Source organism: Vitis vinifera, chromosome 10 (assembly GCF_030704535.1).
Source record: "Vitis vinifera cultivar Pinot Noir 40024 chromosome 10, ASM3070453v1".
In the NCBI taxonomy this organism is placed as follows: domain Eukaryota; kingdom Viridiplantae; phylum Streptophyta; class Magnoliopsida; order Vitales; family Vitaceae; genus Vitis; species Vitis vinifera.
Genome location: NC_081814.1, coordinates 4,923,876 through 4,995,701, shown reverse-complemented (window position 1 = coordinate 4,995,701; position 71,826 = coordinate 4,923,876). Strand labels below are relative to the sequence as shown.

The following is a 71,826-nucleotide window of genomic DNA, read 5'->3' as shown; positions in this document are numbered from 1 at the left end:
ATCTTTAAGGATAAAAGATGGGTTGGTGAACCTGCTCACGGTCTTGCAATGAAATAAAGGACGACATATCTTATGATAAAATGATCAAGTATTTGGATAGGATAGGAATGGATAAGTAGAGGTCATTTATTAGTTACTGGTTCCTTCCTCTCCCTTATCAGAAAAAGTTAGGGGTATCATATGCCATTGCCATCCTTGTTTTAACTTTTGAGGTTGGGTCCATCCTCCATCCTCCATCCTTCATCCTCTTTCCTTTTCATGGCTCATGCCTCCCATGCTCTCCACATCCTATCCCCCACACCCCAATTTAGAATAAGCTGCAGTTATTTGTCATTTTCATTTTTTATTTTTCTGATCAATCAATCATGGTGCTCTTGGGAATTGTATATGAGTTTAAACCCTATTGAGAGATGGTCTAAGTTTGGTCTAAGCCTCTTGGCAAAATTTCCTTGTGATTGACTTGATCAAGTACTAGACGTCAAGGATGTGAGTAGGTGACTGACTTGATCAACTAGACGTCAAGTATATGAGTAGGTAACAAATATTGGGCGAGAGAATTTATAATGTCATAGGCTCCGATTATGTCAAAATGGCTATAATCATATGAATTTAATATATGGAGAAGTTATTTCTGTTGGAAGAACCATTCAGATGACCTCAAGATCAAAGAATTAAATTCTAAGAAGCTGTTGACAGTTTCTAACAAATGGCAAAGGAAGATTATGGGTTTGTTAAGAGATGTTGAGATATTAGGAATGCTTTCCTTATATCATTTAGTGTTTAGATATTAGGGTTAAGATATTATGAATATTAAGATATTAGGAAAGTTGAGATATTAGGATATTAGTTGTTATTTCCTTATATTATTCTTTCCTTGTATCATCCTTTCTCATTCTTAGAATGGTGATTACCCTCTATATATACTCTGTACATGAACGAAAGAAAGTATGAATGAAAAACTACCATTCATCAATTTGAACAAGAGATGGGCCGTAGAGATCAAAAGATTCAAAACCAATGCATAGGCTTTTTAAGAGAGTTTCCGTTTTTGCACATTGTGGTTGTAACAAGGACATTTGGATAAAAGAAAGAAATGTCAAAATCCTTGAAGTTTAGTATTTGGAATCGAGGAAATTGAGGGATGTTTTTTTTAAATGATTTGACATTCTTTTAAATAATTGTTTTTCACTCTATTTGAATTTGATTCTGCATTCATTATCAAATTTATTTATTTATTTATTTAGATAAATTTTTAAGTACCAATTTTTTCCATATTTTTCAAGATATATATATATATATATATTAGGCACGACTAATGCATATTAATGTGTAGGTTTTGAGTTTAAATATTTCATATGTTAATGTTTTTTTACTTTAAATTTCTTATATTTCATTATATTAAAATTTAGTAATATGAAAAAATAATTCTTTTATTTTGAAATTAGATTAATTTAAAAACAATTTAGAGATATAAAATGAATTATTTCACTCTAATTAGAGAGAAATAAAAGCCTAAGTGCACAAGAAAGGTTTAAATTATTTAAGAAAGTCTGAAGCTCCTATGGGTAGAAAAACTATTTTTATGAAGACTTTTTTTAGAGAATCATCCTCAAATTTGGGCATAGTGCTAATAAATTCTCTCACTTCGAAATAAAGTTAAACTTAATATAATATTATATGAATAATATTGTTTCTTTTGAGATAATATGATTTTTGAAAATATAGATTGAATTGATGCCTTCTAATAGAATTAGGATGACATGGTGCATCACTATTATTATGTACATAATTTTTTTTATAATCATATAAATATTTATCTAATCATTATTTTAATTTAAAATTAATTTTAATTATTAATTTTTATTAAAATAATATATAACATGAATAATACATCACTAATTTAGTTGAAAATATGATATTAATTATAATATTTATAATAGATATATCAAATATTTTATCTTATAATATTTGATTATGTTAAATAGATAAATTAAAATTAATTATGATGATGTTAGATGTGTAAAATATTAATATTTTAATATTTGAAAATGAATTTTAATTATTAGTTTGTGTTTGATTTGTAAACTATTTTTTACTTTTCATTTTATGTTTTTTTTAAAAATAAATCAGATTAAGAAAAACAGTCATCCTCGTTCCTTTCTTTTGGTGCTTTAGTGTAAGTATGTTTTATCCTCCTATTTGCTATCATTGTTCTAATCAATATTTTCAAAATCGGATTGTCATCGAATTAAAAAAAGTTACTAATTCACTGTTCATCGAATTGAATGGATGGTTGAATTACAGTCTATGACGTTATAAATATATTATTTATATATTATTAAAATTTAAAATAATTATAAAAAATAAAAATGATAAATTATATTAAAATTTCAATGGTATCTCTTTTATTTGTTGAACTTTTTCACAAATTTTTTTATTGGATCTTATTAAAAATCAAAATTTTAATTTAAAATTAGAAACTAAAAATTAATTTTTAAATCATAAGCATATAAAATAAAAAATTTATTTAAAATTTGATCAATTTCAGAAATTTATTTAAAATCATTTTTTTTGTTTTCATTAATTTTAATTAAAATTACAAATTTTAAATATCAAAAAGTTAAAAAATAAAAAATATCATAATGAAAATAAAGTAAAAAATATAATACAACCATCGGAATCTGCTGGAATCAGAGGTATCCCTCTCGGCTAGCAAGGTCAGCACCGACAATGGTTGTAGGTGGAGGTGCAGCAACAAAGTTGGAGAAGGGCGCGGGTTAGGGCTTCAATGCGTGAGGGGAAAGGGGAGCTATACAAGGCAAAACGGGTGAGTACCGTTACAGCCGTCGAAATCTATTGTCATTAGAGGCATCCACGTCGGCTGGCGGCGTTGGCGCAGGCGATGGCTACAACTGCAACTGCAACTACAACTAGAGGTGTGGCAAAACTGGAGAAAGGCGTGAGTGCTTCAGTACGCGGGAGGAAGGGGAACCGACATTGTTTTGAGGAAGCTTATGAATCGTTCGGTTCGTGAAAAACCTTGATCGCCGATTCCAACGGTTCATGGCCAGTTTACAGCTCCTCCAATTCAATTGGTCAAATTAGACCGGCCGACGATTGGACCTGTCCATAAGTTAACTTGATCATATATTTATTTTTAAAACGTAGTTTATTTAAAAGTTCTTTAATCAAATAATTTTTATATATTTTTAAAATTAATTAAAATAATATATAAATATATAAATTAAGATAAATAATTCTCAACATAATTATCTTCATGATTTTTTCATTGATTAAATTTTGTTTAGAAGTTATCTAAAACAAATAATTTTTATATATATTTTAAAATTAATTAAAATAAAATACTAATATATAAACTAAACATAAATAACTCATAAAAAATTTTAAAAGATGTTTCTTTTCATTACTAATATTAATATGATTTTTGTTACATCTTTGCCCCAAATGTATTTCTTCTGTTTTTAATTTACTTTCAATCACTTATTCATAATATACATGGATGTAAGTCAAATGTGTAAATATTTTTCTTTTTTTTAAAAAAAAAGAGTAAATGCATAGATGAAGAGAAGGGATATGCTTATTGGGAAACTATTTTTGTAATATCTTACATAGAATAGAGAAAAAAATTATTAGGGCTATATAAATATGAACTTTTTTTAATTATGTAGACTTGTTTTAAAACCATGAGGGTCTCTTAAGGATTAGAGTGAACAATATCTACATGGTTAGATGCGAACCATTATAAATAGTATTAAAGCTGATCTCTAACATCAGTGTGGGGATTAAGGGACCAAAGGGGCCAAAACAATATATACATGATTGATACTCCTCTTAACATTGTAGATGCATTTTAAAGTTGTGAGACCCCTTTGCACTTAAAGTCTTGGAATGGGCATAGGAACATATATTGATGTACCAGATCGGCTAATGCTCCCAGGTTGATGTGATGTATTCCACTAGTTGACTGGATACTTTATTATTGGTATATTGATCGGTCCAGCACGGATTGAAATAAGAGTCGGTTTGACAGGAAGCTTTTGAAAACGTAGTACGACAATGTCTATATGATCGAGTGTGATTCACTATAATTTTCATAAATAGTTTTTTATTCTAAAATTCATATCGTATCATTTGAGAGAATATAATCTTGTCTGGTAACTGTTTCTAAAATCAATTTTATATTTTATGCAATAATAAAAAAACATATTTAATATAAAAAAACAATTTTCCATTAAATATGATGTTTTTATATAATATTTTTTTTAATTATTTTTACTTATTTTTTAAAAATAGTTTTAAAAGTAATTATATAAATATAAAAAATAATTAAAACTAAAATACTACTTATAAAAGTTATTTTTAGAACATTTTAAAAATATAGAGAATTTGTTAAAAATATTTCTTTTGTAAAATAGAAATTTGGAGAATAAATTTAAAAAATGGTTTTCAAAGACATTTACTAAACGGAGCCTAAGGGCATGTTTGGTTGCTGTTTTTGAAAACTGTTCTGGAAAACAGTTTTTGAGAACAGTTTTTAAGAACAGTTTTTGGTGTTATTAGAAAAAAAATTGTGTTTGGAAACTGAATTTTGAAAAACAGTTTTTGTTCTCAAAAACAAAAAAAAACATGTTTGACTTAATTAATAAAAAAACATGTTTGAAAGATGTTTTTTTTTCTTTTCCAATTAATAAAATATTTTCTTCAAGTAACTTTATATTATAAATTTATAAATATTTTTAAATACACATTTCATTTAAATTTAAAAAATTATTTAATTTTAAAATTTTTATATAAGTTGATAAATTATTAAAAATAAAATAAAATATGATGTATGTATTTCACATGGGTCTTTTGTCCATCCTACTTTTACAATTATAAATTAAATTTATAAGCAATATTTAATCATTAGAAATTAAAACAAACATCACGTAACACTAATGAGAACGAGTTAAGTTAACAAATATATATAAATTCTAACAAAACACTAAAGTGTTGACAAATATTTAAAATTAAAAATAAGATAAGTCATAGATTGACATTAATATAATTTGCCCGCATCACTTCAGCAATTTGATCTCTACAAGCTACCATAGCTGCTGCACTCTCATCTGATAAATCAATTGAATGGTTTCTGCTACTTGCGATCTCTTCTTCACCTTCGATTGAAAGGTCTTCTACCTCGTATTCTCTAAACAATTGATCATTCCGAGTTGATAGACGAATCCAATTATGAAGGGTACAACATGCAACAACAATTGATGGTTGCCTACTTGGCTTATAACAAGGCATCATCCTTAATATTGGAAATCGGATCTTTAAAACGCCAAAACATCTTTCAATAATATTCCGAAGAGATGAATGTCTATAATTAAAAAGTTCTTTATACCTGATAGGTTGATTACGTCTACCCCAATATTCTTGTAAATGATATCGCTCACCTCGATATGGTGGCAAAAATCCAGATATACAAGGATAACCAGAATCAACTACATAATATTTTCCTTCACTTGGCCAAGGAAAATTGACTTCTGGTCTAGTCAATGCATTTAAAAAGACACGTGCATCGTTTTCTATTCCTTCCCAACCAGCATAAACAAATGTAAACATCATGTCAAAATTACATGCACACATAACATTTTGTGTTATAACTGTTTTTCTACCTCTAAAACTGGTTTGTTTATCAGCTGAGACCCATGCACTAATATGAGTGCCATCAATTGCACTAATACAGTCCTACAACAACAAACATTTATTATTATTAAGGAAATAAATTAAATAATCGTCATGAAATTCACATTTATAAATATTTTTTATAAACTTTGAAACAAAAATTGGGGGAAAAAAATGAAAGAAAAGTAAGTTTGATTAATTTTATACTTGATTAATTTTAAAATTAAAATATTTTTTAATATTTTTTTTAAATAAATCAAACATAATAAAATCATTTTTATTATTTAATATTTAATTTTATTAAAAATTATAGTATATTCTATTAAGATGAGATAAATTAAAAAAAAAGAATTAATCTAATATTTATAACTAATCTAAATAAAATAAATAAGACATCAAAATAAATGCAAGTAAGGAGACGGTCACATCTCTTTCCACTTATTCTCCACCACCCCAAGAAAATAGATGAGTAACATCCAAGAGCTAATCAATGCAGAGTCCGAGTTCAAGACTGACCTAGCCCTCAGAATATGCTAATGGGTATTCCCCTTTGACCGTTTGATTTCAATAATTTTGATTTCAATAATGTTAAAAAATTAATTTTTTAATGTTTTATTTATTACAAAAATATACAATTAAAATTTATATATTTTAAATTATATAATCATATGAAAAAATTAAAATAAGTTTGAAGTAATATATAGAAAATAATTTAATAATTTTGATTTTATTTTTTACTTTATTATAATTTTTTAATTATTTTTGCTTTCATGAAATCAGAAGGTGGGAAGAAGGGAAGAAGTAGCTTTGCTTGGGCGCCATAGCATTTCTAAATCAGACAAATATACAAACAAGCTACAAAAAATAGGAAAAATGGATTATGACAAAATAGGATGTTTGGTGAGGTGTGGTGATTACTACCAAAAAGTGTTATTTTGTAGACCTAATTATAATGGTTTTAAGCACCTTTGAGTAGTAATCATATTCATTTAACCCAATTAATTCATTAAGGTCCTTAGTAATTAGTTTTAACCATTTTGTGGCAAGTTTACATGTTTTTATCAGCTTATAAATCAATTCAAGCATGTCAAATGATGGAGAAGCTACTTGGACAAGTTAAAGCAAGGATTTTGAAAGTTTACAGGCTTGAATTTCAAGTGGAAACACGAGCACAAACAAAGGGATAGCCATTTCGCAAGGCAAGACAAAGTACCTTGCCAAAATGCAATTTTCGCAAGGTGAAAATGCACCTTGCCAAATTTGGCAAGGTGAATTTACTCATGATGCGAAAATATGGCACTTCGCATCATGAGTAATTCACCTTGCGAAAATTTCGCAAGGTGTCTTTTACCTTGCCAAATTTCCTCTGTTTCTCCACGCACACACCACCGACTTTGGAGTAGAGGTTAACCGGGCTTTGGAGTCTGGATGAGAGAGAGGAAGAGCATATCTACAGAAAGAAACGGTTCTTGGTGATTCAACACCTCATCTTCTTCTGATTCTCTTTCATTTTTTCCATTTTCCCTCAGGTATTTCACCCGTCAAGCCTGGATTTTCCCGTTTGATTTCCATGTCTTTAAGTAAGGTTTTTATTTTTTTTTAACAGAACAACTCAAGAAAAATCAAAACGGGAAAAAATCAGGAATTTTTTTTTCTATTTTCATTCTCGTTCCCCACTTTTCTCAGCATCCAAACAGGAAAATATAAACGGGAAAAAAAGAAACTAACAGCAGGTGATAAAAAAAAAAAAAAGCTCAAATCTCATTCGAAATCTCTTTACCTAGATCTAACATTTCCCTCAACAAATATTGCCAAAAAAAAGCCTATTTTACTAGATCTATAAAAAATAACTTCAACATATGTGGAAATTACCTTTGTTTCTTGCTAGAGATGTCGCGACTGTGCTAGAGAAGAGGCGACGCGACTGTGCTGGAGAAGAGATGAGAACAGGAAGAAAAAAAAAACACGGAGATAGATGGTTTTTTTGTTCTTTAATTTTGTTATGTAAACAGTAAAAAAACGGGGAAAACAACATTTTGTTGTTCTCTAAACAGTGCCATTTTGAGAACACGGGGAATAATAAAAACAAAAATGACTCTCTCAACCAAATAAGTTTTTGGTGTTTTTTGTTTTCAAAAACAGAAAACAGTTCTTGAAAACACTAAACAAACAGACCCTATATTTCTTGGCTTTTCACACCATGACTTCGTCCAATGCGGGATTGACTTTTTTATGGTCCCAAATGAAAAGGTAACGTAGGTAGGATTCCTCCACTATAGTACTGTAGCGCCACAACATGTAAATGTCAAATGTGAGATGATGAGAAAGAGTTCAATTCTTTCCATCAGAGCCAGTCTGTGCTCTAAGACTTACCACCAAGAATTCTGCTTTCGGCTATGGATATGTTGACAAGGAAAGAAAGCATCAAAACCAAGTTAAGACTAATGGCTGCCTTGTTGTTTTGCCTTGGCCATACTGTATCTTTCCTCCTCTCCTTTTTCTTTTCTCCTCTTTCTTACCTAAAAAGTGGAAACTGCCTTTCTATTGAGATATGATTACTATCTTAAACCCCTCATATTTATAATAGAATGGCCATGGAGAAGACCGCCCAGTGAGCCAGGAAACAGTTGTATCTGAATTTTACAGATAGAAGCCGGCTTTTCTGTGCATTCCACAGCCATTCTCGTGGAATAGGATTTTGTGTTTGCTTATGCAGTTTATGGATGATAGTGCTGGCTAAGCTAGCTAGGAAAAATTATTGGAATGTTTTTGGTACGAACAAGTTGAGTTTGTGATCCATAAATTGTTTTCTAAAGAGAGATCCCAATTACAACAATTCTAGGCCGGCCTAATATCTATAAGGAGTGGACAATTCAGAATTGAAGCCGTACCATCTCCATATTGAGAAAGTCAATGCCAGAAAGAGTCTCGTACTCTCATTGTCTTTACTCTTGGACAAAATTTTGTTTGTAACGAGTACATGTTTGCTTGCACGCATAACTACTTCTCATCTAATAATAAACCTTAGTTTGTAACTTTGTGTAACAATAGCACGCCCTAAGAAAAGTATCATCTCTGCAATTCATATCCATATATGACATGATAGTGATAGATCGACACATACTGAAAACCAACTCAAAATGAAGCTTCTGTTTAAGAGCAAAAATATCACTTCATCCTGTTGATCTCCAAGAAACAAAGCTATCATGTCAAACTATCATTTGCTTCAATCAGTTAGAATTGGCTAAGAATATACATCAAGTGGGGGAACTTAATGCTAATTGCCATAGAGGGGAGAGATGACATTTCAGTCTTTTGGGTAAAGTATCAAACATGGGTGATGACGATGTATATGGGACTTGCATGTGAACGCCGTCGTTCCATTCCAATCAGCACAAAAAATGAGTTTGTTCTAATTAGCTATGAGATACTCTATTTTGGTGATTGTTTTGTTTTTTTACCTACTTGGTGTTGATATATATCTGTTTGAAAACATCCTTTACATACATGAGCAGAAAATAAAGAAAAATATAAGATTTATAAGGTGTTTGGCAATCAATGTGTCTTTACGTCCATGGAGTGCATCAACACTTAAGAATCCACTAATCAAAATGAACTAAAATGAACATAATAATGAAGCTCTAAAAAACTACTCTCAATTGTAGCTGCTCTATCTAAAGACAAAACTCTAAAACATAAAATGATTAAATATATGATAAAACTAAACTTATCATTCATCACATAAAAAAAAATTCTCGATGGGGAGTTCGACCACCATCGGTATTTTAAGTAAAATGCAATAAAATTGATTTAGGTTTTACAATCCAAGACACATGTATGTATGAAATATCACTTTTAAGAACTGTTGTGGAAAACAATTCCCACCAATTATTAATTCTTAAATGTCATGGAGGGGAGCCAATTGGGCCATCCATGAGTTCATACGAGGCCAAGGAATATGTGCTTGGATGTAACATGAACGCCATTAACTCCCAAGTATCTAAAGAAAGAGTGATTATAAAATTCCAGTTTCCATCTTGATTATATATGCTTCAAGAAGTGCAAACAAGTTAAATATGCGTGCTTGAAGAACTCTTGCAAGTAGGGGAAAAATGTAAATAAATAAAAAAAATCAACATGGGGAATATTAATTCTTGTCCTTGACCTTGAAGAGAGAGAATAATTGTTTGCTTTAAACTTAAATAAGATAAAATGCTAAGAGCACACTGTATAGCAGTGGCTAATTGACAGATCAAATCTATAGCCAGTGATGAAATGAAAAATGCCACATAGAGATAAAATAAATGAAGTTCATCTCCTTATTCAATAATTGATTTTCTTCTTCATTCCTTATTGCTTCCAGACCCATCAACACAGACCCATTGGCCTACAAAGAGGGCATCGCAGTTGAGATTGGGGTTGATGGAGTCGAAGAACTCAGTAGTCAGTTGGAACTTGTCTGCAATGTCAAAGCAAGTGTCTCCACTTTCCACACCTATGACTGCGTCACACACTGGGGTTGATTTTTTGGCTACGGTCCCAATTGCCCATTCAAGGATCAAAAGGAAAAGAAGTCAGTATATTATAAAACAAACTCAATATTCCTCTGTTTTCGACAGAACTAAGACGAATAATTGTGTAAACTGTGAAGTGTGACCATAATGATGGGAAAAGTTCATTCAATCCTTTTTATCAGTGTCTTGAGCAATAATTAACTTACCACCAAGGATTCTGCTTTCGGCCATGGAGATGAAGATAGCGAGAAAAAGCATCAACATCAAGTTAAGAGAAATGACCCTCTTGTTGTTTCCCTTAGCCATCTTTTTATGTTTTTTTCTTCCCTCTATTTCTTTTTTCCTCAAGAGTGGAAACTGCCCCTTTCCTGAGATATGGCTGTCTCAAACCCCTCATATTTGTAGTGAAAAGCCCATGGAAGACACCAATGAATGAGTCAGGAAACAGTTGTATCTGAGTTTTAAATAGAGGCTGGCTTTACAATGTGTTACACTCTGATTCTTATCCATTAGGATTTTGTGTGTTTGCTTTATGCAATTTAGCGAAGATACGGCGGCAGCACTAGGACAGATAAGTGGAATACTTCTGTATGGACAAGTTGAGTGTGTGATCCATAAATGGTTTCGAAGAAATTTGATTCTTAGGAATTGATGAAATAAATTAATTTTAAACCGGCATAAATTAACAAGGAGCCGGCAACTCAGAGTGGAAACCATAGCACCTCCATTTCCAAGAAGCCTATTACCACATCATGGCAGGAAAAGTCACAGTATTTTCTAAGTGTGTAAATATTTCATTTTCGGTGAGCACTTGTTGGTCCCTTGATTAGTTTGGAGACATGGTGGCTTCCACAGAAAATGCATATTTCCAAACATACTCAAAATAAAGGTTAAAGTTGAAACTATAAAAAATATGCCGCACCTATATCCGACTAAATTAAAGTTTCATATTACACTTCCACTGATCCATCTAAAATACTCCAAGAGCTCATGTCGAATCTCTATCCCACGTCTATTTAATTCCAGCTGAACTGCTCTTTCTGCCCATCCACATTTTCTGAAAATTTCCATATTTCAACTAGTTTTGAAGGTTGAGTTTTCTCTTTCTCATAGTCATAGGACATGCAATGCAGCAGCAGTAAATGGAAAAGATGAAAGCTGAGGATCTGACCATTGTAACTCAGGTAGTTTGCTAATTAACAAGACAAGAAAGATGATATTATGAGCCGGAGGATGTTGGTTGTATAAGCCTGGAAACCATGCCTCTATCTTTAGGCAAACTATCAAGAATGCACATTTCACATGGATAATAAAGAGGAACCAGTTATACCTCAGCCAATTTCACTGATAGAGTGTTTGAAAACCACATCAATCTGCAATGTTCCAAGTAGCTAAAGATCAAGGGTTTAGCTTTAATTTGAATCTGCTTCATTGATTTTTTTTTTTTTTGTCTTCTGTGTCTGGTTTCATGGTGTAATTATCTCTGCTATGGGGCGGGGGTGGTATTGCTGAAGGCTCTCAGTAGCTGAAGACCAATTATATATAATCTTCTAGTTTCCAAACTTTGTTATTCTTCAATCTTGTTAAAGAAGTTACGTGACTGTCTTAGATAAAAAAAGATTTTCAGCTTGAATTTGCAAAATGTTTTTCGACCATTTTGTTTTGACAAATTTAAGAACATTGAGAACCCCTATAACTGTAGGATTGTCTTGTACTCTTTGTCTTGATGCCTGACCATGTTATTGTGATTTGTCATGGTTCCATCCTTTTCTTAATATGCCACTGTGATTAATCTATTTCTCCTTTATGCTTGTCTAAACTTATAACTAAAAAATAAAGAGTATCAACATGGGGGATATTGAAGAGAGAATCATACTTTATTTCAAACTTACTAAATTAAAATGCTAAGATCTAGCACAATAACAGTGGCTAATTGGCAGATCAAACCAATAGCCAGTGGTGAAATGAAATGCTACATTTAGATATATAACTAAATGAAGCTCGTCTCCTTATTCAATAACTGATTCTCTGCTTCATTCTTTATTGCTTCAAGACGTGGACAGAAGCAGTTGATAACTTAGTTGGCAGTCCCATCAACACAAACCCATTGACCTACAAAGAGTGCATCGCAGTTGAGATTGGGGTTGATGGAGTCGAAGAACTCAGTAGTCAGTTGGAACTTGTCTGCAATGTCAAAGCAAGTGTCTCCGCTTTCCACACCTACGACTGCGTCACATTGTGGGGTTGCTTCTTTTGCTGTGGTCCCAGTTTCACATTCAAAGATCAATAGGAAAAGATGTCAGTGTTTTATAAGACAAGCTCGATACTCTTCTGTTTTCTTTGTACAATTAAATTAAGACGATTAATACAAAAAGTTGTGTAGACTGTTAGTGTAACCATAATGATGGAAAAGAGTTCGATTCTTTCCATCAGAGTCTAAGCAGTAATGGAAGACTTACCACCAAGGATTCTGCTTTCAGCTATGGACACAAAGATGAGAAGAGAGAGCATCAAAGCCAAGTTAAGAGAAGTGGCTATCTTGTTTGCCTTAGCCATGTTGTCTCCTTTTCTCTCTCTCTCTTTTTGCCTCAAAAATGGAAACTCTCTCTTTTCTGAGGTGTGGCTATCGCAAACCCCTCATATTTATAGTAAAAGGCCTGTGGAAAAGACCAAGAAATGAGGTTGCAGGGAACAGTTGTATCTGAGTTATAGATAGAGGCCGGCTTTTTCATGTTATCCTATCATGATTCTCATTCATTGGGATTTTCTATGTTTGCTTATGCAATTTATATATAAAAGATGAGGCGGACTAAGCTAGGGCAAATTATTGAAATGTTTTTGTTTGGACAAGTTGAGTTCATGAGTGAACGCTTTTGAAATTAAATCAGATTGCTGAGAATGTCTGTGTAATATAATTAAACAAGAAATAAGCTTAGAGTGAAAGCTCCATTCTGTTCCTTTGTTCAGGCGATCAGTTCTTAAATGCTACCATGATTAATTTATTGCCCTGTTATTGATAGTAAAAAGCTCTTGGAAGTGGAGGAGACCACCCAGTGAAACAGGAAACAGTTGTATCAGAGTTGCAGATAGAGGCTGGCTCACCAATGTGTTCCTCTGTGATTCTCATCCGTTGGGATTTTGCATTTGTTTTTTTCAATCTGTGGAAGATAATGCACTGCACTGCACCAGATTATTGGAATGTTTTTGTAGGGATAAGTTAAGTGATTAACAAATTAGTGGTTCTGGGAAACAGGACAGATTATTGGAATGTTTTTTAGGGACAAATTAAGTGATTAACAAAATGGTTCTGGGAAGAAATTTATTCTTAGGAATTTGATGAAAGACATAATTCTAAACTTACATAATATAAACAAGAAGCCGGCAACTCAGAATGGATACTGCACCATCTCCATCTCCAAAAAGCCCAGTCTTTAATTTTTGGTGACCACTTGTTTGCTGACACAACGCATTTCAAACTCAATAAAAGCCTTTATTAGCTTGGAGGCTTAGAATTGTTGGTTTCCACAGCCAATGCAAGTGTCCAAGCAACTCAAAATGTAGGTATCCTAGGTACTGAAGTTTCATATTGCAACTAGTTTTTAAGATGGCTTCATCTTTTTCTTTTACATAGGGCATGCAATGCAGCAGCAGCAGCAGCAGCAGCAAGTGGGAAAGAGGAAAGCTGAGGACCTTTCATGGTAACTCAGTGAGGCTGTTAACAGGGAAAGAAAGTCACATTAAATGCCCTTAATTCCAAGTAGGTAAAGAAATGAGTCCAGTTTAGCTTTAATGTTAAATTGGTAAGAGAAAGTGATTATGTAATTCCAGACTCCAGTTCCATCCTTATCATGATTCAAGAAGTGCTGATATGCTGTACGTGAATATGTTTGCTTGCATTTTGAAAAAAATGCTTAGGGCGAACACAAAAGAGAGGATAATTCGCAGAGCTAAATAATAAGAACTTTGTTTAGGTGCATTCATCCGATACCAGCTTCACTCTTTGTCACTAATGCTACTTTGTGCCACTCTGATTTCTGATGGTTCTTCCCTTTTATGCTACTGTGATTAATCTATATTGCTCCTTTTCTTCTTTAAATTTATATATATATGAAAAATAAAAATGATCAAAATGGGGTATTCAGATTCTCGTCCTTGACCTTGAAGAAAGTATAACACTTTATTTTTAATTTAATAAATTATAATGCTAAGAACAAGATTGTAGTGGCTAGTTGACATATCAAATCAATAGCCAGTGGTGAAATGAAATGGTACATTTAGATAACTAAATGAAGTTCGTTTTCTTATTCAATGATTGATCCTCTGCTTCATTCTTTATTTCTTCCAGATGTAGACAGAAGTAGTTCATAAACTAGTTGGCAGTCCCATCAACACAAACCCACTGGCCTACAAAGAGGGCATCACAGTTGAGATTGGGGTTGATAGAGTCGAAGAACTCAGTAGTCAGTTGGAACTTCTCCGTGATGTCAGAGCAAGTGTCTCCGCTTTCGACACCTACGACTGTGTCACATTGTGGGGTTGCTTTTTTGGCTGCGGTCCCAATTGCACATTCAAAGATCAATAGGAAAAGATGTCAGTGTTTTATAAAACATGCTGAATACTGATCTTCTGTTTTCTTTATACACCTGACTTAAGATGAATAATAGAAACTACTGGTGGTGCTCTAGAAAAAGTGGTGTAGAATGTTAGTGTAACAATAATGATGGAAAAGAGTTCGATTCTCTCCATGAGATTCTAAGCAGTGATGTAAGACTTACCACCGAGGAAACTGCCTTCGACCATAGAAACCAGGATGAGAAGAGAGAGCATCAAAATCAAGTTAAGAGACTTGCTGTTTGCCTTAGCCATGTTGTATCTTCTTTCTTTCTTTTCCCTATCTTTCTGTCTCAAAAATGGAAGCTCTCTCTTTTCTGAGATGTGGCTGTCCTAAACCCCTTATATTTAGAATAAAAAGGCCCGTGGAAAATACCGAGAAATGAGCCTGCAGGAAACAGTTGTATCTGAGTTATAGATAGAGGCCGGCTTTTTCATTTATCCATCCTATCATGATTCTCATTCATTGGGATTTCTTATGTTTGCTTTTGCAATTTGTATATAAATATAAGGCGGACTACGCTAGGGAAAATCATTGGAATGTTTTTGTTTGGACAAGTTGAGTAAACGAGTGCGAATGGTTTTGAAATGAAATCTGATTGCTAAGGATGTCATTACTGAAATATAAACAAGAATCAGGTCTAGAGTGAAAGCCACAGCATCTCCACACTAATTAACAAAGTCTATCACCTCACAACCCTGGAATGAAGGTCAAATTAAAGTAAATAACTGCATAAAATAGTTTGATTTAAGTAGAAACAAAACTATCCTGCTTGGATGTTCATCCAGGGTGGCGGTGTTTATCAGTTATCACATATTGGTGGGAAGGATATAGTGCATGTCTGTTTTACTACTAAATCTTCTTGTTTCCCGTCTTCCACCAGTGCATCCTTATAACACATGAGATGATTTCACTCCTGGTTTCGTATTCTTCGACTTCTAAATGAACCGAATAGCTCTGCTCTTTCTTCACTCCAACTAAATCTAAAGCCAGGTTTTCATGCCCATGTCTCATGTTATAAAGTTTTCTAAGTTAATGAGCATCCAAGCTTCGGTTCTCTTCTTACCCGTAAGGAATACATCCCAAGTATATAAGTGGGAATTAACTTAGAAATGTGTGTACATGTATATATAATATTAAAAACTTTTTTTCTTATTTGATAGAAGATATTATAATCGCTCTCTATACAAACATGACGTCTTTATCATATCCCATATTGAATAAGGGAAAAAATTTCTAATACTATTTTTGATACTATGTATGAATAGACTTCTCTTAATCATAAAACTACATTTTAAAATAAAAAAAGCTCATTAAGTTTAGAGCAAACTATATAGGTGAGAGTAGATTGTTATAGGGGCACTATATTTGCTTCATTTATTGGTAAAATATGAAGCATACAAAATAGAGTAATCATCATCTAAACTTGACTAACAACAATTTTAATAACGATGTGGTTGAAAAACTCATTTTGTGTATGAGACTTTTTGGTACTTTCTAATGAACTATTGCAAGTATGCCATTGTCTTCTACTCTTAGCACATTGATAAATAAGATTTGACTTTGGAGCTAACACAAGAGAAGGAACAGAGTCGAGATTATGTAATATTTGAAAAAGAGGGAATAGTAAAATACATAGTCTTAATTCTCCTCAATTTTATTTTATTTTTGGTTGTAATTGTTTGTATTCCTCCTTCAACCCTATTACTCCAACAAAAAAACCCATGGAAGAGACCACCAAATGAGACAGGAAACAGTTGTATATGAGTTGCAGATAGAGGCTGGTTCACCAATATGTTCCACTGTGATTCTCATCCATTGGAATTTTGTATTTGTTTTATGCAATTTGTGGAAGATACTGCACTCCACCAGGACAGATAATTGGAATGTTTTTGTAAGGACAAATTAAGTGATTAACAAATGGTTCTGGGAAGAAATTTTATTCTTAGGAATTTGATGAAACATAATAATTCTAAACCGACATAATATTAACAAGAAGCCGGCAATTCAGAAATGATACTGCCCCATCTCCATTTCCAAAAGCCGAGTCATCTTTCATTTTTGGTGACCACTTGTTTCTTTACACAATTCATTTAAAACTCAATAAAAAGTACTTTTATTAGTTTGGAGGCTTGGAGGTTGTGGTTCCACAGATTTATATTGCAATTATATCCTACGTACTAAAGTTTCATATTAAACTTCACCAGTTCATCCAAATTGCAAGAGTCCTGTTTAGTTTTACCCCATGTCTCTTCAATTCCAGAACAGCTATTTTTGACCATGCATGCCACATTTCGTAAGTTTTCCATATTGCAACTAGTTTTTAAGATTGTTTCACCTTTTTCTTTTACATAGGGCATGCAATGCAGTAGCAGCAAGTGGGAAAGATGAAAGCTGAGGACCTTCATGGTAACTCAGTAAGGCTATTAAGAGGGAAAGAAAGATACTTAGGTGAAATATCAAGAAGATGAACTTTGCGTGGATAATAGAGAGGGCCAAATTGGGCCATCCACTTACTCGGACGGACGAGATCAATGGTGAGGTGTTTGAAAGTCACATTAAACGCCCTTAATCTGAAACCAGCTTCACTCTTCGTCACTAATGCTAGACCGTGTACTATGATTTCCCATGGTTCTTCCCTTTTTATGCTACTGTGATTAGATCTATTGGTCCTTTTCTTGTTTAAATTTATATATATGAAAATAAAAATGATCAACATGGGGAATATGGATTCTTGTCCTAGACCTTGAAGAGAGAACAACACTTTCTTTTGCATTAACAAATTAAAATGGTTAGAACAAGATAGTAGTGGCTAATTGACAGATCAAACCAATAGCTAGTGGTGAAATGAAATGATACATTTAGATAACTAAATAAAGTTCATCTCCTTATTCAATAATTGATTCTCTGCTTCATTCTTTATTTCTTCCAGACGTGGATAGAAGTAGTTCACAACCTAGTTGGCAGTCCCATCAACACAAACCCACTGGCCTACAAAGAGGGTATCACAGTTGAGATTGGGGTTGATAGAGTCGAAGAATTCAGTAGTCAGTTGGAATTTCTCTGCAATGTCAGAGCAAGTGTCTCCACTTTCCACACCTACGACTGTGTCACATTGTGGGGTTGCTTTTTTGGCTGCGGTCCCAATTGCACATTCAAAGATCAATAGGAAAAGATGTCAGTGTTTTATAAAACATGCTGAATACTGATCTTTTCTGTTTTCTTTATACAACTGAATTAAGATGAATAATAGAAACTACTGGTATTGCACTACAAAAAGTAGTGTAGACTGTTAGTGAAACAATAATGATGGGAAAGAGTTCAATTCTTTCCATGAGATTCTAAGCAGTGATGTAAGACTTACCACCGAGGAATCTGCTTTCGGCCATGGAAACCAAGATGAGAAGAGAGAGCATAAAAATCATGTTAAGAGACTTGCTGTTTGCCTTAGCCATGTTGTCTCTCTTTCTTTCTCTTTCTTTTTGCCTCAAAAATGGAAACTCTCTTTTCTGAGGTGTGGCTGTCCTAAACCCCTCATATTTATAGTGAAAAGGCCTGTGGAAAAGAACAATAAATAAGCCTGCAGGAAACGGTTGTATCTGAGTTACAGATAGAGGCCGGCTTTTTCATGTTATCCTATCATGATTATCATTCATTGGGATTTTTTATGTTTGCTTATGCAATTTGTATATAAAAGATATGGCGGACTGCACTAGGGAAAATTATTGGAATGTTTTTGTTTGGACAAGTTGAGTGTCTGATTGCTAAGAATGGCAGTGTAATATAAACAAGAAACAAGCATAGATTTGGCTTTCTGCTACTCTCTCATGAACTCTTGCAAGTATTCTTCAAATTGATGAATGGTAGTTTTTCATTAATTATTTCATTCGTTCATGTACAGAGTATATATAGAGGGTAATCACCATTTTAAGAATAGGAAAGAATGATACAAGGAATGATATAAGGAAAGAACAACTAATATCATAATATCTCAATATTCCTAATATCTCATCATTCCTAATATTTCATGTAACAACCCACATCCAACCATGTAGATATTGTCCGTTTTGGACCCAAAGGGGTCCTCATGGCTTTAAAACGTATCTACTTGGTTAAGAGGAGCCTCTACATATATAACACCAGTAACATTCTCTCATATTCGATGTGGGACATCACAAACATCCCCCCATGCAAACACAACGTCCTCGTTGTGTCCCATGGGATTGCAGGGCCAAACAGACAAACAACCCTTACGAGGCTAAACAAACCCCCACACCGGGGTCGGGGATTGACTCTGATACCATTTGTAACGACCCACACCCAACCATGTAGATATTGTCCGCTTTGGACCCAAAGGGGTCCTCACGGCTTTAAAACACGTCTACTTGGTTAAGAGGAGCCTCTACATATATAACGCTAGGAACATTCTCCCATATCCGATGTGGGACATCACATCTCAACTTTCCTAATATCTAAACATTCTTAATATCTCAACCCTCCCCCTCAAGTTGGTGCATAGATGTCACACATGCCCAACTTGTCTAAAAATTTTTAGAACACTTGACTTGAGACTACAGCTTTGGTGAGGATATCGTCCAATTGATCTTCTGATTGAATCTTAGGCAATTCCACTATCTTATCATCCAACTTCTCCTTAATAAAGAATCTGTCCACCTCGACATGCTTTGTACGATCATGTTGTATTGGATTATGAGCAATATCACATGCGGCTTTATTGTCACAAAACAATCAGATTGGTTGCCTAGATAGGTAACCTAAATCCTGTAAGAGGAGTCTTAGTCATAATGCCTCACAAAGTCCCAGAGCCATACCCCTAAATTCCTCTTCTACACTTGAACGAGCGATGACATTCTGCTTCTTGCTTTTCCATGTCACAAGATTACTACCTACAAAGGTAAAGTAACCAGATGTAGATTGCCTATCATCCACTGCACCGGCCCAATCAGCATCAATATATACTTCTATACTCTGATGATCAACATTTTTAATGAACAAAATTCCCTTCCCAGGAGCATTCTTCAAATACCTCAAAATACGCATGACTGCATTTATATGTTGTTCTCCCAGATTATGCATGTATTGACTTACTATACTCAATGCATAAGCAAGATCTGGTCTTGTATGAGCTAAGTGCATTAATCTCCCCACAAGTCTCTGGTATTTTCCCTTATCGGTTGATACTTGATTAGGCTCAACACACAATTTCAGACCTTCTTCTATTGGTGTATCAACAGGTTGACATCCCGACATTCCAATCTCCTGTAAAATATCTAAGGTATACTTTCTTTGAGACAGAAAAATTCCTTCACTTGATCGATAAACTTCAATCCTAAGAAAGTATTTTAGAGGACCTAGATATTTCATTTTGAATTCTCTAGATAGATAATTTTGCAGAGCTTTTCTTTCTTCAGGATCATTTCCTGTAACTACCATGTCATCCACATATACAATGAGTGTCATAATCTTACCATGTTGCTTTTTCAAGAACAAAGTGTGATCTAAATTACTTTGACGATAGCCAAAAGCTCTCATTGACTTTGTGAACTTTCCAAACCATGCTCTCGGGGATTGCTTCAACCCATACAATGACTTCTTCAATTTGCACACTTTCTGACATTGCTTTTCTAACACCATGCATCTTGGTGGAAGATCCATATATACTTCGTCAGATAACTCGCCATGCAGAAAGACATTTTTCACATCGAACTGTTGTAATGGCCAATCCAGGTTTGCAGCTAAAAAGAGTAATACTCGAACTGTGTTGATCTTAGCCACAGGTGCAAATGTCTCTGTATAGTCAATTCCATAAATTTGAGTGTACCATTTTGCTACCAATCTTACTTTAAATCGTTCAATACTACCATCTACTTTGTACTTCACAGTATAGATCCAACGAGACCCAACTGGCTTCTTTCCTGGTGGACATTCTACGAGTTCCCATGTTTCATTCTTCTGCAATGATTTCATCTCTTCATTCATGGCTACTTTCCACCTTGGATCAACTAAGGCTTCCTGCACACTGTTAGGAATAGCTACAGTAGATAATTGATTTACAAATGACTTATTTGATTCAAATAAACGATGGTTAGACACATAGTTGCTCATGAGATATTTGACTTTGGTAGACAATTCAGGTTCATATGTGGGTTTAGGAATACCTCTATTACGACGGTGTGGTAACCGTTTCATGAATGGATCAGGTTCCAAATTAAGAACACCCTCAATAGACGACGATTTGTTTGGTATTTCAGTGAAGACATTTTTGGACCCAAATTGTTCAAATGGTGGTGATGGTTCAATTGTATTGTCGCTTCCTTCTTCTATCACTTCTTCAGTTTCTAGGTGGTCATTACTACTTGGTTCCAAAGTTGTACCACTCATATCCAACTCACCCGCTTCCTGGTTCACTAGTTCAAATTGTCCAGATTCATCCTCCTCAGAGATATGATAATCATAATCGAGAGTCTGAATTTCCTTTTGGTACTCCTCCTGAAGTTCAGACTCAAATGAAAAATACATCAAATCTTCATGAAACACCACATCCATTGTAATAAACATTCGTCGAGTTGGAAGATGGTAACATCGATATCCCTTTTTGTGCAATGCATATCCAACAAACACACATTGCAATGCACGGGAAGTTAACTTAGTGTGTTGGTGTTTGTGTAGATGCACAAATGCCATGCAACCAAAAACACGATGAGGTATATTTGGGACGGTTGGGGCAACTACGGCATTAGTAAGAGCTTGGAGAGGTGTTTGGAAGTTAATTGAGCTGGAAGGTACCCGATTGATTAAGTATACGGCAGATGTGATTGCTTCTCCCTAATAAGATATCGGTATTTTTGTTGCTATCAAGGAAGCACAAACAACCTCTAACAAGTGCCGATTTTTCCGTTCAGCGACTCCATTTTGCTAGGGTGTATTGGAACAAATAGTCTGATGAATGATGTCATGTCCTTCCAAATACTTTTGAAGATCAGAACTTTGATATTCTCCATCATTATCGCTACGCAGAACCTGAACCTTTGCATTGTACTGAGTTTCAATCATTTTATGAAAATTTTGAAACAACGAGTTCACTTCATCTTTGGTCTTCATCAAGCATAACCATGTCATTATGGTACAATCATCAATAAAAGTAACAAACCAACGCGAACCACCCAAAGTTGAGACTTTGGATGGGCCCCAAACATCAGAATGGATAACCATAAAAAGAAACGGACTTTTATTCAAAATTAACAGAAACGAAGCACAATGGCTTTTAGCCAATTCACAAATATCACAACGGACACCAGAAATATCACCCTTTGCAAACAAACTAGGAAACAATTTTTTTAAATAACCAAAGGAAGCATGTCCCAAACGTCGATGCCATAACCAAATTTCAGACTTTTTCTTCTCCCCCTCAGATCCATCTGCCATCAAGGCTTGTCGCAACTTATTTGAATCCTTTGACTGCAAGTCCAAGTAATAGAGTTTTCCCCGCTTAATACCACAACCAATCATCTGTCTTATTTGGATGTCCTTAAAAACATAAAATTCAGGCAAAAAAATGACAATACAAGATAAGGCTGCAGTGATTTGAGAAACTGAAAAAAGATTGTAATCTAAAAATTGAACAACTAAAACAGAATCCAAATTCAAAGTATCAGTAAGAGTTAAGGATCCTTCCCCAATGACTAAGGTTATGTTACCATTGGCTATGGAAATATTTTTTTGTGAGGAAGGTCTAAGGGGTGAGACCTGTCTAGAATCAAAAGTTATATGATATGTAACACTAGAATCAATTATCCATGCACTATTAATAACAGGTGTAGAAGTATTTAAAAATTTACTACCATAATCTGTAGTGGCTACCAATGCAGAGGCTTTCTCAGCAACATTAGCCTCTGTTTTTATTTCGGCAACAACTACAGTTGAGGTTTTCTTGGAATCCTTCTTCCGTTGATCACGATTATGATCCCACCAGTCTGGATATCCCACAATTTCAAAGTAACGACTCTTGGTATGACTAATCTTATTGCAGTGAGTGCTTTTGAAGGTTGACTTATCAATATTAGGGTTTGTCTTAGGATGGTTGCTCTTGGATTGGCCCTGCCAATTCTAGGTTGATCGTTGTCGGACTACCATAGCTGAGGTGTCAGGGTTGTCAGATTCTGCTTTCATACTAGCATGACGCACTACCTCTCGTCGAATCAGTGCATAGCATTCTTCCAAATCTAGAAGGGGATCTTTGCGTAGAATCTATCCTCGAACTTGTTCAAAGTCACCATCCAATCCAGCAAGAAAGATGTGCACCCGTTTTCGTTCAATGGATTTCCGGTATGCTGCAATGTCTTCAGGGTCTTTCATGACTACCTTATCTCGATGATCCAATTCGCAAAAAAATTCAGTTAACTCTCCATAATATTCAGAAAGAGACCTGTCGTTTTGTTTGGCAGTGAAGGCTTTTTTATTTAAAGTGAAAACTTGTAATTCATCACTTCCATCATAGAAGGCCTTTGATAATGCACTCCAAATTCTTTGAGCGGTGGGTAAGTGTAAGTAACGCTTCATAATTTCTGGACTCGTGGACATTAACAACCATCTCTTCACCTTTTGATTCTCAGCATACCATTTTTCATATCCATCTTCTAACTCTTTTGGTGGATTTGTCTTACCTCAAATGTAGGAAAGTTTTTCCCATTTGGTAATATGCATCTCCACGAGTTGTGACCAAACGTCATAGTTTGATTCAGTCAAAATAATTCCTAGATTAAAAGTACCTTCAAATTGAAAAACAATAGTATTTTTTTCACACTTTTTTTTTTTTGCCTTACCGAAAAAATATCTAGGATTTCAGTTCCATAGCTCTGATACCATCTTCAAATTTATGAATGGTAGTTTTTCATTAATTATTTCATTCGTTCATGTACAGAGTATATATAGAGGGTAATTACCATTCTAAGAATGGGAAAGAATGATACAAGAAAGGAATGCTATAAGGAAAGAACAACTAATATCCTAATATCTCAACATTCCTAATATCTCATCATTTATAATATCTCAACTTTCTTAATATCTAAACATTCTTAATATCTCAACAAGTATGTCATTGTCTTCTACTCTTAACACATTGATGAATAAGATTTAGCTTTTGGGCTAACACAAGAAAGAGGACAGAGCAGAGATCTAAATAATTAAGCTCCTTTTCGGTTCTTTTGTTCTAGGGATTAATTTGTGATCAACCCCACATTTAGCCCGTCATGCTAAAGCATATAATTATGGTTTATCATGGGGAATCCGTTTTTTAATGTTACCGTGACTAATTTATTACATGTTTATGCTTGTTTTAAATTCATACATAAAGAAAAAGAAATAAAAAAGAACTTGCATTTGCAGTTGCTGCTTGTGGTTCTAAAAGGGGTCTGCTTGAAGTAGAACTCTTGTGTGGAATTGTCCTGTACTCTCTTGTCACATGGTTAGATTTCCAAGCATCTTCCAGGTAGGAAAGAGGGAATTGAAGTTATCAGAGAGTTGAGAACACTCCTATCTATACCTTCATTTGGATGGATTAATTCAATATTACTTTTAGGCTACGTTTATTTGGTCGGATATAACATGAAATAGGATATAGTATAACGTATCTTATGATTGGTTAGTGATGAGATAGGAAAAATGGTAGGATATATTATCTATCATTTATTTTTCATCCCTTTCATATGGAATATGTTAATCTCATGGTAAGGTATGAGATATACATATCCCATGCATCAAAAATTTATTTATTTTTATCAATTTTTAATTTTTAATATATTCATTTTATAAAATAAAAAATTATTATAAATTAAATTTAAGATTAAAAAAGAAAAAATAAAAAAATATTTATAAAATAATATTAATATATGATATATATAAATTATTTTTATATATTAAATAACATAAAATAAAAAAAATATTTGTAAAGTTTAAATATTTTAATGATAAATATTGTTAAACATAAATGAAATTTCATTTTTTTAAATAGAAAATATTTGAATGTAATATCATTTTTATTTTTAAACCTGAAAAAATAATATATATTTCATATTATTTTTTATTCATTTCATAAATATAATATAATATAGCATATCTCATTGGATATATTATTTTAAAATATTATATTCATAGAATATGTATATTCAAGGATATCATATCCTATTGAAAATCATATAATTTGATATGCATATCCTATCCAATGGGATATAATATCCTAAGATATACAAATTTTATCCTATTTTATCTTATCAACCAAACATAGCCTTAGAATCATGCAATAATGTGAAATGATCAACTCTCTAATTCCTCTCAATGTAAGTGGGTCTTGACTAAATTCTCTTTAACATCCACACAAACCTATAGGCCAAGAAAGAGTATCACGGTTGAAATTGGGGTTTGGGGTTGATTCACTATATACTACTGAAGTTTCATATTACTAAACTCCTGATTCACTCAAATCTCAAGGGCCCATATCTAAGTTCTATCCCAAGTCTCTTTTATTCCAGATCTGCTCTCTGTGCCCATGCCACATTTTGTGGAAGCTTTCTATGTTGCAACGTCTAGTTTTTAAGTTTGACTTATTTCTTTTTCATAGGGCATGCAATGCAGCACTGGTGAATGGAAAAGACGAAATCTGAGGATCTGACCATTGTAGCTGATCAGGAAGTTTGATAACAAGCCAAGAGAGACCATATTATGAGTCTAAGGGACTTTAAGGGCTGAGGATGTTGGTAGTATAATCCTGGAAACCATGCTTCTATCTTCAGGCAAATTATCAAGAATGTGCATTGACATGGATGGTAAAGAGAAACCAATTATATGTGTATGAAAGTCACATGAAATCGTATGAATCCACTACGTTCCAAGTAGCTAAAGATCATGAGTATAGTAAATAATAAATCCTTTGTTTAGGTGCATTAATCTCCTATAAGCTCCACTCTAAGTCCATAATTTTAGACCACGTAATTGTGATTTCTGACTGATGCATCCTTTTTCTTTTATGCATTAATCCATGTATTGATCCTTTATGCTTGTTTAAATTTATACATTTAAAAACAAAATCAACATGGGGAATATTAATTCTTGTCCTTGACCTTGAAGAGAGAATAATAGTTTATTCTGAACTTGATTAAAATTCAAAGAGAATAATAACGGTAGCTATTGACTGATCAAACCAATAGCCAGTGGTGAAATGAAATGATACATTTAGAGATAATTAAATGAAGTTCATCTCCTTATTCAGATTCTCTGCTTCATTCTTTATTTCTTCTAGACGCGGACAGAAGTAGTTCATAACTTAGTTGACAGTCCCATCAACACAAACCCATTGGCCGACAAAGAGTGCATCACAGTTGAGATTGGGGTTGATCGAGTCGAAGAAATCAGTAGTCAGTTGGAACTTCTGTGCAATGTCAAAGCAAGTGTCTCCGCTTTCCACACCTACGACTGTGTCACATTCTGGGGTAGCTTTTTTGGCTATTATCCCAGTTGCCCGTTCACAGATCAAAAGCAAAAATGTCAGTATTTTATAAAAACAAACTGAATGCTCTACCCCATCCCCCATGCAACCAAATTATGAAATTATTGACTTTGCACTACAAAAAGTTGATTGTGGACCATGTAGTGTAGGCCCAATGATGAGAAAGCATTCAATTCTTTCCATTAATTAGATTCGAAGCAGTGATCTAAGACTTACCACCAAGGATTCTGCTTTCGGCCATGGAGATGAAGATAAGGAGAGAGAGCATCAAAACCAAGTTAAAAGCAGTGACTGCCTTGTTCACCTTGGCCATGTTGAATCTTCCTTTTTTTTTAAACTTTGTTTTGCTTCAAAACTGGAAAGTCTTTCTCTGAGATATATTGAGGTCTTAAACCCATCATATTTATAGGCAAAAGCCGATGAAAGAGGCCAACAAACGAGCCTGCAGGAAACAGTTGTACCTGGGTTCTATGTAGAGGCCGGCTTTTCTATGCATTTTGTTATGATATCTTCTCATTTATCGTGACTTCTTATGTTTGCTTATGCAACTTGTATACAGAAGATAGGCGGACAACGCTAAGGTAATGTTTACGTTTTTTATTTGAAGTTTGAATTCCTGTGAATTTGACTCAAATCCATAGAGCTAAATATTATTAAGGATCTAGCAGATTTGTTTTTCTATTTATTTCTAACTGCATTTAAGTGTTAAGGTTGTTATTAATAATATTTGAATGCTTAATCTCGTCAAATCTATTTATTTTTATATTTTTGAAAACATTTATAAAATTTAGGAAAAAGTATGCTTTCATACTTACCTTAAAAAATAAAAAATAAAAATCATAAAATAATAAGTCTAGTTTGAAAATTTTAAATTCAATACATTCACTTAAAAATAATTAGGGTTTTGTGTAATTTTTTAAAATTATCATATTTGATCAAGTAACCACCACGAACCTTTAATGATGTATAATTATTACCTTTGATCATTTCAATTTAGGTTGTATAAAACTTGAATTATTTTTTGAGTGTCAATGAAGTCTAATCATTTGAGCGTTTTAATATCACAAGGTTAAGTTGAGTTTGCATTGGGTGAAAGTTTTGGAAAGAAGCTGAATGTTAAGGACTACCAAGGCAAGAGTTTAATAATTTTAAATCAGTTTAACATAAAATGAGGTAGGGCAATTTACAGTGAAAGAAGTACGGCCATTTTCCAACTTTTGTGGGTTGGCTCGAAATAATGTAAATTCATCCTTGCTTGAACTTGAATAATAATTTTAATATTTAATTTAGGCTTGAATGGAATCTTTTCAATATGAACCCAAACTCAATTTAGGTTCAACAGAAGCCAAATTTCATGTAACTTGAACCTAATCCAAATGCTATTTAATAATTTTAGATAGTATTTATAATTTTATTCTCTAAAATAATATTCCTTTCATTTGTTTTTTAATTTTTTTTGAAAAAAATCAAATTGTAATTATATTAATCACTATTTTATTTTACTTAAAATAAATAAATTGATTTTTACCTTTGTATTATATCTTGAAATGTTGTCTTATTTACTATATTTTAATGTAAGTATATAGAAAATTTTAAAACAAAAATATTTTAGCCTTGTTCAATTCAATCCAATCCGATTTGAACCCAAACAATAATCTGTCCAAATTTATCCGGTGGAATATTTCTTAATTTAGGTTAAAGTTGAATTAATCAGAAAGTGAACCCAATATGTCCAAATTAGCCCAATATATTTTGCCTCCATGTTAACAAAGCCTACTAGATTATGACCACATGCATCATTACATGAGACACATCTCATATACAGTAATAACATGTTTGCTTAATTGCATGACTGATTGTGCTCCCAACTGTATAGTGGTGTTATTAGTTAATTTCTCAAGATTTGGTAGCCTCCAGATACAAATTTCATTGGTGCAACAACGTAAATATTTCTAATGGTTTCATCCTTCTGTGTATTGTAGTATGATTTATCTACTGCAACTTTATGCTTGCTTTGGATTCATGCATAGAAAGAGTAATTACAAAATTGGGCAATATTAATTTATTCTTGTCCCTTGACTTTGAAAAGAGAATAATAGTTTATTTTGCACCTGATAAATTAAAATTCTAAGAGCACAGTAACACAGGCATTGACGGATCAAACCAATAGCCAGTGTTGAAAAGAAATATTACATGCATTTAGATAAATGAAGTACGTCTCCTTATTCACTAATTTATCTACTGCATTCATGATTTCTTTCGGACGTTGATAGAAGTAGTTGATAACTTAGTTGGCAGTCCCATCAACACAAACCCATTGGCCTACAAAGAGGGCATCGCAGTTGAGATTGGGGTTGATGGAGTCGAAGAACTCAGTACTCAGTTGGAACTTTTCTGCAATGTCCAAGCAAGTGTCTCCGCTTTCGACACCTACGACTGTGTCACATTGTGGGGTTGCTTTTTTGGCTGCAGTCCCAATTGCACATTCAAGGATTAATAGGAAAGATGTCAGAGTTGTATACAACATGTTCAATACTTTCCTGTTTTTTTCAATACAACTGAATTAAGAGGAATAATAGAATGTGTTGCGCTACAAAAAGTTGTGTAGACTGTTAGTGTAGCCATAATGATGGATGGAAAGAGAAGAGTTCAATTCTTTCCTTTAGAGTCTAAGTAGTGATGTAAGACTTACCACCGAGGAAACTGCTTTCGACCATGGAAACCAAGATGAGAAGAGAGAGCATCAAAACCAAGTTAAGAGACCTGTTGTTTGCCTTGGCCATGTTGTATCTCTTTCTTTCTTTCTTCCTCTCTTTCTTTTTATGAGATGTGGCTGTGGTAAACCCCGGCCCTCATATTTATAGTAAAAATGCCCATGGAAAAGACCAAGAAACGAGCCTGCAGTAAACAGTTGTATTTGAGTTATAGATAGAGGCCGGCTTTTCTATGCATTCCTATCGTGATTCTCATTCATTGGGATTAAATTTTTTGTGTTTACTTATGCAAATTGTGGTATGGAATATAAAAAGGCGGACTACACTAGGGTGAAATATTCGAATGTTATTTGTTTGAACAAGTTGAGTCGTGAGGGTGAATGGTTTCGAAATGGAATCTGATTGCTAAGGATTGGTGAATGCAAGAGTTAAATAATTCTTTTCCAGTGTGATATAAACAAGGAACGAGGCAGTTTAGACTGAAAGCCACCCCAATTAACAAGATCTATTACTCTCCATGGCATAGAAGTTAAAAGTTATCCCACTTTAATCTACATGTGATTACATTTTATTTCAGATGGAGGGATTACTTGTTTGCCAAATCACATGGATTTTGGTCCCAACTGAAGATATGGTACATCTATAGTTTTCACACCCTATAAAATTTGTGCAAGAACATCATTCCTAAAAGAGAATTATGTCTTTGCACTTGACCTGAGAAAATAACACCCACAATTAACCAACGTGAGAATGGAGGGTGAATAAATAAATAAACTAATTTGATTTTGAAATCAAAAGCAAACTATCTTGCTTGGATGTTCATTGAGATGACAGGGTTAATCAGTTCCAAGCAGCTACAAGAAATGAGTCTGTTTTACCTGTAATTTGAATCCGTTTCATCCATGTTTGTTTCTTATTCACTCTTGGGCTTCATGGGTACATGTCTCTGCTAGAAAACATCCTTTAAGGCGCATAATATATATATACGTTCAATTCTCTCAAGCATTTGTAGTACTTGAAAACATCCAGTACTTACCAGTTACAACTCAACCATGCACGAATTCAAATATTAAACTGGTAAGCGAAACTGATTATTCTAAAATTCCAGCTTTTACCTTTATAACTATGCTTTAAGATGCATTAAGAAATTGTGAATGTCTTTGTAAGAAAAAGATATTGGTGTCATACCGATGGAAGCGCAAGCTTCCTCTCTACCTTCTATTAGCTTAGGCATTTGAGGGTGTACAATTGGATATCCAGCTTGAACTTAAAAAATTGCTGTCATGCATTTTTGTTTTAACAAGGGTATGAATGATGAACTTGTACTCTCCGAGATTTTGCTCTTGGGCTAACACAAGAGAGAAGATAGAGCATAGAGCTAAATGATGAAATATCCATTGATTATGTGCATCTATTATCAGCTCCAATCTTGGCCATAATGCTAGACTTGTATCCCTGATTCCTGATGGTTCCATCTTCTTTTTATGCTGATGTGATTAATTAATCTATTGCTCCATTATGCTTATTTAAACTTATGCCTATGGAAAACTAGAACTCAAAAATATGATCAACACGGCGAATATTAATTATTTGGGAGTGATTTTGACAAAGCTAAGAATGTTTCCTAATGCTTGGAAGCATTTTCAACATGATCAACATGATTGAACTTAATATATAACAGCGGCTAATTGACCTATCAATCCAATAACCACTGGTGAAATGAAATACTACATTTAGATAACTAAATGAAGTTCATCTCCTTATTCAATAATTGATTCTCTGCTTCATTCTTTATTTCTTCCAGACGTGGATAGAAGTAGTTCACAACCTAGTTGACAGTCCCATCGACACAAACCCATTGGCCTACAAAGAGGGTATCACAGTTGAGATTGGGGTTGATAGAGTCGAAGAACTCAGTATAGTTGGAATTTCTCTGCAATGTCAAAGCAAGTGTCTCCACTTTCCACACCTACGACTGTGTCACATTGTGGGTTTGCTTTTTTGGCTGCGGTCCCAATTGTACATTCAAAGATCAATAGGAAAAGATGTCAGTGTTTTATAAAACATGCTGAATACTGATTTTTTCTGTTTTATTTACACAACTGAATTAAGATGAATAATAGAAACTACTGGTATTGCACTACAAAAAGTAGTGTAGACTGTCAGTGTAACAATAATAATGGGAAAGAGTTCAATTCTTTCCATGAGAGTCTAAGCAGTGATGTAAGACTTACAACCGAGGAATCTGCTTTCAGCCATGGAAACCAAGATGAGAAGAGAGAGCATAAAAATTAAGTTAAGAGACTTGCTGTTTGCCTTAGCCATGTTGTATTTTAACTTTCTTTTGCCTGAAAAGTGGGAACTCTTTCTTTTCTGAGATATGGCTGCCTTAAACCACTCATATTTATAGTAAAAAGCCCACGGAAGAGACAAACAAATGAACCTGCAGGAAATAGTTGCATCTGAGTTATAGACAGAAGTCGGCTTTTCTATTCATCGTAATTCTCACTTAGTGAGACTTCTTATGTTTGCATAAGCAATTTCCATATGGAAGACCAGGCGAACAACACTATGACAAATTATCGGAATGGTTTTGTGTGGCATGTTTGTGCCTTCGGTGAATGATTTTGAAAAGAAATCTGATGGTTAAGGATTGGTGAAGCGAGAGTTGAATTATCCGAAACTAGTCTAGCATAAAAGAGAAGTGAGGCAATTTAGAGTGAAAGCCTCACCCTCTCCACATTAACAAAGTAAATTAATATTGCAAATTTTCAGACCAACTCAAAATGAAGGTTAATTTAATATATATTACAATCATGTATGGCATCTTTCTCCTCACTAAAGTTCCACGTCATGTTACTCTTCCACCAGTTCATCCAAATTGCAAGAGCCAATGTATAAGTCTTATCCCATGTCTCTTTAATTACAGAATTGCTCTTTCTGACCATGCCACATTTTCTCAAGTTTTCTATGCTGCAACTAGTTTTTACGGTGGTTTTACTCTTTTCTTTTACATTGGACATGCACTTCAGCAGCAGCAAGTGGAAACCATGAAAGCTAAGGATCTGACTGTAACTCAGGAAGTTTGCTAGCACACCAAGAAAGATGGTATGGTCATCAAGGGCTTGTGGGTTGTAAAAGTCAGAAAACCAGGCTTCTATTTTATGTACCTCACTTGGACAATTGAGAGGACCCAATTGGGCCATCCATGTACTCAGATGAGGTCAAAGACGATGTGTTTGAAAGTCGCATGGAACACCATTAATTCCAAGTAGCTAAAGAAAGGAGTCTAGTTTGAAAGTATATAATATATATGTTGAGCACTATAAAATATTAGTAGAAGAAAACACTTACCAGTTACACCATCCATGAATTCAAATATTAGATTGTTAAGCAGGCGGATTATCAGGTTTCCACTTTATATGCTTCAAGAAACACTAGAAATTTTGCTTTGTTGAGTTTGCCGAATGCTTATGTGCATTTTTGTTCTTAACAGTATGATGATGCACTCCTCCTTCATGTATGGGGTTGTCTTGTACTCTCTGACAGTGATAAATAAGATTGGGATTTGGGGCTAATACAACAGAGATGATAGAACAAGAGCCAAATAATCCTTTGTTTAGGTGCATTAATCTCTTTTCAGCTCCACTCTTAGCCCATTATGCCAGATCCGGCAGTCATGATTTTTGATGGCTCCATCGATTTTTTGTGCATTGATCAACTACTCCTTTATAATTGTTTAAGTTTATACCTATTAAAATAAAGAAATAAAAAAATTAAACTAACGTGGTGAATATTAATTCTTGTCATTGACTTTGAAGAGAGAATGATATTCTATTTCAAGCTTAATAAATTAAAATGCTAAGAGCACAATAGCAGTGGTTAATAGACAGATCAAACCAATAGCCACTGTTGAAATGAAACGCTACATTTAGATAACTAAATGAAGTTCATCTCCTTATTCAATAATTGATTTTCTGCTTCATTCTTTATATCTTCCAGACCTCGACAGAAGTAGTTCATAAATTAGTTGGCAGTCCCATCAACACAAACCCATTGGCCTACAAAGAGGGCATCACAGTTGAGATTTGGGTTGATGGAGTCGAAGAACTCAGTAGTCAGTTGGAACTTGTCTGCAATGTCAAAGCAAGTGTCTCCGCTTTCCACACCTACGACTGTGTCACATTCTGGGGTTGCTTTGGCTGTGGTCGCAACTGCATATTCAAAGATCAATAAGAAAAGATGACAGTGTTTTATAAAGCATGCTCAAAACTGATCTTCTATTTTCCCCGTACAACTGAATTAAGATGAATAATGGAAACTATTGGCGTTATAGTTCAAAGTCGCGGTATCGGTCATTGACTCGGGAGGTCTTGAGGCACATCTGTCTCGGTATCTCAGATCGGTATCGGGTGATACACAAAAAATTCTAATTTAAGAGCTTAAAATAATTTTAAAAATTTATGAAAATTATTTAAAAAATTAAATACAAATAAGTAGAGTGAAAAATTAATAAAATAAACTTCTATTATATTAAAATTATTCAAATTATAATAAAAGCATACTTTTGGGATGATTTAAAATAATATTAAAAATCTCTAAAAATATTTTAATTTAATCATTTGATAATAAATGTTTCTTGTTGAAGATGAAAATAATAAAAAGTAATTTTTTTTAATAAAAAATTGTTTAAATTAAATATTTTGAATTTTAAAAAAAATATATTTTTAACTATTAAAAAAATAAAACCATGATTCATCTTTAAAAAAATAAATATAATTTTTCTTATAAATTATATTCATTAATTTTAATTTTTATATAAATATTCATTTCCAATTTATTTGATATAAGTCTAATATTCATTATTAATTTTTTATCATTATAATTTTCATCAAATTATTTAAAACTCAAATTCCCACCAAATACTCATTATCTACTTAAAAAAAATACATATTATTTAAAACCTAAATCCTCACCTATTTATAAAAATAAAAATAAAAAAAAATAAAAAACCCAAATCCACATCTTGTTAAATACTCATAACCACCATTGACCGGTCAAACATCCATTTCTCCCCACAACCAGCTCCTCCGCAGGCCCACTTTCTCTCTTCTCCCACTTCCATCGGCCACCTCACCGTTGTTCTCTGTGATAACAGACGTGCTGGAGTCCGGCGACTCTGCCTCCTCATGTCGCTTAGTTCCATCTCCGGCAAGAACTTGGGGGATCAGACCGGCAACTACAAGATGCAGTCCATCTCTGTAATCTGTATTTTTCATTTTTATGGGTTTTGATTCTCTCATCTTCTCCACCATTTCTACTCCAATATTACCTTTTTTTCCATTACCAATAACCCAAATAGTTTAGTCTCAACATGATCTTGGAGTTGTCTCAACGTTTTCATGGGATTCACTCTTTCAATTCAATCGACTTTGTTCGACAAAATATCCAACTCGGGTATCGGTCCGGTACCGGCCATGGTCGAGGCGGATACGACTCGGCCGAGTCGTACCGGTATCACCGAGATTTTGAACCCTGATTGGCGTTGCACTACAAAAAGTTGTGTAGACTGTTAGCGTAACAAAAAGGATGAGAAAGAGTTCAATTCTTTCCATGAGAGTCTAAGCAGTGATGTAAGACTTACCACCAAGGAATCTGCTTTCGGCCATGGAAACCAAGATGAGAAGAGAGAGCATAAAAATCAAGTTAAGAGACTTATTGTTTGCCTCAGCCATGTTGTATTTTTAACTTTCTTTTGCCTCAAAAGTGGGAACTCTTTCTTTTCCGAGATACGGCTGTCTTAAACCACTCATATTTATAGCAAAAAGCCCACGGAAGAGACCAACAGATGAACCGGCAGGAAACAGTTGTATCTGAGTTTAGACAGAAGCCGGTTTTTCTATGCAACGTAATTCTCACTTAGTGAGACTTCTTATGTTTGCATAAGAATTTCCGTATGGAAGATAAGGCAAATAACACTAGGACAAATTATTGGAATGGTTTTGTACTGTGGCAGGTTTATGCCTTGGGCGATTGATTTTGAAAAAAAATCTGAAGGTTAATTAAGGATTGGTGAATCAAGAGTTGAATTATCCGAAACTAGTCTAATATAAAAGAGAAGTGGGGCATTTAGAGTGGAAGCCTCCCCCCTCCACATTAACAAAGTAAATTAATATTGCAAATTTTCAAACCAACTCAAAATGAAGGTTAATCTAATACTACAATAATGTATGACATCTCCACCAATTCATCCAAATTGCAAGAGCCAATGTGTAAGTCTTATCCCATGTCTCCTTAATTGAAGAATTGCACTTTCTGACCATGCCACATTTTCTCTTGTTTTCTATACTGTAACTAGTTTTTAAGGTGGTTTTACTCTTTTCTTTTACATTATACTTGCACTTCAGCAGCAGTAAGTGGAAACCATGAAAGCTAAGGATTGATCTATGGTATAATTCTTATGGGCTTGTAGGCTGTATAAGACTGAAAACCAGGCTTTTATTTTATGCCCTTCACATTCAAAGTCACAGTATCAATCATTGACTCGAAAGGTTACGAGGCATATCGGTATCAGTGTCTCGGTTCAATATCGAGCGATACGTAAAATAAGATAATTAAAATTTTCAAAAAATTATAAAAATATTATATAAATTAAAAAATAAAATAAATATAATTAAATAAGCTGAAAATTTTAATAAAACAATTTTTTTCACATTTAGCTCAAAATTATTTATGATAATATTAAAATTTGAGGATTTTATTCTCACTTTACCATATAAACACTTTAATTTATCGTTAAACCTCACATATACCTTTCATATCATTTTACTTTAGCAAATCGGGTACTCAATTCTCCTAATATGTTATTATTAAATCATATTAAAGTGTTTATATGGAAGATATTTTCCATGTAAATTGGGACTCAATTCTCTATGTAAATCCATATAAAATGCAGTTTTTTACTTTACTAATTTGAGTTCCCAATTTCCCACCCTCGCCACCATTGCTGTCAAGACCCAGAGCTCCCAATCTCCCACCCTCGTACCCCACCATGCTGCCAACACCCACAACAGATGACACCACTTGTAATCGCAAATTTGCAATCGTGCAATACCCAACATGGGAGAGGGAGCAATCTGACTATGAAGAGGTTGTCTTGTCGATATCACCAATGAAAGATTCAGTCCACTTGACGAGTCACCATTGCCGACACCAAAGCTCCACCCTCCGATAATGCTCGATTTTGAGGAAAATCATGTAAGTAAATCCTAAATCATGACCTCATCCTTCAATGGTTTCTCCGCTTATTTTCGGGTCACGATTTTGGTTTTTTTTTTTTCGTCTTTTTTTATCTTCTCATTGATGGTTTAAAATTTCAGAATATGTGTTTGCTTTTGAAAGGGCAATTTTTTTTTTAAATTTTATGAAAATTTTGAAAATTGTCAATAACCTTACCGAGTCAACCGAGTTAACTCAAAAACTCATATGAGTCAGCCGAGTCTAATCGATTCCCAGTTGAGTTCGTGCATTATACTGTGTCTAGTATCAGTCTTGTCACGGCAGGTGTCGAAGCGGATACAACTCGGCCGAGTCATGCCAAACTCAACCGATACTTTGAACCCTGCCTCACATGGAGAATCAAGAGGACCCAATTGGGCCATCCATGTACTCAGACGAGGTCAAAGATGATGTGTTTGAAAGTACAAGGAACGCCATTAATTCCAAGTAGCTAAATAAAGGAGTCCAGTTTAGCTTTGATTTGAATCTGTTTCATTGATTTTTTGTTTTTACTCCTACATATAGATTTTTATGTAGAAAGCATCCTTCAAAGTATATAATATATATGTTGAGCACTCTGAAATACTAGTAGTTGAAAACACTTACCAGATACAACCATCCATGAATTCAAATATTAGATTGAGAAGCAGAAGGATGATCAGGTTTCCACCTTTGTTATGCTTCAAGACACTAAAAATTTTGCATTTTGGAATTTGCAGAATGCTGTTGTGCATTTTTGTTCTATCAAGATGTACTCCTACAAGTATGGGGTTGCCTTGTACTCTCTGACAGTGGTGATAAGGTTGGGCTTTTGGGCCAATACAACAGAGATGATAAAACATAGAGCTAAATAATCCTTTGTTCAGGTGCATTAATCTCTTTTCGGGCTCCACGCTTTGCCCAATATGCTAGACCTGGTAGACATGATTTTTCAGTATAAAAATAAAGAAATGAAAAATAAAACCATCATGGGGAATATTAATTCTTGTCCTTGACCTTGAAGAGAGAATATTATTTTATTTCAAACTTAATAAATTAAAATGCTAAGAGCACAATAGTAATGGCTAATTGACAGATCAAACCAATAGCCACTGTTGAAATAAAACGTTACATTTAGATAACTAAATGAAGTTCATCTCCTTATTCATTAATTGATTTCTCCGCTTCATTCTTTATTTCTTCCAGACGTAGATAGAAGTAGTTCACAACCTAGTTGACAGTCCCATCAACACAAACCCATTGGCCTACAAAGAGAGCATCACAGTTGAGATTGGGGTTGATGGAGTCGAAGAACTCAGTAGTCAGTTGGAACTTGTCTGCAATGTCAAAGCAAGTGTCTCCGCTTTCCACACCCACGACCGCGTCACATTCTGGGGTTGCTTTTTTGGCTGTGGTCCCAATTGCACATTCAAAGATCAATAGGAAAAGATGTCATTGTTTTATAAAACATGATGAATACTGATCTTCCGTTTTCTTTACACAACCGAATTAAGATGAATAATAGAAACTACTGGTGTTGAACTACAAAAAGTTGTGTTGACTGTTTGTATGACAAAAATGATGGAAAAGAGTTCAATTCTTTCCATGAGAGACTAAGCATGTAAGACTTACCACCGAGGAATCTGCTTTCAGCTATGGAAACCAAGATGAGAAGAGAGAGCATAAAAATCAAGTTAAGAGACTTGTTGTTTGCCTTGGCCATATTCTCTCCTTTTTTAATTTTCCTTTTGACTCAAAAGTGGAAACTGTTTCTTTTCTGAGATATGGATGTTTAGAACCCCTCCTATTTATAGGAAAATACCCCTGGAAGAGACCAACAAACGAGCCTGCAGGAGACAGTTGTATCTGAGTTATAGATAGTTGCCGGCTTTTCTATGCATTCTGTCGTGATTCTCATTGTTTGGGACGTTCATGTTTGCTTCTGCAATTCATATATGGAAGATATGGCGGACAAAACTAAGACAAATTATTGGAATATTTTTGTGCAGGCAAGTTGAGGCATCATTGGAATGATTAGCAAGTTGAGTATGTGATCAGTTGATGGTTTGAAAAGAAATCTGATTGCTAAGGATTAGTGAGGCAAGAGTTAAAGAACTCTTAACCAGTTCAATATAACAAAGAAGTGAGGCAACAAAGAGTTGAAAACCACACACCCCATGAAATTTGTGGAAGAACATACTTCTTAAAAGTGAAGTATCAACTGTACACATGACTGACTTTATGGTGGGATAGACACTGAAAACTAACTCCAAAATGAAGGTGAAGTTAAAATGAATCAAGTTTTCATTGCCAACCAACTTTAAAGCCAAATTTGATTTCAAAGCCCCTGGATGCTTCATCTTATAAAATTTAATTTCCTAAAGAGCATGCAAGCGTCTGAATGCAACCATAGTAAGTGAAAAGATTAAAACTGAGGGTCTCTCATGCTAACTCAGAAATGTGTCTCATGGTCCAACAAAGAGAGAGATATAATTTATTTTGAAACTACCGTATTAAAATTCTAAGAACATGAAATAATGGCTGTTGTCTTATCTTATGTTGAAATACATAAAGTTCATCTGCACATTCATGTATTAGTTCTCTGCTTCTTCAACCACAAGCTGTTCCATTTCTCATTGCTTGAAACCCAAAGTTGCTCGTAACTTAATTGGCTGTCCCAGCAACAAGAAGCCATTGGCCAATAAACAATGCATCATAATTGATATTGGGGTTGATTGCCTCAAAGAACTCAATTTCTGTGTAATCTCAAAGCAAGTGTGATCGCTTTCTACACCTATAACCGTGTCGCAATGTGCGATTGATTATATTTTTGTATTTATAGCTGCTCATTCAAAGATCAAGGTGAAAAGAAGTCGGTATTTCACCAAAAAAAGCTCAGTTCCTAGTTAATGCTCTTCTGTTTTCTTTAAGAACAAATATATACTTGGTCTAAATTTGATAAAACCTTTAATGAAAACCAACTTTTTGAGAATTTGAGATCAAAATAGCAGGATTTTTTAGAAAAAATTTCAAGCGTCTTCACTTGTTTTTTGTAAACTGCTTTGAGAGAGAAGGGAATCAAAGGATAAACAAATTGCAGGTATTTTTCACCTCTTCTTACCTTGAAACATGGAGAACAAATCCACTTTTCAGATTTGAGTTTCCAAAAAAAAAAAAATTGTTCCTAAAAACAATGAGGAACTATTTTTGAGTATGGTTCTCAAAAACTAATTTTTGATAATTGTTTTCAAAAATATTTTCATACAGAACCTTATGTTTTCAGAAATCTTTGCCCATGATATAGGCCAGAATACCAAATCCAGTGGATTGCCCTCACTCATAAATTACATGTTCATTGTTCATTGTGATCCATTAAGTATTTTATGTATGCTTCAAATTTAGGCAGAAGAAAAGCTTGTAATTGTACATGGCTGTAAGAGAAAGACAGTAGCTTCTTATTGTTAAATTGAAATGCCAAGAACAATACAACAAGATGGCTATTTAGCCAGACATCAAAAAGCAAACTAAACATGATTCATGAACATATTCCATTGGCATTGAAGACAGGTATAGCTTTGCCACTTAGTTTGCGGTTCCTGCAACACAAAGCCATTGACCAATGAAAAGGGCGTCACAGTTGAGATTGGGGTTGATTGCACTGAAGGCTTTGGCAGTCATGTTGGACATCTGTGATATTGCAAAGCAAGTGTCTCCACTTCTCACACCAACTACTGAATCACACTGTGGAGTGGATTTCGCCTTTCCAAATACTGCTCATAAAAGGATTAAATGTTAAAAAAAACTAACAAAAAATGACAGAAATTTGAAGGTGTTGCACCTAGCTCATGGTGATATTTATGGAAATGAATTCAATCTTCCTATCAATCAAATTCAATTATGCAATCCATTACTTACCAGGGAGAAATCGGCCTTCAGCCATAGAGATGATGAGTAGAAAAGAGAGCATTAAAAACAGGTTAAGCAACATGGTTGTCATGCTGTTACCCTTAGCCATCTCTTTCTTTTCTTTTTTCTTCTAGGAAAGTGGAAATGATCTTTCTCTCTTCTACAATCTACCTCCTCCAAACCTCTCCCATTTATAGCAAAAGGCCCATTGGAGACCAGTGAATAATCCAAAAAACATTGTTATCAGACTTCCAAACAGATGCCGACCTTATTAACAACGAATTCCACTGTCATTCCCCAAGCCAAATTTCGCATATTTGATTATTATATAAATGGCGAATCAAACTAGAGAGAATAACTGGAGCCAGAAAAGATTAATAAAAAAACTCAATGCCTGATTGGAGCCGTGTAGGAAAGATCCAAATTCTTTCCCAATTTCATGAACTGTAAGTTCATTACCTTAGTGTCATGGATCATGATTCTGAAGAACGGCAGCAATATGTTTATTATAATGTTCAATGTGCCGAATGCATAATCCAAAAGTTAACTGACAAGATTACAAATATTTCATTAACACAGCTAGAATCTTATGCCAATAATCATATATCTCCAATCACCCAAAATTTTTGTTTGACTTGCAAATAAAATAGAGGAAGACATATTAATGGTTCATCCTTCTGGTATAAGAACTAGCCAAAAGGAAAAAAAAGAAAAAAAAAATAATAATCAGGCTGAGAAAGATGGTATATGATTGAATCTGTGCTTAAAAACATGACTTGCAATTTTTTTAAAATGATGTTACTTTTTCATGAAATATACAAAGAGAATAACCCTCTGGGCTTGAATTCTTTGTCTCTAATTCAATAGGCCACTTCCCCAGAATGAAGGTGTAGTTGAAGTGAATCAAGTTTTCATGGCCAACTAACTTTAAAGCCAAAATTGATTTCCAAGGCCATGGATGCTTCATCTTATAAAGGTTAATTTCCTAAGGAGCATGCAAGCCTCTGAATGAGACCGGAGCAAGTGAAAGGATGAAAACTGAGGGTCTCTCATGCTAAGTCAGGGCATCGGTCGATAAGCCTGAACACCATTTGGCCTATATGTGTAGGTGAAATATGCCACCTGCAGGACACAGACGATCCAAGTGCACCAACAATCTACTCAAGCAAGGCAAACCATTTTAGCAAGGATATGCTAGAAATGCACTTTCTTTTCTTTTTTCCCTTACGCATAGGATTATCTTGTACTCTCTGATAGGATTGGATTTCCCAAAAAAGGGTTGTCTTCTAATCTTCTATAGGATTAGATCTCCAATAGGAATTGGCTGACAATTGAAGAAAGCAGAGAGCTAAATAATGAAGGCCCAATTGTATTCCTTTATTTTGATCATGATCGGATTAGTCCACGACGGATGCAGTTATTGGCCATAATTTGAAACCATGTTATTAAGACTTTTCATGGTTATATACACCCTTTTTAATGCTATCATGATTAACTTTTTTACTTCTGTAAGCATGTTTTCAATTTCCACATATAAAGCACAAGATATGAATTATTTGTCAGTATTGCACATGGCGAATATTACTGAGAGAGATAGAGAGAGCATAATTTATTTTGAAACAAATATATTAGAATTCCAAGAACACAGAACAATGGCTATTGTCTTTCACCAAAAGAAATGCCACATTGAAATGCATAAAGTTTATCTGCTTATTCATGTATCACTTCTCTGCTTCATTTCAACCATAAGTTGTTCCATTTCTCATTGGTTGCAAACCAAAGTAGCTTATAACTTAATTCGCTGCCCCAGCAACACAAAGCCATTGACCAATAAATAGCTCATCACAGTTGAGATTGGGGTTGATTGACTCAAAGAACTCAGTAGTCATATTGAAATTCTGTGTAATGTGAAAGCAAGTGTCACCACTTTCTACACCTATAACTGTGTCACATTGTGGGATCGCTTGTCTGTTTACATTTCTAGCTGCTCATTCAAAGATCCAAGTGAAAACAAGTCAGTATTTCAGAAATTAAAATCTTACTTACTTGATGCTCTTCTGTTTTCTTTCAACTGTGTAGTCTCATAGCTGGTCGAGTGAAAGAACACAGTCATTTCCTTCATAGACTAATCCATGACCTTGAGAAACAACATGCATGATGCTAGAAGTGAGAGTATATGGTGTTATACAAATATTTAGATGTGGTCATCAGACTCATCACTCATTGATGGATTCAATCTGGGAGTGCAGTGGCTCCTATGCTGTTTTTAGGATGCATCATATTACAAGTGCCCTGTGAGCTTCTGGCAACTCAATGGCATGGACTATGGTTTGTCTATGGAAATCTTAAAGTTAATATGAAGTGATTACTTGAGAATTCTTCTGCAACTGTGAGCACAGAGTATGATTCATTCTTCATATAACTGAATGATATAAATTTGCTATGGTTCAGCAACCTATTATGGTTGCTTCGATAAGAAAGAAAAAATAATGGTAAGTGTTATTCACTCATAATTGAATTCCCAAATGGAAATTTGTTCCTAAAAACAAGGAGAAACTGGTTTTAAGTATGGTTCTCAAAAACTAATTTTTGATCATTGTTTTCAATAAACATTGCCATACAGAGATGGAAATGGTTTGCCCATGACATAGACCAGGATATCGAGTCCAGTGGATTGCCCTCACTCATAAATTACAATGTGCGTTCCTCTTCCCTACTCTGTTCGTACGTCTTTATTGTTATTTGTGATCATTTACATTTTAGGCATGTTGCAAAGTAAGGCAAAAGAAAAGTTTGTAACTGTGCATGACTGTAAGAGAAAGACAGTAGCTTCTTATTATCAAATTGAAATTCCAGGAACAATACATCAAGATGGTTATCTAGCCAGACATGAAAAAGAAAACTGAACATGATTCATGAACTTATTTCATTGACATTAAAGACAGGTAGCTTTTCCACTTAGTTTGCAGTCCCTGCAACACAAAGCCATTGACCAACAAAAAGTGCATCACAGTTGAGATTAGGGTTGATTGCACTGAAGGCTTTGGCAGTCATGTTGGACATCTGTGATATTGCAAAGCAAGTGTCTCCACTTCTTACACCAACTACTGAATCACACTGTGGAGTGGATTTCGCCTTTCCAAATACTGCTCATGACATGATTAAATGTTAAAAAAAACTAACAAAAAATAACAGAAATTGGAAGGTGTTGCACCTAGCTCAAGGTGATATTTATGGGAATGAATTCAATCTTCCTTTCAATCAAACTCAATTATGAAATCCATTACTTACCAGGGAGAAATCGGCCTTCAGCCATAGAGACGATGAGAAGAAAAGAGAGCATTAAAACCAAGTTAAGGAACATGGTTGTCATGTTGTTAGCCTTAGCCATCTTCTTTCTCTTCTTTTTTCTACTAGGGAAGGGGAAATTATCTTTCTCTCTTCTACAATCAACCTCCTCCAAACCTCTCCTATTTATAGCAAAAGGCCCATTGGAGACCAGTGAACAATCCAGAAAACATTGTTGTCAGACTTCTAAACAGATGCCGACCTTGTTAACAATGAATTCCACTGCCATTCCCCAAGCCAAATTTCGCGTTTTTGATTATTATATATATGGCGAATTAAACTAGAGAGAACAGCCGGAGCCAGAAAAGATTAATAAAAAACTCAATGCCTGATTGGAGCTGTGTAGGAGAGATTCAATTCTTTCCCAATTTCGTGAATTGTTGTAAGTTCATTGCCATAGATTCATGGACCATGATTCTGAAGAACCGACGCAATATGTTTATCATAATGTTCAGTGTGTCACATGCATAGTGCAAGAGTTAAGCGACATGATTTCAAATATTTCATTAACACAGCTAGAATCTTATCTCACATGATCATATATCTTCGATCACCCAAAATTTTTGTTTGACTTCCACATGAAATGGAGGAAGACGTCTTAATGGTTCATACTTCTGGTAAAGAAAATGATTATGGGGGGATAATCAGGCTGAAAAACAGAGCATATGATTGACTATGTACTTAAAAACATGATTGTTACAATTTTTTCCTAATCCAACTCATGAAAATCATGTTACTTTACATGAAATGTATAAAGAGAACAACCCTGTGGGCTTGAACTCTTCATCTCTAATACAATAGGCCATTTCTCCTTCAACAACCTCAGCCTTCTGTTCAGAAATGCCGCTTTCTCCTTAAAGCGCCTTTCTTTTGAGGAGAATTCAGCCACAGCTTGTTAGGCTGCCAATTCCCCAGGCATGTCTCCTCCAGTGAGCTTCCCACTTTGTTCAGTCTCCTCTGGTCTCCCAGAAGCTAGCCCTGTCCCCAGCAATTCAAGAACATCACTTTCTGAAAGCTTTCGTCCACCTCTTTACTTCTCTGATCATCCCCATTACCACTCCCGAACTCCAGAGCGCTGGGCGACGTCTGGCAATCCGGCAACTTCTCACTAGATAACATACTCTGCTGGCTAACATGAACATGTAGGAAGGCAGAGTTCTTCCACCTAACACCACGATCAATGTTGCCTTCCACAACAGCTACACTAGCTGCCATGCACACCCTGCTCAAATAACTCATCTTACCCTTTCCCTTTCCCTTTCTTAATAAAGTTATGTTTATGCCTTTGAATTATCTTGTTTGCAAGTGTGCCTGAGACAGACCCAGCATTGACCACATATATAGAGGAGTACCAGTGGCTGAGGCAAATGGTTTGGGAAAGAACAAAACCCCACCCATGGTTTCCAGTGATACCAGTGGCACAACCAATGGTTTTAGTGGTATTAGCTGCATCCATATTTTTGGTCAAGTTGGCTATGGATAAGTTTTACACGATTGAAAAAGAGAAATCTGAATTTAGTCAATCCATTGACGCAGATCATGTGTACATATCACTAATTTGAACCGCTTGGAAAGGGGCTCATAATCAGGGAACGGTACCACAGTACCACCCGTCGTGTCATCAATTTGTTTCTTATTTTATTTCGATGCTTAGAAAGAGAACAAGAAAGTGGTGAACTCGTACCCTTTTGGAATTCTATGCAGATATCACCAAATTTGGAGCAAACCATAAGATGAAGGAACAGAAAAAACAACGGTGCCCACAACAAAGGATGAAAAACCAGGGGCATCTGTCCCGGAAAATAAAATAAAATCAGGTGGTGGATGGACCACCTGATTTCCTTGTGTGAGTGGGGGAAGCCGGCAAGGGAGGGATCTCAGTTGCCCATGCGGCCAATGGTGCGCCAACAGATTTCCCTGCCTTTGCAAGACCTTGCTCTGGATATATGGAACCTTTTGCAGAAAATGATAACCGCTTGTTCTCCAGCGTAAACGACAACCATTTGTCAATTTTGTAATAAATTAACATTATATAAACTCTTTAACTATTAAATTAACACGTGGTTTTCATTTTAAGAAATCATTTACGATAAAGTGGCGTTCGTTTTTCTATTCATACGAGCATAAAATTAAAAATAAAATAAAACTTTATTCGATCTTTTATTAAGTAAGAAAATTTTTTATAAATTTATTTAAGCATTCAAAAACCTCTTAATGAATTTAAAAAGTAAAACTGATTTAGCCAAAACCAAATCAAACATATTTTAACTTGGGGTTCTCAATATCTTGCAATTTTTTAAAATGCAATGGCATTTTTTACTTGCCAGTACTTCAACCAAGGTAGCATCTGGGTTGGGCCACGACTGCAATTTGGGTGGATTGGTATCATCCAACTCAAACCCAACCGGAAATTTAGGAAAATGGGAACGACTAGTTTTAATATCCAGGTTGGACGTGGGCTGAATTTTCTAAACCTGAACTCAATTAAGATTGGCTCTGGGCCAAGGGTGTGGACAGTTAAGCCTAACCCAAACCTCTTTTAATATTTTAAAACATTTATAATATATATATATATAATTATATTTTTCTAGAAAGTTAAATAGATTGGTTTTGTTATTATCTCAAAATAACATGCTATTTTATTATTTAAATTTTAGTCTAAAAATTATAAAAATTAAAATTAAAAAAGATCTAATAGGAATGAATTGGGCTCGAATTGAAAATCTTGTGTTAGAAGTTAGATTGGATCAATTGGATTGAATGATTATTAATTCAGATTGGATTTGGGTTAATTGTAAACCCAACCCAAACCCACCCGAGTTGCATCTTCCAATAGCAATCCCAGTTAAGCTAAATTTTATGGCCTTTTAATTCGGAGGACGGTTAAGGCTATCAATTTACCAACTTTATGGTACACATGCTCTTGATTCATGTTTGGGAGTTACCGTATAATACATGCACTGTAAGCCATTTAGGTGGAAACAAAAAGTTTACAGAAATGAGAGTGCTAGGCGGATTGAATTTCAAATGCTTTGCGGGCCCCTCTATTTCCTACAGCTAGCTTTCATCCAAGTCGGGCAATAATGAGGCCAAGTTGCTGCAAGAAGCTGCCACAGCCGCAAAATAATCACTCCACCTAATGAAAACGGAAGACCTAGTTCAGTCTTGCTTTTCCATCCAGGGGTGAGGAAAAGGATGGGAGGAGGTCCACGCACAATTCGTACCCTAACCCCGCACATAAGGCAGATTTACAATTTGTGGGTCTCGAAGGGGTTAGTTATTGGAGAGACGTGTACTTTTACGGGTCAAATAATTTTAAGACTAATAGATCAAATTTAGCATCTTACATCCAGAAAGACATTTTATTTTCAGAAGAAACAAAATCACATTATCTACAGGTAGGTGGCAACTAGCCAAGTCTTTAGTCCTCAAATCATACAAGATTCATCTCACCTTTTCTTTTGTTTTACATGAAATGACGTTGCATTACCTCAAAAGTTTTCCATGGGTAGACATTGATATACGAAAATCAGTAGCAGTTCATATAAATTTCCATTCAATCAAAAACACTCAAGAACATCCTTCACTCTATACTGAGTCAACCCCTTCAACCTGCTGTCGAGCAAGGTATCTTTCCCTTCGCTCTTTCTGGAAAAGCAGAATAGAGTAGGATATGATGAAAACCATTTATATGAACAAAATTTTATGAGAAATATAATCAAATTCACAAGATGATTAGCTCACCCATTCATCTATGACAAGTCCTTCCCCAATAATCCTTGGACCTGCGTCTTCTGGTGGTTTCTTGCGAGCCTCAACTGCAGCCTCAGCCTCAGCCAACTGGCGCTTCAACTTATCCAGGGCCTTGACAGGATACAAAGGCGCAATCTCGTAAATGGGCATCCTCTCAGAAGGTAACAAATTTATTTAAAGTCCACAAGCAGAAGGACATGAAAGCAAAACCATGAATATCAACATAAAACCAACCAACAATAGTTACCGGACTAGGACGTTCCACATCAAGAAATACAACCCGCAGTATCTGCTCTACTGCCACCTGATCTTTCAGCTCATCAAACTGCAACAAGGAGAGCATCTAAGACACTCTTTGGCAGAAAAAATAAGAGGATCCATAAAGAGAAATATAATAATTGAAAGAAAGAGAGTTGTAGGAACATGCAATCAAATGATTGACAATGATTAGAAGAAATTATGATTTTAGTCTACTTTATCATGTTTCTTTTGGGAAGGTCACTATGTTGTAGAACAAAGACAGCCAAGCAACTCGAATCTAGCTGAAGCTAAAGCTTGATCCGGTTCATTCTCTAATTAATAATAGTAAAGCTTCTCTGCATCAGAAAGACTAGAGTTGCTACAGTCGAGACGCTGTAACCAAGATGTGTACAACATCAAGTATGGAATAAGAAAGCATATGTTCCGCGAAATGAGAGAAAGACCACTTGTCTATTGGTGGAAGCAGGTTGACAGCACTGACGTTCAGTTTTCTGATATGCAAAGAAGAAGCACAATTCTAAATGCATTGAACTTTAAAGCCACAAAAAATCAGAGTCCTAACATGGCACCCATAGATGTACATGAGCCTTTATCCCAACTACTTGAGATTGGCTGCATGAATCCTTATTCTTTTATTTTCTTTCAGTGATACATCCATGAAACAAAGGGTTGTTTCCCAGTGCCTCCATCCACATGTTCTTTAGCTAGCTTCTTTCCCTTTAGATACCTTGAACACAAACTAAGTCACTCATAAGTTCTATCGGTGCATTGATAGGATTTCATTGCAGCTGGCAGAACCAACTTAAACAACTTATCCCTATCTGTGCTAAATCTCTGTCATGTCAACCTTCTTGCAAATGCACTCACTTCATAGCATATTTTTCCACACACATTACCACCTATCCATCTTAACAATTCTCAGTTCAGCTATTCTTAGTTTTTTGGACAAGTTCCTTAACTGCCCAATTTGTGTCCCACAAAGTACAATTTTCCTTATAGCCTAAAAGTTTTTTTTCAACTCCTTTACAGGATATCCTATGATAACATAATATTCTCAATGTGTCTCCACTTCATCCTTCTCTACTTCTATGGGAGACACCAATCACTTCTTTGATCTATTAAGGGGGTTAAATATTTAAAACAACTAAAAATAATTTGACCCAATCAGGATGCACTCATCAAAGTCCAAAAGCTTACATGCTCAAGTCCATAAAGAGCAAATCACATCATAATACAATACCAACATCAAAAAATTGCAGAACATGTCTACAAAGATGTGGTTATATAAGACAACATAACAAGAATTAGAAGTAGCCAGCAAGGAAGGTACGCAACATACCATCTCAGGTACATAGTCCATTGGTCCTTTCACCTTTAGGCTCATGATTTTAAACTTAACCTTGCTCTTCTGTTCCATTGGTTTTTCATTGTTCTCCGGATGCTCCACAAATTTGAACACTAACAGATCAATCAAAAATCAAGAAGAGAAACATTAGATAATCAACTAAAAAAGAGCAGGGCAAAACAAGTGATATATATCGTCCCAAATGCCAAAAAGCATGAACCAAATAAAAAATGCAGAAGACCATACACAGGTGATTACCAGTTGCTATAAGACTCTCGCCAGGAGCAAGAATGGCCCCTGGAGGACGCATAAAACAGCTTTTAGGTGCTGTAGTTTGAAACTATAAAAGAAGAAACTAGTTAGATTGTTAAATCAAGTGAAAGAAATAATGCTGAAAAAGTTAATAAATCACATGAGGTGATATAACTTAATGTTAAAACATTAATACCAATTTCAGCTTTAAACCATAACACGAAAGTTAACATTTTCTATTAATAAATACCTATAAGCATTGGCGACTGAAAACAATAAAATTACCAAGAGAAGATAAATCACAAACTCTTTGTCCATACCTTAAAAGCTACATGAGACTTGCTCGTGTTTTTAATCCTAATGGCACTCCTGACTTGCTTGCCAGGTTCATCTTCAAAAGACAAAACATAGAAACATAAAGAACTAAACATCAAAGGATAAATAAATACAGCATGTAAAGCATGACTTGATACATTATATTAGAAGATGAATATTTCTGAAAGAAAAAGGAACAAAATGAACACCAGCATTCTTATAGAAACAATTTATACAGATAAATGTCATTTCTAACCTCCAGAAAGTCAAACTCAAAACACCACCATCTTTCTCTTCAAAAAACAACACCAGTAAGAAAAAATAAAGCAAATATAGAAACAAAGAAATATGCCCAAAGGAAATTGTCAAAATGAATTTGGATGTACATAAGTGAAATTTTCGAAGGCCCCATGTAGTATCTGGTATATAGCTTTTCCCTGGTTCACTTTCTTTAGACCCTGTATGCATTTTTCTACTTTTTTGCACAGTATTTCATTACCCAATAACAAGTGAAAAGAAAGAAAAAAAAGGAAAAACCATAATGGTGCACATTGAGAACTTCTCAAACAGAACTTTGTTTTGTAAGGGAAAATTTCTATTAAATAGAAGTAGACAAATCACAGCTTTTTTAGCAGTTGAAACAAGTCCCTAAATCTACCATAGCAACATTTTGTTTTCATGGGTTTAGCTCCAGTTCATTCTAATTCTCAGGTACCAAACGCACCCTCAGAGTTTTAAGTAAGTACACTGACATTAATCTTCTCTTGTAAGAGCTTTATCTTTAAAATTCTATCCCCGAAATACATTATTACAAAATGTCATGGCTAGAAAAAAAAAATACGTGTGTAAAGTTTCCATTTTTCAGAGTGAAGTGAAGTAATTATGTATCTGTGAATAGACATCAGCAGTGGGAAATAATAATCCATTTCTATTTCTGCAATATCGCTCTTTCTCTGCCATAAAGCTTCTTATTTCTCTCTTATAATTTGTCATCAGCCTCTCAGAACTACCATCATAGGAAACAACTATCCACATTCAAAAGGTTAAATTTGATGTAATCACCAAAATTGAGCCCAAAAAGGGTAAAATGAACCCCCAAATCAATTAGATCGAACGAAAATAGTCACACCCAAGACTAGAAAAGCACGAGTCAACAACGCAAAAGAACGAACAACCAAGAAAAGTCGTACATGGAAAGTAGAGCTTATTCGACGGATCAAGGCGAAGACGACGTCGTGTCGGAAGAAGAGATCTCGCCACGGAAGAAACTGAGCCGGAAGGATGGAGATTCGATCCCTCGACCTGCATGTTACTTTGATTGTGGTGATGCTGAAGATGAGAACTGTGTGACGTAGAAGAAGAAGACATCGTGATGGTGTTGTTTCCCCGAAACGGCAACTTGAAGAAACCCCACACCTTGCCGTCGGAGTGTGATCTTTGGTCAGGTACAGCCATTTCCTTCTGCAGCTGGAGCTGATACAGTTCAGACTTCGCCAGTGGGTCTCAGATCATCGGAGATTAGCGAGTTGTCACCGGAGCCCTTGCAAAGAGGTTTTGTAACTGTACGGCGTCGTTTCGCAATTCTTCCCTTGTCTATACATGCATCTGCTGCTCTCACGCTGTAACTTTCGCTGTTGGCTCGGTTTTAGGAAAGAGCGATAAGCTACTTTTGCGACAGGGCGGACTTCTCGGACGATATTAAATTGGATTTGAGTGAAGGAGGTGAAGTCCGCACAATTTCAATAGATTAGTTGGTGGGGGGACAGTACGAAAAACGACGTCGTGTGGAGGAGTGCGCAAAGGCAACTGAAGTCTTTCAAAAACGTGTTGACGCGAGGATATTGACTTTGGGATAAAGTGGGAGCAGTTTGATTTTTCTCATAAGAGCGCTCCACTAAATAAGGTGGGCTTTGTGGTGAATTAATTAATACTAATTAGTTTTAAATTAATTAATCCATTCATAATAAGGATGATAATACTAGGAGAATAAAGTTCACCCAAAAAAAATTGGTAGTTTGACCACTTTGAAAGATTATTGTTTAATACCATTCACTTGATTCTGAATTTTTCCTTAAAATCTTAATGGTTAGTGCATAGTTGTAAAATTCTGGCATAGGTTCTAAATGCAATTACTCCTTAGTTACTGCGTGTCACCCACATAATTTATTTTGCCTTAATTGATACTTTTTTTCACTTTCTTGCCTCCAATATAATTTACATCACAAGACAGGGTCGATATCTAAATCATTGTGTTCCCATTAGAGATGATACAGTCTGCATAGGTTTTATTATCCCTACTGGATTTTTCTTGTTTTAATAAGTTTTGGTTTCCACGATGGTTGAAATGATTGACCCGTCCATTACCAAATGTGGTGCCTCCATAAAGTTGTGGCTGGACGCTTGGAGTAGGGTTGGGTCCCATTGGTTTCTATGTGGTATGAGGATGGGCGTTGCCATTTAAAGAGCATATCTCTTGGCAAATCCCAACTCATTTATGGTTGGGTTCCACTTCCACCTGTTCAAGCTTGGTAGTGGGCCGATACTTGGAATAATGTTTGGATGAAATCTGGGAGGTGTGTGCATAAAGTGATGCTCAGGATGTCATTGTAGTTCTATACAAGAATAAGGGTCCCTGGGCAATGGAATAAAGTATATATGAATCTTCTAATTGTTTAAAAAATTTATGATTAACTTAATCATCTTCTGAGAGCTGAGGACTGAGGACTGAGGCCTCCCTTTTTTTTATTAACCATAGGGTGGGGGTTGGCTTTGCTGCTTGGTACATAGGACACAACCTAGGCTACTCAGGTGTATGCCAGTGTGGCCATAATTATATTCACAGTGGCGAGCCAAAAGTGAAGATAAGTCTTGTGAACCCTGTCACAGGAATAAATTCATCAAGCACAAAAGACTAGTATGAATTCTTCAATCTCCTGGTCTCCATACACATGATGACATTAAGGAAAGAGATCTCATGGCTTAATCTATTACTGCCCCTCCAAATTTGAAAAAACCCAGATTGTGTTTGAATTACAAAAACAGAAAATCTCAAAATTGGAACTCAGAATCATCCCACTTAAGTACTGCGGACTCCAGATTCTGCTCCCTCTTGAGCTTATCCTTCACGAACCAGTCACATACCTTCCCAGCATTCAACTCCTCAATTGAACATCCTTCTTGTTCCGCTATCACTCTCAGTAAATTCAAAGACGATATCTGCATATACCCAGTTCAACGTATTCAATTTTGGTTGAAGTAGAAGAGAGAGCAGGGTGTTGATAAGTACATACCGTGAGCCTACATAGAAACCTTTCGTGAGTACTGAGACCTGACATTTCAACTAAACCTGCTTCTTCCAGAGTCAAGAAGCTTCTTCTTTCTGTCCTTTTCTCATCTCCTTCTCCACTACTCACCCTCACAGCAACCTTTCTTCTATCAGCAACCTTACCTGGTGGAAAACTGGTTCGTAATTTCATTACCCGTTTCGGAATCCTACAAGGGTTGGAAAGAAATGGCGGTTGATAAGAGGTTTTACAAGGCTTGATTGAATTCATGGTTGGTAGTCTGTAAAAAGAATTGAGAAGGAGAGGCTTGGTTGAATTCATAGATTGGTTAAGGCTTTCTCGTGTGTGGTGGAGGTGGAGATGAAGATCCAGAATGTGGATTGGGTACTGTCCGACCCATGATTGAATGGTGTGAGAGTTTGAGGCATGGAGTGCGTACCCCTGAACTGGGTCGAACACTGGCCCTTAAACAGCTTTTCCTCCAAATAAATAAGTGGCCCAGGCCCAATCAAAACAGCATATCACAGAAGGGTATCTTTCATGATTTCATCCCCATCTCGACTTTATCAAACAATAATAATTAAATAATGGAAATCGTTTAGAGGGCATGCCGGGTGTAGCATAAATCGAGGAAAGATTTTTAGGCACCCGCGGTTTAGAAATAGATTGAGCCTTGGGAGAAACATTGGGTCTGCCTGGGAGTCAAATCTTGCCTGACAACTATATTAATATTAATTTACCCACAAAAAAATCTGAGACTCCAGAATTATTTTCCATGCATTTGTAGCCTATTTTCCTTCCCAAAATTCATGTTTATGCGAACAAACTCGAAGAAAACACGATTCTGGCTCAATAAAAAGGCATATAATCCAACCATTTCATTCCCATAAACTGCATACATATGAAGCAGATGATCCAATCATTCTATTCGCATTGACAAGCTGCATATATACATTTACAAAATATATGTACAAAGAGGGCTTATGAACTGATCTAACAGCGACGCTCTGAGATACAAATCTGTGAAATCAATTAGGGCCCCAGCAGCTCAAGTACATGACAGTCCTCAGAGACTCCTCAGACTGCTTGAGCCTCTCCTCAGCGTTCTTAACGGCCTTGAAGGCAGCGGAATCAAGAGCACCCGAGAAGCGTCTTGCCTGCGTTGAAGACGACGAAGAGCAACCGGAGTCTCGCAGGGATTTGAGAGTGGGGTCACACTTTGAAGCCTGATCTTTCATCCCCAGCATCACCCTCATTCCTGCCTGGTAAACCACTCTGCCCAAGCACCTCAAGCTCATATATATATATCTCCAGCGACCGACCTCGCTCCACCCAAATGCATATTCAGAGACCAGCAGAATCTTCTTAAGTTTTTTCTAAGTGGCTGATCAGAAGATGTGGATGTATGAAGAGGTGAATGGATAAGAAGAATGGATGAGGTGGTGGGTGGAGGCTAGTTATATAGAGGGAGATAGGCGTGGGGGAGAAGGGAGGTTTATGAAAACCGGGTGTTTGGTTGTGAGGTTTGGGGGAAGAACGAGGACAAAACAACTGGCTGTGCCGCATTGCTATTGGCGGAGTTGGCGGAGAAAACCGGGGGCACTGAGGTTAGAACCTGGGATTCCTACGGGGACGGCACGTGTCGGTTTCATTGTGATAAGGACAAATCAATGCCTACGTTGGATTTTGGAAGTTTCCTAGGTTCTTTTATCCAAATATAATTGACCATTAATATATTTTTCTTAAAAGTTAAGGCACCTTTGTTTGAGTTGTTTTTTGGTTATAAAAAAAAAATTAATACTTAATTTATTTGGGTTACCAGCATTTTCAAATTATCTCGGGAAAATTTTCTATCATCAAAAGTTTTTTTTATATTTAGAAGTAGCATTGATTGATCATACCTACCCAATAATGTAATATAAATGACAAATTATTTACTTAATTTTTAGGTCATTATCATTATATAAAAGTCATTATCATCATTATATAAAAGAAATGATCAAATGGTTCAAGATGTAGCATTGAAACTGCTACATAGACTTTGTAAATGAATTTGGATAGAATTTGATTACTTGATATTCAAAAGTCTTATTAAATTTGAACACTTCAATCATAGGGGCTTATTTTGAATAATGACACGAGTCATCAGAGAATGTCTTTAAGATTTGATTTGGATGCACTAAAACTTTATTGTTTATCCTCTCATCTTAACTTATATAAATTGTTGAAAAAAAAAAAAGGATAATTGTATTTTAGGCCTAGTTGAAGTTAAAAATTAAGTTTTGGTTCATATAAATTCACTATTTAAACTCAAAACTTAGAGAAAGTGTAAAAATTGAAAAAAATGATATGAAGTTTTTATCATTTAAAAAATGATCTTTATTGACTATGAAAAAAAAAAAGTAGAAAAACATTAATTTAAATTTTATTCCTTTTGCAAACCTCAATAAAATTTAATATAATTTAGTAATTTGAAAAAAAACACACAATTTTCCAAAAAAATAAAAATAAATTATTATTATTTAAAAATCAAACATCTTATAAAATATATATATTTAAAATTGTGTATATAAAAAATAACTGAAAATATGTCAAAAATATTTTTTTTAAATGATTTATTTTTATAATATATTTTTAAAAAAAAAATAGTTTTCTAAAAATAATAAATTTTTAGAATAATTATTAAAAAAATTAAGATAAAAAAGTTTTTCAAACATTATGATAGAAAATAATTTTGAATAGTATACTAGTCTCTTCATATTTTATATTCTTTTCATCAATTATACAATTTTTATGGGTCAAATCTTAATTTTCAGACTCAATTGGGTCCAAAAGATAATTATCCAAAAAAAAAAAACTCGAGGATAAATTATTTGACTATGATGTAAATATGGTTTTTCGAAAAGATTTCTTAAAAGTTTTATACAATTCTATTTTTCCCAAAGATTCTTCTATCTTTTTAAGTAATTATAAAATTTTAATGTGTTCCTCTATCTGATTCCAATTGTTTTTTAATATACTTATTTTTTAGGCCATGTTTGTTTTTTTAATATATATATATTCCAAAGAGATTTAGGATATATTTGGGAAGTACTTTAAAAAATAAATATAAAAAACGGTTTTAAAAATTGTCTTATGATATTTTATAAAAATCCGTTCGAGAATAATGTTTTTAACTTATTTTTTTATATTATTAAATATATTTTAAAAATAAATTTTCTACATAGTGTTTTATTTTTAATCATTCTTTGTATTTGTATAATTATTTTTTTTTAAACAACTCTTAGAAAATAAACAAAAATAACTAAAAGATGTTTTCTTAAAACACTCGATTTTAACAAAAAATTGTCTTCTATTTTCTAGTTGTTAAGCGTATTTTCTTTTTTTCTTTTTTGTTATAAATAACACAAAATTATTTTCGAAAACAGTTACCAAACAGCCTTAAATTTTCTTATTGACAAGTTCTTCAATTTCATTTTTGCAATATTTTAATGATTCCATATTCAATTGAATTGGTCCTACCCTACCAGAAACATCCATTTCCTTAAAATATAGGTTATAGGTAATTTGATCTCTTGCTTATTCCTATGCCAAAAATGTATTAAGGAATTTTAAAGAGATTTCTTTAACCATTTAAAAAAAAAAATCTTTTGATGGATTCTTAAATCTTCTTAATAATTAATTGATCCTTAAATCCCTTATAATTGACTTATTGAATTAAAAATTTAATATGATTATTTTTAGCCTTATTCTTTTAGAAATTATTATGGATCTTAATTCATTTAGGTTCCTTTTATATGAAGGATAAGCAAATTAAAAAAAGTATTCTTGGAATTATCTCTTCTTTGAGATCTTGAATCAAAATAAAGGGTTGTTGGATGCATATCCTTGATTATAAACAATTTGTAATTAATTTAAAGTGTGACTCCATTAGCATCATAAAGGGTTTCCTTTGTTTTTTCATAATGCTTAGTAGGAACTAATTACTCTTAATCTATTAAGACAACAGTCTTAATAGTAAATTCATTGTTAATGAGAGGTAGGAACAATGGAAAAGGAAGATATGATTCTCTATTCTTCTTCTAAGAGCTTAAAATAGAGGACTTAAGGGCCATATGAGACCATGTGAAGTCTTCAACTTTTATTTGAAGAATCTTACTTTAACCATATGAACATCAACCTTAGTCTAAGTATGTGAACTCTTTAACTTTAATTTGAATAATCCTACCACAACCAAGTGAACACCAATGAAATCATGTGAAAGAATAAAATGCCTTAGCTATTGTTGGGAGAATACCCATGTGAACTCTTAGACTTTTGTTTGAAGCTTATCTCATTGCTCGTGGTCTTAAAAATCGCACTAATTCTAAGAGAGAGCATGATGCTTTGGCGGGTTCATATTATAAAATTCTATGAATTCCATAGGTTATGTTTGTTTCCCTGAAAATATTAAGGAAAGAAAAAAAAATGCAAAGGAAAATGATTTTTTCATATTTGGTTAAAAATATCAAAGAAAATCAAATATAATTAAAATTAATTAAAAACTTATGTATTTTAAAATTATTTAATCTTTATATTGATGAGTTAAAATAAATAAAATGAGTTTGAAGTAATAAAAAAAATAATTTATTAACTTTTAATATATATTTTTTTTTATTTTTCTTCACTTTTTCTTTTCTTTTACTTTTCCTTTATATTTTCTTTCCCTTACATTTTCCTTCAAATTTTATGGGAACAAACATAGCTATAATGTTTGAACTCAAAGATCAAATCTCCTCCTTTATAAGGATATTAAACTATTCATTCAATTTTCTTTGTTCTTTGTTCAATAGGTGGAACAACATCGAGAAAATGTATGACTATAAATTAACTTCATTTCATATAATTTTTTATAGGGATGATAAAATTAGGTTGGTTAATCAAGTTTGATTGGAAGACAATCATCTTTCCTTTAGGACTAGCGTACAATGCTCACAATTACGCTTAAAATATACTTTCTGGTCACTAGCATTCTAAATTTAGCTTTTTTTTTTTTTTTATCAATGTCTTGAAGTAGATTAATACCATCTTAGTGTTTGATTTCTATTAGAGATTTTGAATTTGATGTATTTAGCATTAAAACACATATCATATCTTTTTATTTATTTGAACTATTTAAATGATTAATCTTTCATTTTACCACACAATCTTTCTTAAAATGACCAAAATTTTCATATTTAAAGCAAACTAGACTTTAGTGTAAAGGAGCTCCTAGGAAAATAGAAGCTCCTATATACTCAAATCTATGAAAATTTTGGCTATTTTTAAGAAAGATTATAGGGTAAAAGATACCTTATGTGATTTAATACTAAATATATAAAAATTAGAATCTCTAACATAATCAAATAATCAAGACGATATTAATCTATTTCAAAATGGGGATGAAAGTAAGTCAAAATTCCAATGAATAGGAAAGGAGGCATTGAGAGTAACCATGACTCTCAACTTAAGAGTAATTTATAAGGAGAAATAACTTATAATGAAAATTTTAAAAATTCTTTTACTTTACATCAAAAGAAAATTGAGGAAAATAAATGAGTGGGGTAGGAATGGGAAGAAAGTAAGATATGTCTCTTTAATCCTCTTACAAGAGTTTTAAATAGAGGACTAGAGGGTTATTTGGGACCATGTGAAGTCTACAGCCTTTATCTGAAATTTTTTGATGTAGCCATATAAACATAGAGAAGAGAAGTGTTACAAAAGAACAAAATTAATAATAATAATAAAATAAAATAAAAAGAATCATAGTTATTTAATGTCAGATTTAAAATCATGTTGGGCCAGGGCCCAGGGCTAAGCCCTCCCCGCCTGGATTGGTCCACAATTCCCCGTATTTGACCCGAGCCCATTAAATAAAAACGCCTACCGGGTTTAGAATAGACCGTTGGACTCCATTTTTTAAGCAATGAGTGGCCAGTGCTCGATCTCAGAGCTTTGGGGACAATCTTCGCTAATTGAAGCAGCTCTACACCATCTTCCCGCCATGGGTCTCCTGCATCACTGTTCTCCAGTTCCTACGGTTCGCTTCCTTATTACGCACCGTATTATCATGCCCCTTCGCTACTCCTCCCCACGACTCCTCACCGTAAGGTCTTCGCACTCGATTCTTCCCACCATTCAAGCTTCTTCTTCATTCTCCAGATTTAGGGTTTCGTGTCTGTCAATTTCATTTTCCGGATGAATTTTCAGGTCCAGTCTTCCATTTCCAACTCAGAAGGCCAAGTATCACAGAGAGCTCGAGGCTGCTGTGCATGTTGTGGAGAGAGCTTGTCGTCTTTGTGTTGATGTAATTTCTTACCGCATTTGTCTCTTAACGCTGGGAAACCAAATGGAGCGTCATTCTGTTCATCTTTTAGGTCTTGAATGATTGATTTTATTTATTTTTAATGTTTATGGATGACTTTTCAGGTGAAGAGGTCTCTTTTGTCTGGTGATGGACGGATTCTGGAAAAGAACGACCAAACACCGGTCACTGTTGCAGATTTTGGAGTGCAGGCCTTGATTAGCTTGGGTAAATTCTATAGGTTTTCCACAGTTATCATCTTTTCCATTTATTGGTTTGCTTTATCAAATTTAATCTTGTGTTATAAGTTATGATTGGACTTGTTTCATGGCAAGATTTAATTTTATGATGACAAAACTTGCAGTCCTAATAGTGAGGAGTCATTGAGGTAGCTTTACTACATTTTATCTAGGCATTATTTTAAGTATGAGGCAGCACTTTTTTTAAGTATGATTTTGCAATTACCACTATATCAGAATCCCAACTAGCTCATCCTAGCACCATCAGGTAAATCCTCAGTCACATTTATTTGAAATTCTTTCTCACTGCTGCACTGCAGACATTCTTTCATCGCCATTACGACAGTCTTGTATCAATCCCTTAACTGCCTTTGCCCAATTCTATTACCATGTATTCACAAGATCTGTATACATGAGAGGTAAAGGAGAAGCTACATTTTTTACTGTGCAACTCTCTAGCAAGAAGCTAGGGGCTTGTTTGGGAACCTTTTTGAAAATATTTATCAAACAATAGTTTTTTGGAACTAAAGTTTGTTTAGGAACTTAGAATGTTCTCGGTGTGTTTTCTGTGTTTTCATATATTTCTTAAAAGTAACTTTTATCTATAATGTTTTATTTTTCAATCATTCTCCACATTTGTACAATTAGTTTTTAACAACTCTTAAAAACTAGTGAAAACAATTAAATATATTATAAAAAAACACCTTGTTTTCAAAACAAGTTTCCAAATAATTGTTTTTTGTCAAAAAAATTATTAAACTTGTTTTCAAGTCTGCATTGGGCTCTAGTTCTTTCTTGTCACTTCTCATATCTATGACATATGACTTGTGTGTAATATAAAAAAGAAAAAAAGAAAAAAAAAAGAAACAAAAGAAAACATAAACAAAAACACTATTTGACTTTTTCCATAACTTAAGGTTTGCTATATGACCATATCCAAGACCATATTTTTTTTTTTCTTTTTTAAAGTTATTGATCTTCTTCATGGTTGGAATCTAGTTTTGCTCACTTTCTTTTGTGCTTTATGGTGACAGAGCTTGGAAAACTATTTCCTTCCATTCCCTTGGTGGCTGAAGAGGACTCTGCATTCTTACGTTCAAATAATCTGGCAGATCTTGTGGTAGATGCTGTAACTGGTAAAGCTAAATTTGGAGATAAACAATTGACACATGATGATGTACTGGATGCAATTGACAGAGGTGGGAAGGATGCCTTTACTTTTGGAGCTAATCCGGCTACATATTGGGTGGGTCTAAGTAAGCTTTTGAGGAAACCTCAAAGAATTTCAGGCAATTTGAAAGTTTCAATTTTTTTTTCTTTTTCCAATTGTTGTTGGAAACTTGAACAAGCCGACTGTAATTATTTGAGATTAAAGACATTGAGTTGAGCATTGTCAAGACTTGGCCATTCCTCTAATGTGAATTTGTTAACTGAAACTTATTTGTGGATCTCTTAATTTTAATGTTGCATGCTCAGATGCTCTCATCAACATAATTAAGCCTGCCCCCTGTTTTGTTGTGAAATAGAGTTGTTATTAACTTATTAATGTTGTACTGTCTTTATCTCACATTATTCATTTCCTTACATAGTTTATGTTAGACTTCACTTTTGTTTTGATTTTGTTATTATTGATCAAGTTCATAACTGCAATTCAGGTACTGGATCCAATTGATGGAACTCGGGGATTTCTAAAAGGTTGTGAGGCCTTATATGTGGTATGTTCTACATTTTAGCTGTTAAATTTTTCTCTGTGCCCTAGTAGACATGTCTTTTTCATAAAACCTTACCCAAGACTGTTGTGTTGTACAAATATTTTGATGAAATTATCCAAGATTATCAGCATATTAAAATGGATGTTATGCCATCTTTGCAAGAGTCGGTATGCTTCCAGTTGTGCCATTACTAAGTTTTAGTTTGTTTGTTGTTGATGGAAGTCATACAACTGTTATTAAGCATGTAATTTTTTATGTCGCTTTCAAAAGTCTGGGCTGTAGTGCCTTCAGGCTTTCAGACCTTATTCTATGTTTTGGACAACCAAAATTGCAGATGGATTTACTGTCCAAAATCTGATAACTGTTCATTGTTAGACTCTTTCCAGATGGGCAACCAATTCATACTTATAGTCTATATCTCATTGCAGACAGCCTACCTGCTGCTTAATGGGGGACTGACTAAAGTACCATTCTAGGCAACTGCATGTACTTAATATGGCCAGGTATCAGTGACATTGTAAACATTAGCACTATTAAAATATGTTACTATAAAAACTGCATTGGAATCCTATTATGTCCAACACAACCCCCATCACAACCCACCAAAAAAAAAAATCATTCCCAAAACTTCTGTTTTCTAGTGAGTGTTTTCAATATTATTTTATCACACTTTTTCTCTTGTTTTCCTTATTTGGCTATGGTCCAACCCAAAATTTCAGGTAGGTTTGGCTCTCGTAGTTGAAGGAGAAATTGTATTAGGTGTTATGGGCTGCCCTAATTGGCAGGAAGACTTGTCCAGTACTGAAGTTCAGGAAGATGAAAACAAGCCATCTGGACCAGGGATCATTATGGTTTCTCATGTTGGCTGTGGAACATGGATCAAGAGGTTTTATAACATTCTGGATAATTCTCCCAACATGCCAGATTGCTGGAATAGATCCTTTGTTGATCAATGTTGCTTAGTTCACGAGGCACGCTTTTGTATTCCAGAGAGTCAAACTTGGGAATCATTGCCACTATCTGATGTGAAAGCTAGTGCTGATGGCATTAGTATTGCTGATAAAGAAATTCTTCTTTTGCCGACATGCTGTGGAAGGTCTGTGGTTTTTTCATAAATGCTTCTGTGTTGAGATATTGTTCAATGATTGTGTAGGTTCTATCTGATCATCAGTTGCAAGAGAGAGAGAGAGAGAGAGAGAGAGAGAGAGAGAGATAAGAATAAGAAGAAGAATAATTACTTTATGGGACAAATTTCTACCACACTTTCTTGAAAGTTGAACGGCAAATGCCTCTGTTCCTGAAAGACCATCTCTAGTGATTCTTCCAATCACATTTCATTGTAGATTAGGACTTTAAAATGCTGCAATGATGTTGTATCTATCGCTTGCCTCAATTGTGAAATAAATTTCACTTTTGGACCAAATATGTTCATACAATGTGCATGATGCAGTTGTCCTTTCTGTTTGCAGTTTATGCAAGTATTTAATGGTGGCTTCTGGTAGGGCATCTGTTTTCTTTCTTCGAGCCAGATCTGAAAAAACTATAAAGGTACTATATTGAACTTTATTAATCAATGAGTATCAAAATTACAATGACATGGTTTAATGCTATAACTCATCTTCTGTAGGTTTGGGATCATGCTGTTGGTGTGATATGTGTGCATGAAGCAGGAGGAAAGGTATGTATTTCTCCGCTGGCATTCTTGCTTGTATGTCCATATGGTAGTATGTATGTGTATAATGAGTAGGTATGCAATGCTTAACTGCAGGAACTTACTCTGTTACATAAATTCAATTTGTCATTGGCATCCATAAATTTGTGAATAATGATAATAACTAAATAAAAAATGATAAAATTATTAAATATGCAAAGGTTGAAATTAACATATGGACTTAGTAGATTATTTATGTATGCTAATCATCTATAATGTATTGGTGTAAGTTATCGATGTTTATTTGTAAAATGAATTATTTTGAGGATCTTTTTGCAGTTTGTAAATTTTACATTTCAAAGCCAGATAACTAATATAATAAACTTGATTATAAATCAGTATATAGAAATTTATTTTGTTTTTCAAATGGTATCTGTTTCTTCAATTTATCTAATATAATTTCTGGAAACAACTTTGTGCAGAAAAGTATCTTATTTAAGGAGAAAAAGAGGGATTATGTTTTGGAGAAGTTCTTGGTTTATAGCTTTTTGCATCTATGGATCCAAGAATTCTCAATAATAATAATAATAACAGTGCAAGCAATAATAATAATAAAATTGCCTTCAATGACAATGTGCTCTCTATCCAAAGGCTAAAAGGATCTTTTGTTTGCTTTCTTTGGTCAGAGACTAAATTGTTTATAAAGAATGGTCCTTCGACGTTAATTGGTTTCATTGTTTTTGGCAGCTTCTTTTTTGTTTGTGCTGTATGAGGGCAGTTGTTTTTATCTTGTGTACCTTGGGCTGCTCTTTTGGCACCTCTTTTTAATATATATACTCTTCTTTATTTATCAAAATAATTATAATAATAATAATAAATAACAATTTTAATTAGTGACATGAAGAAGGCCACCACAGACACAAAAATTCAGTGGCCAAAACAGTTGATAATAATATCAATAACACTGGTAATAATAAAAGTACAAATATAAGTTAGAATAAGTAAAAAGAAAAAGGCCAGACCAGCTTTGTTTCAATTTCCACGAGAAGTGACATGAAGAAGGGAGACCACCATAGCATATGCATGCAAGTCAGCCGTCTTTCAGTTTCCATAAAGAACAATATGTTAGATCTATTAACATCTGATTAGTTAATGCTTTATGCCATAAATGCAGCTAGCTTCAATTAGTACTAGAAACTCCAGCTGCCACTTTTCTTTTGGCATATATGTAACATAGTAGATGGAAAAGAGAAGTAAAACTGGAGTTGGACATAGAACTTTTCTAGAGATTTATAACTTCCTAAGATAGTAGTGCTGCAGCTTGAAAATAACATTAACTTGGACTGACTACAAAACCACATTAAAAGACTTTTGGAAAATGACAACGTTAACAACTGAAAAATACTAATAGATGACCATTGACTAGACCCATAATCTGATTTCCGGAATGTACTTCTAGGCCAAACCCATTTGAATTATATAACATCCCAGTTAAGCCCATTATCATCCAGAGAATGCCAAATTGCAGCTTTGGTCTTAGAGCCCATTTCTTTGCACCTTTGGTAAACTTTTAAAGGTAGCTGCAACTTGTCATCATCAATCTGTTCCTTTAATTCCTTGCATAAGAAGTGTCACATTGTGAATCCTGTATGTTACAATCTCAGTGCTTTTTGAATAATTTAGGTTCAATCTTTGTGAATTCTTTCTTTCAATTTTTTGGTTTAAGAGACTGACCCCATCTGATCAGGTTACCGACTGGAATGGGAGTCAACTTGACATTGAGGTGGATCAAGTTGAGCGAAGAGTTATATTTCCTTCAGGTGGTATCCTGGTGTCAAATGGCAACTTACATGACCGGATCCTGGAGATGATTTCTTCCAGACTATCATTTTCTTGATGACATGCTCTACTTGATCTTGTTCGTGTCATTTTTCTTTTCTCTTTTCTTTTTTCAAAAATTCATGTGATATTATTTAGCAATTCTTTGGGTGACTTAGTCTGTACCCTTAAAATGAAATATGCTATTCTTTTTCTGGAAATTTATACACCACTCACTATACTACTGTCGGCCTATATAGATGTCATGCGTGATTCAAAAGAAACCTGTTTCTTAAGCCAGTTGAGTTGGCCAACGAAACAACGTCAGAATATATGTGAAAGAAGAAATCAGTTATTTAAAATGTCTTATTTAGCCTACTAATGATATACAGCGAACCCGACATCTGTCATATCACGCAAAACTTTCTGGCATTATGTGTGAATTAAAAACATTCTCAGTTCTCCATTGCAGTCGATAAAAAACTTACTGTCACTGGGTTTTTGTCATGAAAATCAGATGTGGAATCAGAGGCAAGGCATCAAACTTGCTTTGAACCTGGACAATGTGAGTGAACTCGGGACAGCAAGAAAAGAAGAGTTCTCAAGTTAAAATTACAGTATTGTCACGTGCCATGTATATGTCCACTGAAAGGTCCTGCAATTCGGTATATATAAAAAAGTGCGATCAAATTAGGTCAAAGCACGTGTATTTAGCTTCGGCGATTGCTTATCTTAGATCGATTAATTTGTACCTAAACCCATTATTTGGTATCTTGGTTCCATCAAATGATATGACTTTGAATTTATCATACAATTTTAACCATCTGAATTGTATATTCAACAGTAACAATTCCGTACCCTATAAATTTTCCTAGTAATACGGAATAAGACATTTTAAAGAGGTCATGGTTAAGATTGATGACGACGTGGATACCCTCCCTCCCTTCATTTTGAAAATCTTTCAAGGCACATATAAGTTTGAATGTAGTACTACCAGATGCAAACATGAAGCTAGTGTTTAGAACCCGGAAAAATATAGCTTCAAGGTGGAGAAATTCAATGGCAGTACAGTCGGTTATGACTAATATAATCTTAAACAGTAAGGTGTCGGAAGTTTAAATTAAACAATACATGACAAAGTCATCACGTTGCTTCACAAGTGTGGTTTTTGCTCCTCAAACCCACCCCAACCTTTGAAAATTTTTGGATGATTCAGTCATTCTGAGAAGCGTCTTGACCTATTAGTCTCAACCAATCCATCCTCATTCCAAGCAATCAACCCCACGTGTCACACCCCAAGAGGACAATTTTCGGGTAAGTTGTCGATGACGAATAGTAGCCAGGTGGTCTTTTTTCATTGACAATAAAAAATCCAAGCCTTGATCATCTCCAATTATACAATCAACCGGTGCGAACTCACCATAGACTACGTAGTAATAAACAATTGTGCATGGATTACTTAGAATAGCACCATCCACTCATGTCTTGGATCTCAAATCGGAAGATAATCGTAAACTATACCAACTCCTCTGGTTAATTAATTGCATCGTATCAATCACCCTCAATATTCAAAGTTTGTTGGAGCAATCGAACAGCTCACAAAGGAAATCGACGACATTTAGATAATCTACCCAACTTATACAGATGGTCAACTCTAGAGCTTTGTTGGCTCCTTCTTTGGGTAATCCACCCACAAGCAAACCCTAGATTTTGGACATGTAATTACCCGATCCAGTATGAGATGTAAGCATTCTTTAATTTAATCTTAACCCATGACTAATTACATAGACGATGAACTATTTTATTTAATCAAGATACGGGTGTTTCCCTGACACCAAGCATGGAGACATTAGCCTTGGATTATGCTCATACTATACTAAACTATATATATAGTATGTATTAGCTTAAAATGTCTTTTGTTTATGCCACGTATATTAAATTTACATGAAGGGTGAGTGTACACTCTTTATGTCTTATTCTTGTGGAAATTCAACCAACTCATCATGTTTGTTAATATAAATTACAGAGAAGGATGTGTGGTGGTGGGTCAGAAGGAAGGGTAATTTTGCCAGGAAGAAAAGGGCGGGCAAAATCTTAAGTAGATGAATAAAATAATATTTGACCGTGTAGCCTTTATTTGTTGGATAAAGTAGAGTGAGAGACTTTTGCACATGATTTTCAATGCCCCTTGAATTGGGTTTCACTTTCGCATCATCTGTCCAGTATTTTATCCATTTTTATTACCAACTATGAGCTTGGCTGACTCCTTGTGATGCAATCTAGTACAGCAAATACACTCATTCTGTGCCACCTGTTCTTTTATTTTGGCGTTTTGTTTTTAATTTACAAAATTAATTTGTTAGATTACCAAAATGCCTATGCATTTGACAGGTGGCAGTTAACATAGACATGTAGATTTTTTCAGGTCTAGCTTTAATAGGCTAAAGGGAGAAATCGACCACATTAAAATTACCGAGGAGGTCCGTTTGATATCCAAAAACTGTTCAATCGGACATGTGAAAAATGTTAGAGTGAACCATAAAAATTTTGATAGAATCGGATTTAAGTGTTGGCTAGGTAAGTGCCTAGTAATAAGAGGAGTAGTTATGAATCCTGTAAATTATTCCCGGGTGGTGAAGGGAGAGCCCCAATTGATAAAAAAAACCTATAACCCTTTGAATTATCTTACACTTGAAAGAAAAAGTAGAAAAAGGAATAAATATAACGATAATTTGATTCTTCGTCGTTGTAGTAAGTAGTAAATAGGAGAGAAAATAAAATTTGTTTTTTCGCCTTTACAAAAAAAAAAAAAAGAGTAATTAATTGTAACACATTTACTAAAAAAAATCTCGCTCAATTTGTCATGTGGTAAAAATTAAAACCTAAATGATAAATAAATAAATAAAAATATTGTAATTTTGATGTAAAGAATTTTCTTAAAAATAATTTGTTAATTATGTTTTATTTAAAATAATAAAACTGGTTATCTAATGTCAAGGAATCGTGGAATCGTGCGACTGTTGTGGGCAAAGTAGACAGCACGCATCAAATGTAATGACGTGGCAGGCTGGCGAGGGCAGGTGATTAGTTTCCGTGAGGGTGGTCCCCACCTCAAAGACTAAGACTAATTGCATGGCGCCAAGTATAGGCGAGGTTTCGGTTAAACAGGATTAATTAGCCTAAATTAACCGAAATCGAGAGATGATTGTTCAATGAGATCGTCATGCATGCAAAATATTTTATTTATACCTCTACCTCATAATAATCATATTTTTAGTTTGGCGAAAATGCCTTCACCTGAGCTGTGTGGCATCGTCTCCCCGAGCCGATGAATAACTACGCCGCCAACTTTGGGTTACATGTATTAATAACACTGTTTTAAAATATATTAATAATTTAATTAATACTTTATTTGTTACTTAAAATTATTTCCACAACCCATATTTTCACTCTCTTTTTTTTCCAATGACTAGCCTGCATTTTTCTTTTTTTTTTTATTTTTTATTTTTATAGAATTATTGAATATTTTAATTATTTACTTTAATTAGTTAATATATATGCAATTGATATCTTCTAGAACTAGAGACTGATACATGTCATAAGATAACATAAAGGGACTTATTCTCCTCTACCTATCATCAAATCCATGATTATTTTCTTAATTTTTGTGTTACATGTTTCAACCCTCAACCTTGCTTAGCGGAATTAGAGAGGTTTGCGGAAAGAAGTGTTGGACCCACCTAGAAAGATAGGTAACGTCAACTTGAAATGATACTTTGACATGGACCTCATCCATATACCTAAAATCATATATCATATCATTAATGATAAAAACAAAAAATTGAATTGAAATTAAGCAAAACTTTTTCTAAAATTATATTAGAAATTGACTTGGATATTTTAAAAGTCTCAAATTAAATTTCCGATGTCAAATGTGTATTAGGTGGAATGATGTTTGGCTAGTTTTAGTATCCTTTAATACTTATTAAATATTACTCCTGAGAAAATAATTGTTCCCTTGTACTTTTCAATCCAAATAAAATTCAAAAAATTTGACATTTTCTTTTCTTTGCTTCTAGTTTTAACATTGATGGTAGCATTAAATTGGAAGTCTGTGTATCCTAAATTTGCCCGACTTTTGGGCCAATGTTTATTGATTGTTACCATTTTTTGAAAATAACGATCCTAACAAACACACAAAGCAAACATATAATATATAGCAAGGTGTGAATATACCTCTATCTATATATATATATTCTTACCTTATCCTAAAGAAGAGGACCGCCCTCTCCATAATAATAAATGCTCCCATTTTTTTGTAAGGACACCGATGGACTCTATTATTGTCATCCATGAATTTAATGCTCATCTTCAATCTCTTCCCACTCTCATTTATTACCAATATTTATCTTTTTAAAAAATGGTGGGTTCCCAGTAGACCAAGGCAATGAGCCGCTGGATTGTTTGGAGGTGGTCCAAAGTGTCCTCCACCATGGAACGTAAGGAGCTGGAGAGGAACTGGGTTCACGAGGGGTAAAGTGGTCTTTTCGGGGACAGCCGAGCCGGCTTGGGAAGGGGAGGAAGCCATGCATGAAGCCAGTTCAAGGCGTGAAGTCGCTGTAAGAAGATGTGGGAAAGCGTCAGTTGAATAGGGGGGTACGTGGCAAGGTGATGTTTGGTGACAGCTAATATGAATCCAGAAAGCGAAGAGAATCACTCTCCGCCGGAAAGTGAAAGGTGGAGAGAGATAGAGCGTGGGGCACAGGTGATGATTTTAATGGAGGATTTTCCATTATTCTTAATATATATTACAAAGAAGAGATAATTATTGAGTAGAGAAGCTGGGGAGGGGGTATTCACATTTTTCTCCAGAGAGAGGAGACACGTGGCCCTACTCATACACAGGACGGCACCGAATACTTTTGACTTGACACTTTTTCCTCCTCATTACTATTTATACAAGTTCGTACGTCTCCATACGGACCTACATCCTCTGCTTCTCTTCTCTCCTGTTCATCTCTCTCTCTCGCTCTCCCTCTGCCAAATCCCAGTTACCTCCAGCATGGGAAGATCACCTTGCTGCGATAAGAATGGTCTCAAAAAGGGACCCTGGACTCCTGAAGAGGATCAGAAACTCATTGATTATATCCAGAAAAATGGCTATGGAAACTGGAGGACACTTCCTAAAAATGCCGGTACGTCTGCCACCAATGATTGAGTGGCCTTTTTGTTCAGGTTTGAATATTTTTTTATGGGCTTAGATTTAATGGGTGTTCTGCCTCTAGGGCTGCAAAGGTGCGGTAAAAGCTGCCGTCTCCGGTGGACTAACTACCTGAGGCCAGATATCAAGAGGGGTCGTTTCTCTTTCGAAGAGGAGGAGACAATAATTCAGCTCCACAGCATCTTGGGTAACAAGTGAGTTTTGTTTTCTTCTCTTATAATATATAAGATATATAGAACAAGTGGACCAAAAAATAACCTTGATTTTCTTTACTCACTGTTTTGTTTTGATTTTCCTTTAATATAGGTGGTCTGCCATTGCTGCTCGCCTGCCTGGAAGGACTGATAATGAAATCAAGAACTACTGGAACACCCACATTAGAAAAAGGCTACTGAGAATGGGAATTGATCCAGTGACTCACAGTCCTCGCCTCGATCTTCTTGACCTGTCATCAATTTTAAGCACTTCTCTCTACAATTCCTCACACATGAACGTTTCGAGGTTTCTCGGGATGCAACCACTCGTCAATCCGGAGCTTCTAAGGCTAGCCACATCCCTCATGTCCTCTCAGCGAGAAAATCCAAACTTTCTCCTTCAGAATGTCCAAGAAAACCAGCTGTGCAATGCCCAAGTTCAAAACTCATTCACACACTTGGTCCAACCTAACCAAATTCAAACCCCAATTCAAGAAATTCCAGCTTGCAACCCATTAAGTAGTTCGTTTTCTAATGAATCGCAAGTCATGGAGCCAAATGCAGAACAATTCCCATCAAATATCACAGATTTTAGCTCCCAAAATTCTCAACTGATCAGCGATTGGCAAAGCAACGGATTGCCTAGTGATCTAAGTGAAGAGTACTACGTCCCTCACCCGAGTTCTGTAGGCTATTACGGGTCCGAACAAACCATCATGGATCCCTCCTCTGACAACTCTGTTTTTCAGTCCAACAACAACTTCAGCTTCGCCTCCGTTCTATCGACGCCTTCCTCAAGCCCAACGCCTTTGAATTCAAATTCAACCTACATAAACAGCAGCACAGAGGATGAAAGGGAGATCAGCTACGGAAGCAACATGTACTTGAAGTTCGAAACTCCTGATCATCTCTTGGATGTTAACTACGAAATGATGTAATTCAGAATCAAACTGAAGGAAAAGTTAAATTTTTAGTCTTCTTGGCTTTGGCTTCAGTGTTGAATATTGTTGATACTAGTATAAATTTCTAATCTTTTTCCTGCAACTTTCTAAGGTAAGCTGTATGAGGAAGCAAGATCCTCCCCTTTGTTTTTAGTATCACGGAAAGTTTCCATTTATAATATCTTATGCACCTGTCTTTTTTTTCCTTTTCATTATTATTTTTTACTGTCATGTACATATATAAACAAACAACGAGTAATCTAACCCAACTCGCTTATGTCTATCGCCCCAAATGTTAAGAGTGTGACCATATAATATATCAATCCCCTGACGTCTATCGATCTCCCGAAATTTTAAGATATACAATAAAATTTAATAAATCAAATAATGCATGCACACGTATGTTGTTGGCTCCTTCACAAGAAACATAACTTTTAATAAATGTTCTGCAAAAGCTAGACTCCTTTTAGCCCAGCTAGCCTTCCCCAAGGGGCAATACTCCATGGAGGAAAGAGGAAAGACCGTATCCAACCTAACGTGAAAATGAAAATTCTAAAAATAAAAAATAAAAAAAAATTGAAACTTTTGATCATGTGTTTTTTCAATTGCAAAATATATTTTGAATTTGTTTTCATTTTTTAAAAAATAGAAAATTGATTTTAAATTAGAAAACCAAACATGCCCTTATTTTGCCAAGATGTTAAAACCCATGAAATAAAGTAAAATAAAATAGCTAAGAGATACAATATTTTAAATTTGTTTGTTTGACTTTTTTAAAAGGAAGGAGGAATAAGAAGTAAAAATTAGATTTCTACAATAATAGAAAATTAAATATTGAAAAGCAACCTAGTTTACTCTTGACTTTTTGCCCTTCCATGTCCCATTATGGTGGTTGTTTCGTGGAACCCAACAGCAAGTCCCGGCGAGGGCGCTGGAGACTTTGCCGGAGTTTCTG

The 71,826-nt window shown here is 34.5% G+C and overlaps 4 protein-coding genes and 1 long non-coding RNA gene across 5 annotated transcripts; 2 read left to right on the top strand and 3 right to left on the bottom strand.

Annotated features, from left to right (window-relative positions):
• Nucleotides 1-43,027: 43,027 nt before the first annotated feature.
• On the bottom strand, nt 43,028-45,632 carry LOC132254487 (uncharacterized). Its single transcript, XR_009466769.1, has 2 exons — nt 43,507-45,632; nt 43,028-43,361 (listed from the first exon to the last, which is right to left on the bottom strand). It is a non-coding gene; the product is annotated as an uncharacterized LOC132254487 (long non-coding RNA).
• A 1,265-nt stretch (nt 45,633-46,897) lies between these two features.
• On the bottom strand, nt 46,898-51,426 carry LOC100251685 (vesicle-associated protein 4-2). Its single transcript, XM_002275142.4, has 7 exons — nt 50,680-51,426; nt 49,495-49,565; nt 49,181-49,262; nt 48,917-49,035; nt 47,564-47,641; nt 47,308-47,427; nt 46,898-47,211 (listed from the first exon to the last, which is right to left on the bottom strand). The coding sequence occupies exons 1-7, from the start codon at nt 50,942-50,944 to the stop codon at nt 47,152-47,154; spliced, it is 795 nt and encodes a 264-aa protein (XP_002275178.2). The 5' UTR covers nt 50,945-51,426; the 3' UTR covers nt 46,898-47,151.
• Nucleotides 51,427-52,345: 919 nt separating this feature from the next.
• On the bottom strand, nt 52,346-53,391 carry LOC104878183 (uncharacterized). The gene is made up of 2 exons (XM_010648053.3): nt 52,780-53,391; nt 52,346-52,705 (listed from the first exon to the last, which is right to left on the bottom strand). Exons 1-2 carry the CDS (start codon nt 53,092-53,094, stop codon nt 52,538-52,540), a joined length of 483 nt encoding a protein of 160 aa, XP_010646355.1. The 5' UTR covers nt 53,095-53,391; the 3' UTR covers nt 52,346-52,537.
• A 5,307-nt stretch (nt 53,392-58,698) lies between these two features.
• On the top strand, nt 58,699-64,759 carry LOC100854808 (putative PAP-specific phosphatase, mitochondrial). Its single transcript, XM_003635023.4, has 9 exons — nt 58,699-58,902; nt 59,002-59,098; nt 59,221-59,323; nt 60,369-60,580; nt 60,990-61,049; nt 61,766-62,142; nt 62,516-62,594; nt 62,674-62,724; nt 64,445-64,759. The coding sequence occupies exons 1-9, from the start codon at nt 58,718-58,720 to the stop codon at nt 64,592-64,594; spliced, it is 1,314 nt and encodes a 437-aa protein (XP_003635071.1). The 5' UTR covers nt 58,699-58,717; the 3' UTR covers nt 64,595-64,759.
• Nucleotides 64,760-69,363: 4,604 nt separating this feature from the next.
• On the top strand, nt 69,364-71,052 carry LOC100245492 (transcription factor MYB74). Its single transcript, XM_002266013.5, has 3 exons — nt 69,364-69,710; nt 69,801-69,930; nt 70,043-71,052. Exons 1-3 carry the CDS (start codon nt 69,578-69,580, stop codon nt 70,866-70,868), a joined length of 1,089 nt encoding a protein of 362 aa, XP_002266049.1. The 5' UTR covers nt 69,364-69,577; the 3' UTR covers nt 70,869-71,052.
• The last annotated feature ends 774 nt before the right edge of the window (nt 71,053-71,826 follow it).

What these genes read in the sequence shown, in the direction of transcription:
- LOC100251685 (XM_002275142.4), bottom strand. Translation starts at nt 50,944, where the DNA reads ATGGCTGTACCTGACCAAAGATCACACTCCGACGGCAAGGTGTGGGGT. An exon ending in AGTCTCATGTAGCTTTTAAG is followed by an intron (nt 49,263 to 49,494) that starts GTATGGACAAAG and finishes CTTCTTTTATAG; the next exon opens with TTTCAAACTACAGCACCTAA. An exon ending in GACTTGTCATAGATGAATGG is followed by an intron (nt 47,212 to 47,307) that starts GTGAGCTAATCA and finishes CTGCTTTTCCAG; the next exon opens with AAAGAGCGAAGGGAAAGATA.
- LOC100854808 (XM_003635023.4), top strand. Translation starts at nt 58,718, where the DNA reads ATGAGTGGCCAGTGCTCGATCTCAGAGCTTTGGGGACAATCTTCGCTA. An exon ending in CCACGACTCCTCACCGTAAG is followed by an intron (nt 58,903 to 59,001) that starts GTCTTCGCACTC and finishes ATGAATTTTCAG; the next exon opens with GTCCAGTCTTCCATTTCCAA. An exon ending in CTTGTCGTCTTTGTGTTGAT is followed by an intron (nt 59,099 to 59,220) that starts GTAATTTCTTAC and finishes ATGACTTTTCAG; the next exon opens with GTGAAGAGGTCTCTTTTGTC.
- LOC104878183 (XM_010648053.3), bottom strand. Translation starts at nt 53,094, where the DNA reads ATGAATTCAACCAAGCCTCTCCTTCTCAATTCTTTTTACAGACTACCA. An exon ending in GGTTTCTATGTAGGCTCACG is followed by an intron (nt 52,706 to 52,779) that starts GTATGTACTTAT and finishes GGGTATATGCAG; the next exon opens with ATATCGTCTTTGAATTTACT.
- LOC100245492 (XM_002266013.5), top strand. Translation starts at nt 69,578, where the DNA reads ATGGGAAGATCACCTTGCTGCGATAAGAATGGTCTCAAAAAGGGACCC. An exon ending in GACACTTCCTAAAAATGCCG is followed by an intron (nt 69,711 to 69,800) that starts GTACGTCTGCCA and finishes TTCTGCCTCTAG; the next exon opens with GGCTGCAAAGGTGCGGTAAA. An exon ending in CACAGCATCTTGGGTAACAA is followed by an intron (nt 69,931 to 70,042) that starts GTGAGTTTTGTT and finishes CCTTTAATATAG; the next exon opens with GTGGTCTGCCATTGCTGCTC.